Consider the following 72,089-nt stretch of genomic DNA (forward strand, 5'->3'; position numbering starts at 1 on the left):
CCTCACCAGTCCGCTTGACTGGCTCCTCACAGCCGCAGGGCGGCAGGTTGGTTGTCGAACTGCTGCTGGTGTTGCAGGCCCCACTGGTGATTGTGTGATGCGCAGTGGTACTGCAGCGTCTGGTGGCTGAGGGGTGGCACTGGCCACAGGGGCAGGTGTTGTAATGGCCGCTGGTGCGGCAGCTTGCCCTGATGGTCCGGGCTGTGTGGATGGATGTGTGTCCCCCTCTGTGTCCTCCGTGATATCCTCGATTACCAGGGCATCGCTGTCTGTGCTGGGGACTTCTGCGCCACCTGTGATGTAAAGTGGACGTTGATTAGTGACATGTTTCTCACCCATTTAGTCTTCCTACATGCATGCAGACTACCATTCCCTGACTGGCTGCAGGATTGACTCTCATTAAACATGTCTGGCTTAATGGGACAAGATGGTAATTGTGGTCAGACTACATGTCCCACAATGCAATAACGCTTTAGTGGTGTGCTTTGGCAGCATGACTGGGGTTGGATATGGGATGCTCTGGAGTCATGGACATTGTTAGGGGACAGGGGGTCGCAGTCGCATGGCACTTACCTGGGGTGTCTTGGGTGGGTCGGGAGGAGTCCAGCTGGGTCACACCTAGTTATGCCTGCGGATTTATGGTGTCCTCCACTCGGTCCTCCAGTGGTGTGTTCGGTGGGACAGTGGGCTCCCCTCCACCTGTCGCCACACGCTCCCCCAGCCTCTCCGCAATCTTCTCCTTTGACCGCCCTCTGATGTCATACCAGTGTTTTTTTAGCTCGTCCACAGAGCGCTGGGTCACCACCACAGAGTTAACTTTAGCGCGGATGCGCAACCATAGCCGCCTTTTGTCTGCCTTGGGCACCCTTCTGGAGTCTTTCCCAAACAGCCGATTGTAGTCCTTGCAGACTCCTTCTATCAGAAATTCGAGCTCTTGCTCAGAGAATTTTATTTTCCTCTTTCTCACACTGGAAGATCCACCTGCAGCTTCTTGTGACATGCTTGCCACTGGGGTGTCTCCTGTTTTACTCCTGTAGGCACACTGGAGGGGACCTCTGATGATGCAGCTTCCAGTTCAGGCTCTCACTGCTGAATGAGGGTGGAACCTGCCTACTTCCTGGTTGTGATGTCATCACAGTGCTCAGGATGCGACTTCCCGTTTTTGCGATCTCGCAGTTAGCGAGATCGCAATTTGCGATTTCGGTAATTGCGAGATCGCAATTTCAACACGGGTATCGGCCGATTATGCGATTATTTACCGATTTTCGGGGACTCGCACTCGGCGATTGCGCCCGATTGTGAATCGCTTTTTTTTCTCGCTAACATTCATGAATGCCAATATGCGATTTCTAAATTGCGATTCGCATTTTCTCGAAAATTAGGAATCGCACATTGGAACATTGATGAATCTAGCTGATAGACATTTTCCATTTGAACTCCCGTAGAAAGATTTGTTTTCCATCATAAAAAAACACCCTGAATGAAATTACACCAAGCTTGGCAGGGAACTAAAACTTAACTCAAGGAAGTGTCTTTAAATTGTTAATTGTAAATCGGGTTTTTAGTTTTTGATGGATTATCCTTACACTCTGTCAGGTGGGCTTGGAAGGGTTCAAAATTTAGATATGCACACCACTAGGTGGCATATTGTCAGCAAATCGAGATATACGTAAATTTAGGAAATAACCCCTTCCCACCCTTTGACTTTTTCACATTGTTTATGTAAGATCCGCAAACTACAAGCTGAGCTCATGGAACCAAAGGCTCTTATAGGTAGTGGCATGAGATTCTGTTTTTTGTGGCTGCCATTACATGAGGCAAGGTACGAAACACATTGACTATAAAGTAAAAATTAAAGGCCACACATGGGGTAGGGTAGGCACATCCCGACCCACAGGTCTAGGTTGCTGGAACGGTAAAGAGCCTTATTCCTACAGTTTGGGAATTAAAGAAAAACATTATTTTGTGCACAGGATGTACAAACTCCCAGTAGAGTTTGTGAAACCAGACAGGTATAGGCCTCTTTGTACATAATCAAAGTCTTCAAACATTGTGTTATGAGCTCCAATGTACTCCAATATAGGCCTAGGTAGCTCCATGACCTTTTACCTACATTCGTTCCTTGCTCTACATCACGGTTCCAGTACTGACCTTTTACCTAGTTATGTGCTAAATAAATGTTAATCAGTTTCCTCCAAAACTATCCTCGTTTATTATGCATGAGGATTCCTAGTATCATATATTAATCCCCTGCCCAGGACGTACACAGTAGGATTACCATCTTCTGTACAAAAGTCACCGTTAAAGTCATCCTTGGATGACAGGTCCACTATACATAATGGCAAGCCATTTCATATCTAGGTAGAACCCCTGATGGCATATTGTGGGTATAAAAGAACCACATCTTCACTGGGGAAGGAGAAGAGAAGCTTTCACGCTGACAGTAGACTCTGAGGACCCGGCCTGCAGAAACTCCAGCACACCTGGCGGGGTGTCCAACCCGAGTCCAAGACCGTCATTCTCTACCATCAAGTAATGGGGTTGGTTCTTTCCTAGGAGGATTCTTAGCTTTACACCCACATACATGCTAGGTACACTTAGATAGGGTTTGCATCTGAGGAGTACGCTCAAGTACTGCCATGTATCGATATACCTGTATATACTCACTTTTTTAGCACCATGGTAGAATTCTGAATTCTGCCTTTATGTACTCTGTCTGTGCTTGTAATCTTTTATATCTGTTTCTGTCTAATGATTGTTGCTGCAAACCTGTTGTATGCTAGAATGGCGCTGGTTCAATAAATGCTTATTGAAAATGTCCACATCATTTTTTCTGCCTATCTGTCTGAGACTAAGTATGCACGATTGACTGAGCGAAACGTACTATACTGTTTCCACGATCTCTGAAGGATCAAGGGTTGTCATGTTCGATAGTTGCCAGAAACTATTCGCTCCTTGGTAAAGTTAGGGGGCTTAAGGTGGCACTGTGAGCTTGTTGATATATCCTTTGCGGGTGTCTGGAATCAGTCTGGACCCCAATCCCTCAGTTTATGTTGACTAAATGCGCAGATCTTATGCATTATTAGGAACTTCACGACAACTGACCGATTCTGCAAACGATGACAGTTGTGGACCCATATTGAGACCCTTCTATTGTCCACAGACTCAGTACTGAGTTCAAGAACTAGTGGGCACCCTTTTGGGTTTGTTGATTCTGCAGACTAGAAATTGAGTCTACAATCCATTGATCCATTTCAGGACAATCTTAAATGTAAGTTGTGTTCACCTAGATATGTTTGTTTAAAAGAGGTGGACCTTGCCTGCTTGGAAAATGTCTACCAGGTGAAAGAACATTGTGGCCGACAACCAACTTGGGCATCCTTTAACATCATCTAGGGCCTCAGCAACTCCTAATCGTACTGCACGGATATCTGGGGAAATCAAAGGTCAAAACTTCTTCTTGAGCCTCAGAGACAGTAGTGTGACTTGATACCTTTGCCTCATAAAGGAGATGTTATGATGCAGGGCTTGGTGGTTCAATGTGCCTGGAACTACTGGTTGGCAGCCCAGTACCACTGATAGGCCTCATCTCCCGGTTCTATTGAGTGTCCTGGAACCCTTCGCAATAGCAAAGAATCTGCAATACAGAGGAGGCCACACCAGAGAGACAGAATATGTGGGCCCTAGGAACCGAAAGGCACACTTCAACAGTGGAGTTGTGGCATGAGGCTGGCCCAAAGAGGAGAGGTAGGATGACATCCATGACTTGTTTCTTCTCAGGGAATAGCTGTGCCAGAGAAGAGAGACCAAAGAAGTTATAACATGTGCTGGACATGATCTCGGACTATATACCAGACCCTGGCATGCTCCTTTGTTAAAAACAAGAAAACAACTATTGGTGAGTAATCTAAGATTTATTGCAGAGTGTAGACATGATTAAGAAATACCTACCTCCAGGTCTACATATTACAATATACTGTTTAATAGAGGGTACATTTGATAAGCTGCACTATGAACTCGCAGACCCGCCACAAAGCGATCCCTTCATCTGACAATGCACCCCACACACTAGTGGCTGAAAACCTTAAATAGTGGGGAAACACAAGTCAACTCGGAAGGGATATGATGACTTGCTTTCCCACTGTCACCACACCATCCCAGCTACCACCTACTGCACTGCGAGACCTAGCAAAAAACTATACATGGCACATACAGCATTGCTATTTCTGTATTTACGACTTTTAGGATCAGAGAAGCCTTATTAAGATCAACCAGACCCACTATCAGGGTTGAGTTGGAAATAACATTTGAGATACAATACAACTTTTTGCATATTGAAGACATATTGTTGGGGGACTAACCCCTAATAGTATACCTAATACTCTATGATCTAAAGGAGACCATGTGAAAAAAGGAAAACATTTCCATGTGCCTGAAGGGGGCTTGTGCCTACCTGAGCCACTGGCACTCTCCAACCACTTAGTTATATTACTATATCACTACCAGAAGCTACCAACTACTGTGGGCCAGTAGTCTATCACGCCCTTAGCATACACAGATGCCAAATGTGGTAGCTGTAGAAATGTCAGACAGATCTGTATTTGGCTAAAGCTCTAGACTGGTATTTCCCCCTTACAATATTGGGGCTAACCACCACACTTAGACACTACCTGAAACACCACGTCTTTATTTCACACAGCGAGACGACTACTATTTTCTGAAGCATTTGCAGGCAGTAGACCGAAATCATGGGTGGCCACTAAAAACGGCATACATAACTCTAGTAATCATCATGACAGAGATCTTGTTTGCTGGATCTGCCATATCGCAATTAAAATATACAACATCACAGATATTAGCCAACTTGAAATCAATGAGAAGTGATCTTTCTCCCTTTAACACAGGACTGAAATCAGTTGAGAATGTTGACTGCAGAAGAAAGATTAGATAAGGAACCAGACTGGGGGTGAGCCATTTGGTACTTGAAACACAAAGTCACCCAGTTGGAAGGCCACACCGACTAAGACAATATTAGACTTGAAAGTGTTGCTTAAAAAACAGAGGGCAATTACATGATGACAGTTCTACCTCACCTTCTAAATAGCTGACTTGACCTAGCCCTGGAATTTCAATGAGTCCATTTGATTTGACCTTTGAGTCCTTGGGGTTCTGACAGACCACGTCTGATTGTCGCATGTCTACTATTCCACCAAAACTAAAGAATATCTTGCATGTGGTCATAAAGAACAGGCACGCCATATCCATTGCAGCAGAGTATTCATCAGATACCAGCTTTAGACAGAAGAAGTTCCTTGACGTAGGAAAAAGGACATACAATGTGGGTGAATAGAATGAGCAGCCACATAGAATAGTATGGAAGGAAAAACATTGCAATTTATGGCCCCTGTTTAACTAGAAGAATGTCGTGACTACTAAGATTTTGACAACACTGGCACTACACACTAACATAGGGGTGAAACCTCAGGTTTCTTGCATAACTAACGGAATCCAGTCATTACACAGCTCCTATCCCATCACTAAGCAGCAGACCAGACAGGAAGAGTTTGGACAAGGAACAACTGAAAAAAGAGTTGAAAAGCTTAATAGAAACTGAGATAAGTCCAGATGTCCCCTTAAGAGCAGTAGCTGCTTAGCTGAAAGGACTCATGAACATGTTCTTTTGTCTCTGTGCTACTCGTTTCCTACTCCTCGTATACTCCACCTGTATACTCCATCAAGCTATGTTTCTCTATTGTAGTGATAGTTTAACTAGTGTGTTTTATGATGTACTAAATTAGAATCTCTCCCCTGTTAAACTCAAAGAGGTACACTTAAGCCTACCATGTTCCTCATTCTTTGTTTTAATTCTTTTGGAGGCTACATTTGCTTGAATGGTATAGGAGCGAAGACTCTTTTTTTAAACAGAATCTGGGCCACACGTATTGACTGGTTGCTTATCCCACAGGAGGTCCACTCTGCAAAACTGTGTTGAAAGCCAACAAACCACAGTCCTCACTGTTCGTTTACATAATATTGGGACTACATTTTCACAATAAAAAATATAGAGGAAAAATTATTGAGGGCAAAGCTATGCATTTTGAATAGTAGTACAAAAATACCAACTAAAAAAATAGTTGACAGAAGCATTGGCATTACATAAGGAAGTAGATAAATCTAAATGCGATTTACATTATAAGTTCAGAATATCTAGAGTTAAAAATAAAATTAATATGTAGGAAAGAAACTGTTGAGATAAACTTATTACCTTACAAATTATGGAAAAATATGCATTTTAAAATAAATGTATAACAAAAAAAATACCAACTCTAATATAAAAATAAACATATTAAATAAAAAGAATTCAAATTTTATATAACTTAAATACACACATACATATATTCAAAAGACACATATCACATATCTCCTCTATCAGAGAAAGCCTGCATTCTAATCCTGTATGAATTACCATTTTATTTACTGGCCGCACACTTTAACAGGAAAGAACTTCGGCTGTGCTTGTGGCCTTTATCAGCATTGAAGTGCAACATTTTATAAACATTTATATACTCCCCACAGGTGTTTCTCATTTCGTCAACATAGAAAAGCTAGTCCCATTTTCGTAATATTTCGAGCATTTAAATGTCACAGTATTATTGTTTAGCAATCACCTGTGGTAAAGTACACTTAAAACCATCTGCATTATGCTCAGCAGCTCTTGCAATATACAGTTCAAAAACTTAAATTTCATATTTGCAATTCCATTGTTAGCAACGTGTGTGCTGCACTTTCTGTGTGAAACCATCAGTAACATCACTTTAACTCACGCCCCCGCAATGCACTGGTTATGACCTCACATATTACATCACTCATGACATGGTCAGTGACATCACTGATGACATCACATATGACAACTCAAATGGCATCGCTGCTTACATCATCCACTGACTGTGAGTGTTTTTTAAAATGTTAATGACTGTTAAATATACATACCAAGGTGTTTTGGTGAATCAGTGGGTGTATGAGTGCCTGACTGGATGATTCAGTGAGTGTGTGAGTAACTGTATAAGTGAATAATTAGGTGTCTCAGTGAATTTATGGGAGAATGACTTGTGTGAATGTCTGCTTCTGTCTGTCAGTTGATGTCTAAGTGGTTGCTTAGGTGTGTGAGTGGGTACGTAAGTTTCTGTATGGGTGGGTGATTGGTTTTCTGAATACATGTATAGGTGTCTAAATGTCTTTGTGGGTGGGTCAGTAGCTCTATGGGTTAGTGAGTGTGTGTGTAAGGGGAAGGATGGGTGAGTGAGTTTGTGTATGGCTGTGTCTGTGAGTGAATGGATGTGCCAGTGGTATATGGGGAGTAACTGCGTATGTGAAAGGCAGTATATGTGAGTGTTGGAGTATATGAGTGACTGTATGTGTGACTGAGTGATTGCAAGAGTGGTCGCATGGGTGAGTGTGCGCTTGTGTCAATGACTGTATAGGTGAGCGAGTATGTGTTAGTATCTGTATATTAAATGAGTGGGTGTGTGTAACTGCGTAGGTGTGTAAATGGCTGTGTAATTGAGTTGAGTGAGTAGATATGTGAGCAGCTCTATGAGTGACTAACTGTTTGTGAGTCGCTGTATAGGTCCATGAGCGTATATATCTGTGGCTGTATTAGTGAGTAAGTTGGTGTATAAGTGGCTGTATGGATGACTGAGTGTATGTGTGTGTAGACCTATGAATCAGTGAGTGGGTATGTAGGTACTGGTATGGGTATGTCAATGGTTTTGAGAATGCTAGTGTAGATGTTGGAATGGGTATATGAAAGGTTATATTGGGGTGTGAGGGGGTACATCAGAGATTCTGTGGATGATGTCATCACTGATGTCATTTGAAATCTCATCATCAATATCATCAGTGATGTCACTAACCATGTCATAAGTGAAGTAATATGTGAGGTCATAAGCAGTGCATTGCAGGGGTGTGAGTTATAGTTAGCTCAGCTAACTATAACTGCTGAATTTCTCTGGTTTTGTACGAGTTAAATGTCAGCCTAACGATAACATCCCTGTAACCTTTGTTTTCTGTCAGTGAATTTCCAACGATTTTTTTATTCTATTTCCTAACTATAACAGCCCTTCAATCTGTTTTGGGGGAGAATTTCGAAGTTTTTTCAAAATGCTAACTCCTAACTATAACTTTTCTGTAACCTTCCTCATGATTCTGCACTGTGGTGGCAATGACCTAGGCACATTACTCATTAACTGGAATAGAACTGGAAATCCTAATGAAGGATACCTTTGCTGAATTATTGTGCTTGTCCCTCAAAACTGTCTTTGTGTACTCTAACATATGCCGAAGACAGAAATGGAAAGGTCCAATAAATTCTGTCCCTAGATTGACAAAGCCAGGAAACATGTTAATAAAACTGTTTCTGCATTCCTCAGAGACAATCGCATGGTTGTATTCTTATAGAAATGATGGAGTGTACTTTACAGATGAAGACATCAGGCTGTTTTTAAGTAACCTGAAACTCTGCTTCCAGTCTTATGTGTAACAGCCATATACAAACAACAAATGCAACAGCCATCCTAGTACCCAAAATATTGTGAAGTTGTTTTCAAAAGTTTTTTTTTGTTGTTTTTGATTATCTTCGTGATGGCGTTGCAATCCCCATGAACACAGAAAAAAAGAAGACATTCAACACATCCAAAAATAATATGTAAAAAAATCCATTCCGTACATTGCACTACACATATTACTATATACATACTTCTTTCAAAGCATGTTTAAATTCAGACTTTTGTGCTAAGTTTCTTTAAAAACCATCTTTCAGACCTATTTTCCATTTTTGCCGTTCGTTGCCTTTTCCATAAAGTCTAAAACACATATATCCCCACATATTACATTATTTTACACACTAAGGGTTTCGCACAGTATTCTTCTAAAGAGTTTCTATAAAAACCATCTCTAAAACCTCTTTTCTGTTTTCACAGTGACTCCGGATATTGTGATGATGTCGTAATCACAATCCCCACAGACTTGTCACAAAAATTAAAATCAAAAGCAGGAATTCAATAGCCATCACCACTAAGCATGAGCGCAAAATCCGTTCCGCTCGGGGATTTTGCGAATTTTCGGTAAATTCGCGATCCGCGAACTCCCGTGAATTTACCGAGAATTCGCAAATACGCAAGCGGCGGATCCGGGGGCAAAAGTTGAAGCCTGGCCTGTTGTAACTATTTTACGATGGCGCCGGCAAGCTGCCAGCGCCATCCTAAAATAGTTACTAAGTTAGCTTCAACAGGAAGCTCTAGCACCTGCTTTATTTGATCTATTTATCTATTAGAGCTTCCTGTTGAAGCTAATTTAGTAACTATTTTAGGATGGCGCTGGCAGCTTGCCGGCGCCATCGTAAAATAGTTACACCATGCCCTTCCTGTGACCAAGAGCTTCTGTCTCTTCGTCTACAGCTCTGATTGGTCTCAGACCTTTTATACACACAAGAGGCATGTGCACTCGCATGGAAGCCCCGCCCACACACTCGCGGTGTGCACCGTCTTCCCGCCATTGACCCGCTATGATGGACAGCTCACCCAAGGGACCCCTGCGCCCTTCTGGGCGTTTGCATTGTAACACACACATGGTCGCTGGAACTAGTTGAAGCTCAAATTCAGTGACTCATTCATCAGCCCAAAAACAATCGTGCGCGTCATCGAGGCTGGGCAGGTGTGCCTTCTTCCCAAATCTACAGTCGAAAATCAGCTATGATGCTGGATAGAGGCCTTTGTATCCTTGACTTTCACGAGCGCAATCCCTTTGCTGTTCCTGTGACCAGGAGCTTCTGTCTCTTCATCTACTGCTCCGATCGGTCTCAGACCTTTTATACACACAAGAGGCATTGTGCACTCGCATGGAAGCCCCGCCCACACACTCGCGGTGTGCACCGTCTTCCCCCCATTGACCCACTATGATGGACAGCTCACCCAAGGGACCCCTGCGCCCCTCGGGGCGATTGCATAGTAACACATACATGGTCGCTGGAACTAGTTGAAGCTCAAAATCAGTGACTCATTCATCAGGGCAAATCCGCAGATCTGCTAATCCGCAAATCCGCCGATTTTGCGGATCCACGATCCGCAAATCCGCAAAATCCGCGGATCGTGGATCCGCAAAATCCGCCCATTCAGCACCTTCAATAATTAAAACTATCTTACTAATTCTAAGCATCACACTAGATACAACACTATCTAATTAACTCTATAAAAACATTTATCAATATCTCTATAACAGTCTGTATTAATGATTTGCTCAGTTATATAAGTGCATGCATACGTCTCTGAGAGGTTCTGTCACTGCATTAAGACAGCCTATGAGTGGATATCAGAGTAGACTCATGAGTCTTTCAGTAAGTGTGTCACTGGCTGCAGTGTTTTAAAGCAACTTACTCACCCCCACCTCTCACGCTCGACAGGCGGACTTCGCTTGCTTGTAAACTAGGCGGGGAACGCTTCCAGCGCCTCGGCAGCCCGCAGGCCACGCCCCCTCAGAGGCCACGCCCACCGATCTTCACTCCATTCTCTCATAAATCATGTGCTTCCCTCGGAAGCGCAGCGGACGAGCGCAGCGGGCGCGACGATGGCGCGCCGAAGGCGCGCCTAAGGAAAGCCCGTCTGCGCCCGTCCGCGACCGACCGGGACTAGGGGCACCCCATAATACCCAAACCTTCCATTATTCCAGGGCCGACCTCCTGGAGCGCAATAGGAACAATGATCATCTACTCCTATCTAAAGACACACTCCATCTGCTTTGTAAGCATGGTATCCTGCGCCAAGGCTGTCACCTTACCACCCTTGCAGCATGTTCAGCTACGCCCAATCCACCCCTTAATACGCTCTCTATCCTGTACCTTAACACCCGTTCCCTTGTTAAACATCAACTGGATATCTTTCTGCTACTCGCTACGGAAAAACCTGACATCCTCCTGCTTGCAGAAACATGGCTATCTCCTACCTCGGCACCGGATATCATAGCAGCTCTTCCATCTGACTACTACATTATTCAGGCAGATCGCGCAAGTGCAAAAGTAGGAGGTGGAGTTGCGGCCATTATCCATTCCAGCTTGGAAGTCACCAGTCTTACCTGTCTGACACTAGCCAACACGGACAACCTTGTGCTAAAAATTGTCACTTCTCACATGACTTTAGCATGCGTTCTGTTGTACAGACCACCTACCTCAATGCCATTGTTCCCCATGGCATTTAGCGAGCAGGTTGCCAACCTAGCCCTGGACTACACCAGGGTCATGTTAGTAGGTGACTTCAACTATTGGTACAAGGATCCCTTAGAGGGCCCTCAATCAACAGAACTGACTGACCTCCTGTCCAACCTCAACTTCAAACAATTGGTACTCTCCCCTACTCACGAAAAAGGACATATATTGGATCACGTGTGGTCCAACACTACCTGCGTGACCCCCCCACTTACCCTGCCTTGTCTGTGGTCAGACCATACGATCCTTAAATTTGAGATTCATGCCACTCAAAACAGAACCACTGTGCCAACCACTGGCAGACTAGCTAGGAATTGGAATGCCTTGGATAGGAATGCTTTTTTACAGTCTTTAGCTAACGATGTCCCTTCTTTGGACAGTGACATAAATCTGTCAGTTGCTTCTCTAACCGATTGGCTACAAACGGCCAGCAATCTCCATGCCCCGTATAAAAAAATCAAAATTGCTCGGCGCACAGATGCCAACAGATGGTTTTCTGCCGAGTTAAAAAACAGGAAACTGGCTCTCCGACAGCTCGAGCGCCTTTGGCGTCGTGACTATGACACTGAGGAAAAAATCAAATATACCAGGGCGAGGAAAGAATACATGAATGCCATCTCTGCTGCAAAGGTGGAGTACTTTTCTTCTCGTATTCTGGACTCATCAAATAAATCCAAAGATATCTTTTCTGTCTTCAACGAACTGACCAATCTGGAGAATGTTCGTCCTAAAGTAATCCCCACCCAGAGTCTGTGTGATTCACTCAACTCCTACTTTAGTGACAAAATCAAAGACATAAAAACTAGCATTCCTCAACCAAAGACCCCTCTCACTATTGGTATGGCAATAAGGACAGGATCTGCCACCCTCACCAACTTTCAACCTATAACCTACGATCAGCTCCTTGAACTAACGACAAGAGTCAAATCTGGCTCCCCATTAGACATCTGTCCCCCTCGCATCTTGAAAGAATGTTTCTCCACTTTCCCAACCCCTATTCTTGCCCTTTTAAACAACTCCCTTTCCTCGGGCATTGTCCCGTCTACCTTTAAAGAAGCAACGGTTATACCCCTATTAAAAAAACCCGGGGCGGATCCTGGATGCAAGGCAAATTTCAGGCCCATCTCCCTACTGCCTTACTTGGCGAAAATTCTAGAGGCACACGTGGCGAAAAATCTCTCCAACTTCTTGGAGGAGTCCTCCTGCTTTGACCCTCACCAGGCCGGATTCCGGCCAGCACACTCTACGGAGGCAGTGATCACCGCAGTCTTGGACACACTCCGAGACTGCGCAGACAGACGTTCTCCCCAGGCCCTGGTACTACTGGACTTGTCGGCCGCGTTCGACACGGTCGACCACAAAATCTTGATCGACCGTGTCGGACAGACCGGCATACAGGGTGTGGCGGCCTGCTGGCTGAGATCCTTTTTGGAGGACCGATCCCTAGCAGTGCGCCTGGGGGACTTGACCGGTGTTAAACAAGCCATCCCATGTGGAGTGCCACAGGGCTCCTCCCTGTCACCTCACCTTTTTAACATATACATACTCCCCCTTATACAAACCTTGAGGGACAAACAGGTGAGAGTTTTTAACTACGCAGATGACCTGCAACTACTCTTCACCATTGATAACTCCGAAGACTCTATGAGTCATTTCCAGTCAACCATGAGGTTTATTAAATCCTGGATGGATCAAAATCAATTGAAATTAAATCCAGGTAAAACTGAACTAGTATTGACCGGGGATAGTGCTAAGTACTGGGGCCCTCACTATTGGCCTGCAGACCTGGGTCAAGCTCCACAACCATCATCTTCGGCTAAAACGCTCGGAGTCATTGTGGACAGTGATCTTTCACTAAAAACACAAGTGGGACAAGTGGTCTCCAAATGCTTCTACCAACTAAAAAAAATCAGGAAGGTCAGGCGTTTATTAACGCCTGAAGCGATTACCCAGGTCGTGATCGCCACTGTCCTGTCCCACCTGGATTACGCAAATGCCATTTACCTAGGTCTCCCCAACTATTTACTTAAGCGCCTCCAGATGGTGCAGAACTACGCTGCTAGGCTGATTCTAAAGCAACCTAGATGGCAGGCTGCGACCCCTCTTCTCATCAAGCTGCATTGGCTTCCAGTCATACAACGCTGCTATTTTAAAGCAGGCTGTATGGTCTTCAAGTCATTACATGGCAAAAGCCCTAAATTTATCAATCAACTGATCACCAGACACGTCCCCTCCCGTAACCTCCGCTCACTCCATCTAGCCCTGCTCCAGACCCCCCCCTTTAAACTCAAACGCTCTGGTGGTCGTAGATTTGCCACCCTTGCCCCCTGTCTATGGAACACCTTTCCCCTGGAGATCCGATCTTGCCAAGACCTCCTACCTTTTCGGAAAGCTCTGAAGACCTGGCTCTTTAGACAAGCTTTTTAATCCACCTCCTCCTCCACCTTAGGCTGTGTTACTGTCAATTTTAGCGCCAAGAAACTAATCAGTGTTAGCGCGCTTTATAAGTGACTTAATAACATAACATAACATAACATAACATAAGTCAATGAGTGCATCTATTGAACAATGAATGTATGAGTGGAAGTATAAATCTCAGTGGCTCTGTGAGTCAGTACGTAATTGTCAGACTGGATCAATACTGAGTCAATCAATGTCTCAGTGTGTGTGTGAGTGGAATTATAAGTCTCCTAGTAGGTTTAGGAGTCAATGCATAAATATCTGAGTGAGTCTCTGAGTGGGTGTATGAGTCTCAGACTGCATACGTAAATTGGTACATGAGCCTGTGACTGGATCTATGAGTTGGTGCATAAGTGTCTGAGTGCCTCAGTGGAAGCAAAAGTCTCACACTGGGTCTGTAAGTGGGTGTATGAGTATTTGAGTGTTTCTGTACATGCATGTGTCACTCTCCAAGTGACTCTGAACGTGCTTGCATAAGTACCTGAATGGGTATGATAGAAGGTACATCAGTATCTGAGTGGGTATGTGTTGTAAAGTGGATTATTAGTAGGAGCAAATATATGTCTGCCACTGGCAATAAGGCCACTAGCGCAGTATAGGGCACAGAATAGGTCTTAGAAAATTATTCCTATGCTCAACCCTTGGTAGCTTGGCTTCGAGCAGACAGGCCTAATTTCAAAGACAGGAATGTAAAGCCTTTAAACACCAGTTCAGTAAATAATTAAGACACAATGCACACTAAAAAAATCCAACACCAATTTATAGAAATAGGACATATTTATATCTTTAAAATGACACCAAATGACAAAAATCCAATGTAGGAAACCAGAGATAAGATTTTTCAAAGATTAAGCATTATCTTGCACATAGAAACTTATATTGCCTTATCGGGACATCTGGTCATGATAGACCGGGTCAAAGTTTTAGTCCAACCGCGATGGAGCCCTGTGTGGCTCCCCTTCGCAGTAGGTCTTGGTCAAAGTTTTTACCTTCTGACTTTAAAAAGCTCTCAGTCAGTCTGGATTCGGGAAGGTTTCGCTGGATTGCCTTGCGACAAGCTCCCGGTCAAGCTTATGGAAGTCCGACTTGCAGAGCGTTCCAGCGGGACGAACCAAGGATCCAGGCCAATATGCGGTTGAAGGCAGGCAGCTTGGCTTTCACGGTTGATCCCGGTCACCTATTCTTCATGCGGACTTAGAAACATTTACAGAGCCTTTTCTCATGGGACCCTCAATGCTCCTCACCAGGCCAGATTTGGTGAGGGTCAGCTGGCCTCGGATTTTGACTACTCCTGGTCAAACTCTGGAAGTGGGACCTACAGAGCTTTTCAGCAGGACAAACCTGGACAGCAGGCCAACTCGGGGTTGAATGTAGGCAGCTTGTCTGGCCAGTTTGAGTCAATCCCCTTATGGAGCTTTTTTCCAGTTCTTCTTGAAGTTCCCCAACGGATTCCAAAGTGTCTCAAACTTACTCCCAGGGTCTGAAAGCTCCAAGGTTATCCTTGAAAGTTGAGGACTTCAGTTCCCACAATCCTCTTGGACAAAACCCTTACAAATCCACTGGTAGTGCTCCAGTTTGAGGATGATTCTTAGTGGTGATGTTTCAGGTGAGCTCTGTTAACCTGCAGCTTGCAGGGAGTTCACTATTTAGTCCTTTTACAGTGAGGTAGTCAAGAGGGCTGTAGTTCCAGATGGTGCAGAAGGCACAGTCTTCAGAGTGCAGGCCTTAGTAATTGCACATCATACTTGTCAGCACACCCCTTTATCTTCTTTAGGTTTCCAGTGGCAGATTCGAGAGGCTCTGCCCCTCTCAGATTCTTATTTCAAGTTCTCTGGGTCAACCAGGAGGCCACTCCTGTCAAATGGGGTGTAGGGTACTGCCCCAAGTTATGACCACTTCCTACAGAGTGTGGCACTATTTTGTCCCAGAGTACACCAATTCTTCCAAAATCATAATGGCCGATTTTCTAGCAAGTAGAGAAGAGCTGGCTAAACTTACCCCTAGAATGGCTACTCTCCAGTCACTCCCCCTTGCATCTGCTCATTCCTTCCTTAAGCCATGCATCTGGCTGTGTTCGGAAGAGTAGAGTTGTAAATGACACTGGTGTCTTCCCCTTCCCTTGAAGTCCATTATTTACTGCTCCGGCATTCCTGTGTAACAGAACACTGCTCTCCCAGCACAGCTGGTCAACCCCAGGGGCTCTTTATCATCTCTTCAAAGAAGCCTGGTGAATCCACTTAACTCTGACCAATCAGGACAGACCACCAGAAGGCTGAATCTGGGCTCACAGACAAAAAAGTCTAATACCTTCTTATCTGTACATTTTAGGAGATATTCAACAATATCATATTGTTGAGTTTCCTAATACCATTCTGGGAAGTCTTTTAATGGTATTTCTAGCCTTCTATTATCAGGATATAGTAGTTAAAACATCTTGCCATGTTACCCTATGTGGCAGGATATTTGCAATGGGAAAAATTACTTGGGCTATTTTCCAGCACCAGGGCCTATAAAAAATATTTTAGAATTACTCTGCCTATATCTTCAGGACCCTCCACCCCTGGAACATTTAGGGGAGACTTTGGGGGTTCTGAATATATAGAAATATTGCAAATCCTTCCTCCATAGTGCTCCTACCGCCAAAGTCGATTTTGTGCAGCACTTTATCACAATGTCGGGAGTGAAATGTGCAATTTCACTTAACCCAGGGCATATACAATTCATTCTATAAAGGTCCGCCTTATAAATACCTGACCCTCCACCCCTGGGACACCTAGGGGAGAACCTGGGGGTACCTAATATGTCCAAACATTACAAGTTATCCATTTTTAAGTGCCCCAAACACTAAAGTGAAGTTTGGGCACAATTTACTTTTTAAAAGCAGTCCTGCAACACATGGCTGCTTTTAAACTGACCACTGGCTCAGGAGAGAACACATGCAAGTACAGAAAGGGCTGCTGGCCTCTAAACTACCATGCCCTATTATATACTAGAGACTAAGAGGCAGTTCCCATCCCCCTGACCTATTATGTAGTAGCGCCTTATAGGGTAGGTCATGCCAATCACAGCGGTACAGCAACCCATGGTGTACCCTAGTGTATTTAAGAGTTTTCACTGTATTCTTAATGTCTCGTTCACCATAGCATTGGACCTGGGCCTGGTTAGGCACAGTCCAGGGTCCATCAGAGTCAGCTACCACCAGTGCCAGTCAGCAACATGTTGGAGGGTGTGCAGGGCACAGGATGACTTTGCAACAGTATGTGACTGGATATATAAGTGTATGAGTGTGTATGTGAATGGGTGCATAGGTGTCTGAGTTAATATGTGAGTAGGTACACAAATGTGTGACAGTCACTGGCTAGTGTGAACAAATATATATTTTTTTATATTTTCACCAATATTCGAGAAGATATCGCAATAGTCGTGACGTCCCCACACCGGCACATGGGGGCCACACTGACAGCTGCGCCATCGTCATGAACATCGCGTGTGATTAAAAAATCATTTTTGGACATATAACTTGTGTCACTAACACCCCCATTTCTTAAATATGGGGTTAGTGTACCTCTACTCTGACCACTTATGTTATCTTTTTCAGAAATGTTCACCCCGGGAACTGTTCCTGATCAATAAAATAGCAGACACATCTTTCTGGCCAGGTTCCTACCAGCCAATGAAAGCATTCGCGTTGGCACGTGCATTTGCGATTCATCGAGAAGCCTACGCGAAATATCCACAATCAGAGATATCACTAAAATTTTAGCCTTAAATTTCTCAAAAACGACTATACAGATTTCCACTAAATAGACAAAAGGCACTTCCTCGTACCAACACCTACATCCCTGCCAAATTTGGTGTAAGTCCGTACAGCATTTCGGGCTGTGGGTGTGGCTAAAGTTTCCCATGGGAATTAACATTGCAAATGCACCCTTATTTTGTACCCCAAATTCTCAGACCCCACTGCACATATCACCCCCAAACTTTCCATGACAACCAGAACCTACCTTGACACATTGGGCCCGATTCACAAAAGTAATCTGAGACAAAATCCTAACTTTATAAATGTTGGTATTCACAAAAGGCATTTCGGAGTAGTAAAGTTAGGAGTCCTGACTTTAATACTCCTAAACTGAGACAAAATTCTAACTTTACGACTTTGGGTATTCACAAAAGGCATTCAGGAGTAGTAATATTAGGAATCTTAACTTTACTACTCCTAAACTGAGACAAAATCCTAACTTTACGACTTTCGGTATTCACAAAAGGCATTTAGGAGTTTTAAAGTTCCTAACTTTACTACTTCTAAATGTCTTTTTTGAATACCGAAAGTCGCAAAGCTAGGATTTTGTCTCAGATTACTTTTGTGAATCGGGCCCTTTGTTTGGAAAATTTCATGAAGATTGGTCAAACGACGCAAAAGTTATAGCTAAGTAAAAAAATTATCTTAGTTATAGCCAAGTAAAAAAAAGATCTCGCTATGTAAACTAGGTTCTAACTATACTTACCTACTGGGTGTAAGTTATAGTTTGCTATATATTCATAGCCAACTATAACTTACACCCCGGCAATGCACTGCTTATGACCACACATATTACATCAATCATGACATGGTTGGAGACCTCACAAAGGACATAATTGATGACTTCATCCAGTGAGTGTGTTTCATAAACGTTTCTGAGAGTTAAAGATATATACTAAGCTACTGTGGGTCGGTGAGTGTGTGTGTGTGAGTCTCTGAGTGGGTCTGTGAGTGGATGAATGAGAGCTTCAATGGATCTGTGTGTGGTTGCATGAGTGTGCTTTGGTAGAGGGTGCGTGAGTCTTTACATGAGTGTGTGAGTGGATCTGGGAGTGGGTGCATAAGTGTATGAGTGAGTCTGTCAGTGGGTTCATGCTTGGGCACACAGGAGCAGGTTCTTGTGCCAACTCCCCCAGTAATGGTCCTCCTATCCAGCTTGTATGCAGTCCACTACCCTCTGCTGTCTTTGGTTTTGAGCCTTCACCTCTCACTTTCTGCTCGAATCTCTGCCTCTTGTCTATTTGCTCCTGCTCTCTATTTTGCCTCTTTCTGCTTGTTCTGTCCATTATTTTGCCTCTCTATGCTCGCATCTGACCTTTATTCTGTCACTTGCTGCTAATTTCTGAGCTCTGTTTTTCCTCTTGCTGCTCGTTTCTGCTCTCTATTTTGCCTCTGCCTGCTTGTTCTACCCATTATTTTGCAGCTTTCCGCTTGCTCCTGACCTTTATTTAGCATATTTCTGCTGTATCTGACCTTTATTCTGCCTCTTGCTGCTGGTTTCTGACCTCTATTATGCCCCTTTCTGCTCGCTCCTGACCTTTATTTTGCCTAATACTGCTCGTATCTTACCTTTATTCTGCTTCTTGCGGCTGGTTTCTGGCCTCTATTTTGCCCTCTTCTACTTGCTTATGACCTTTATTGTGCCTCTTCTCCCTTTTGCCCTTTATATTGCCTCTTTCTGCTCGTGTATGTCCTTTTTTCTGCCACTTTCTGGTCATTTCTGACCTTTATTCTGCCTCTTGCTGTTAATTTCTGAGCTCTGTTTTTCCTCGCTGCTCGTTTCTATTTTGCCTCTTCCTGCTCATTCTGCCCATTATTTTACACCTTTTTGCTCGCTCCTGACCTTTATTTTGCCTATTTTTACTTGTATCTGACCTTAATCCTAGCCTTAACAGATTCGCTAATACATGGGAGTTACCTAATCCTATTCATAACTAAGGTTTTTCCTGTGTATCCATCACAAGCATCTTCCCTGAGTGAGATCATGACGGGTTCCTCTTAGAACCCCTCATCCAATACCAAATAGGACTTTGATGAGTCTCCCTCGTTTTGGGAGGACCACACCCACCAATCTCCCACACCAGGAGTGCCTGTGCAGGCGGCCCATCTACCTGCTAGGATAACTCCCGTGGGCACCTCCATACACCTATCCTCCTCCCCCCCAAACACCTGTGCTAGCTTATGCCCACTGCGCACGCGCAGGTGGGTATGAGGTAAGGGCCACTTGTCAAAAACCACCCACAACCCCCTGCGCCGAGGCAACTTTCTTTGAATTTGCTGCCAGCACCCCTTGGAGGGTCCAATGATGCTGCAGTTACTTTGTTCTAAAAGTGGGGCCTTACATGGCCCCAAACTGTCCCACCAATCATCATTTCACCCGTAAACCATCATAAATACGACATATTAATCTGACCTGTAAATGTAAACACAAATATGACATACTACAATGACCTGCAAGAGAAAAAGGGGCGTGTTAGCCATGACACACACCATTACCATAACTTCCAATGAAGCCCAGATTACTTCAAAAAGCATGCTTCCAAAAACCCTACATTTGTCCCTCCTGCTAAGCCACAAGAACCGAGCACCTTCCCCCACCTGGTGACCTGTGCTCTGGGGACGGTGAGCGGGGAAAACAAGCTCTCCAACCCATGCGACTCCTGGGGGACACCAATCTAAAAACATTTAGAGAGTTGTGGCTGCAGAGTTGCGGCAGCTGAGTGTGCCGTCCTGGATACAGGCAGGAGGGGTCACAAGGAGGTCCTGTTGTGTCCCAGGCGGCAAGCAGAAAAGAGACCTGCCTGACCTGCCTGACACGCGCGCCACCTTTTAAAGGTTGGGGGCCACCACGCTGCTGGGATCGACCCTAAACGTTTTTTTAATGCTACAGGGTGTTCTATCCCGGCCAACCTGTCCTGCACCTGACCCTGCCCAATGGCCAGGGCCACCTGCGCCGCGGCCCTAGGTCTGGGCCCCTGCGATATCACCATAGGCACGGCTCCCCCTTGATGGGTGAGCCTCTGCAGATTTTCTATGTCTAACTTCACATATATGTACCTTGATGATATTTATATCTTCAAGGTACGTAGACGTGGAGTTAAGAATAGTAAATCTATACCTTCTTCTGTGGAATAACTTCCTGGATATTTATTTTTCATCTTTCCCTATTCAGCTTTTCAAGACAAATATAAAAGTGCACATACATTTGCTTGTTCTGACATCCATTTATAGGTCCGTATTACACACACAAGTTCAATATCTGTCATTTCTCTGCCCATCCAATAAAGGTTGGAGATGGTGATGTGTATCCCCTCCCCCTTCTGTATCCCCCCCCTTCTTGGTACCAGTCCCTCAGGTCGGAATCATAAGCGCAGTATGTGATGACCACCCCACGACCCAACCAGCAATGTTTTTTGGGGTTGATCAGTGTGGTAGTCGCTCTTCATCGGAAGAAGTGCTGAGCTCATTCGTATGGCCACCTTGTCTGAATAGGAGTTTGGCATTGGTCCCGGAAACTGGAGGGCAATATATGACTATGGCTGTTCAGTATTGCCACTGTCAGAGACTTCTATCAGGTATGTCAGTAGTGGTCCCCATATGTTGCACGGTCTCAAAGTCAGGGGCAGAAGTTCAGCATGCATGGTTGATATTTTGGTCACTAAATTGCTCCCACTCAATATTTCAGACTACAACTTCTGTTTCTTGCACCTATTAAAATATCTGAAAAGAAAGAAGGTTCCCAAGGGATTTACATTCTGCCTTTCACTGAGTGGCCTTTCAATGACAATAGCCAGAATCATATTACACTGAAGAAATCAGGATTTTAAAGTGGAATATCACAGGGGTTTTATTGGAAAGCACTGTGCTTCCGATATTGTCAAATAAATCAATACATACATCTCGAATGCTCAACTAGTTTCAAACAAGAATGGTGGAGACAAAACCAATAATTTAATTCAAGAATCCTTGGGACATGCCTGAAACAGTGATCATAGTAGAACAGCAAAAGAAGATTTGGACATTAAATCCCTGTCATTTGCTTTTATCGCATACACTTACCACATATGTGCGTACACCGTTTCAAATTAAAGTTAAGGGACAACTCAGACAATATTAACCTACTATTGTTATAAACGGTGCAAAGCTTTTCAGCACTCCAAGTAATAAGGAGTTTTGACTGAAAAAGCGCACCTCAAATTCTTTAAAATACACCCTTTACCCATAATTCAGGGGCATATTATCAAGACAGGAGATACAATTATCGCCGCTTTATCGGCAAAAAACTGCTGATAAAGCGGCGATAATGGGCTTGATAATATGCTCTGTGGAATTCCAATTGAAGCCCATGTTGGATGTCTTCACATCTAACATGGGCTTCGATTGGAATTCCATAGAGCTTATTATCAAGCCCATTATCGCCGCTTTATCAGCAGTTTTCTGCCGATAAAGCGGCGATAATTTTATCTCATGTCTTGATAATATGCCCCTCTGTCTTTTTCATTCCCCTTCTTCTCCAATGCTCCCAGGTGCACTTCCAGTGTTACACTTTTTTTTTTTCGGAGGCCCCTTAGCTGCAAAGTGTAGCAGGGCCACTCACTTCCATTTTTTCCCCTCTCCACCCCAATCCGCTACCTGCGTTAGTGCTTTAGGTTTTTTTTGAGGGACCATCACCTGCAAAGGGCTGCCGGGCCATTCGCTTCTATTTTCTTATTTTATCAATTTATTTCACAGTTCAAACATGGCCGTCCTCCCCCTTAATTTATGTGCGTGATTTCATCACTGAATACAAACTAGAATTAGTTTATATAACCGATCAGGGAAACAGCTGGCCTTGGCACTGAGGCAGCAGCTCCAACTAATTATGTGTGATGCGATGGCGCCATTATAAGATACCCTCAGACACAGGACCATTATGACTAAACATTGGTACACATTTGAACTTACAGCAGCCAAGTGAAACAGAAAAGAAAAATTGAACACGATTGGAGAAAAAAAACATACTCCACTGCTGATAAATGTAAACACAGACGGGCATATGTACAAACCCCTATCGCCACCATAACATCACTTTTTACGACTGTGTGGTGGCGATAGGGGCATTGCCTTCTTTACAAGGCAGCGTTAAGTCACTTAGCGTGAAAGGGGAAGGCAGTGGCTGTAGCAGTGGGCGTTCCACCGCAATACCCATTGATTTTGATGCTGCCCCCTATTTACATTGGCAGCGTAAATAGGAGCCAGCGCCAAAATTAAGATCAGAGAAAACCATTCCTTAAGTTGGTGGCGAAACCAGGAGAAATTACAATTTCCCGTCGTTTTTGCTTTTTCCATTATGCTGCCTTGTGCAGCACACATGGAAAAAGCAAAAATACCCTGGATTGTTTATGTACAGGAAGGTCCCCCTTCCTGTACATAAACAATCTTTTAAAAAAAGGCCATTTTGTGACTTCGATGTGTGCTGCATTACGCGGCACACATAGAAGTGACAAAATGGCATTTAAAGTTTACTTATTTAAATGAAAGGGGACCTTCCTGTACATAACCAATTTTTCCCCTGCACGAAGAGGGAAGAGTAGGCTGCACTATAACTTTGTAAATATGGTCCAGCCTTGCATTTCTGATGTGACGGAGTGAGGCGTTAAGCCATGACGGCTAATACCTCACTCCGCCACTTCCTTGAACATATGCCCCAGAGAGTCTTACAATTTTATAGACAGACAGACTCGCAGTATATACTTTTCTAATAAGATCATAAAATTGTCGAATCCTACAAAATTGTCTTTCTCCATTATCGAAAGCACAGCTTCCCCTCAAGTGGATACTTCCTCTATCATGCCCACTCAAACTCTCTGTCACAGTTTCTTTGACTTTTACATCACAATTGTTTTAATATATGAATCTATCTATAAGTTATACAAGAAAAGCAAAAGATTATTCATGAACAGCTAAATCAACAATATGAAATCACTAACCTGTTAGAATGCACATCAATTGTTTTCTCGAAAGTAACATCTGAGCAAACATTTTCAAAAGTTCAAAGTACCCCGGTGGGTTTCACTTGAGACCCATACACTGTTAATGTTTCAGATTACTATAAAAATATTCTCACTCTTAAATGAACTACTCTCTATAACCTTCCAATTGAAAGTGGGCCATTGTCACTCCGTAATTAAAAAAAACAAAAAAACAATGCCAACCAAGGCACGTTATCCAACTGTCACCCAATATCTCTGTCACCGTTTGAAGCCAAAGTTGTGGAAAGCATTGTTAACTCTCAGCTGACACAATTTATCGAATCAAACAATATCGTAGATATACATCAATCAAGCTATGGTACCTCACACTTAAACTTCATTAATGGCAGTGGGCAATGTCATAATCCCTGGACCTTCGATAAGGGAACAGTTGCACTCTTTTTATTAGACATGTTGGCGGCTTTCATCCCCGTGTCCCATTCTGTGCTTTTAAATAACTCATGGGCATTAGTGACAAGAATCAAGTCCTCAACTGATTTATTTAGTTTCTAACTTTATATTGGGCCTACTTGGAGAAATAATCCTACATGTTCTACAAGATCCCAACAGGAAACCCATAATCCAATAGATGGTGATCTTAAGTGTGAATTACTGTAACTCCTTCTGTTTGGGGCTTACTTCCTATGTTATGTCAAGGTTGTGGTGCATTCAATATGCTGCAGCCCACTGCATCCTGTGACTCGCCAAAAGATCACACATGTCTTTCTATCTAAAGTCTCTTCATTGGCTCCACATTAGCAAAAGGTGTCACTTCAAGGTCCTATTTTGTATCATGAAATGTCACCTATCTATATTATTTAGCTGACTACATCCAAAGTCATTTTAAGCATTACGCCCCACCAAGATCTTACAAAATTACAAGACGTTCATCTACAGTTTCGCAGACTCTCTATTACAACGTGTTGCGGTGGTTGACCCTTTTCTGTGCTAACTGTAAAAGAGTGGAATTCTTTGCTGCATAAACTTAGAACTACAACTAATCTATGGTTCACAAGCTTCTAAAGACACGACTATTTTGCTCCGCATGGAAAATTCCCTGTGTAGAATTGTATAAAGTACTAGTTTGCTTATAGATAATTGTCAAGGTTTACAAATCGAAAATAAATGTAAAAATGTAAAAAAAAATAATAAAATGGCCATCATGCACTAGGACACATGCACACATATGCATCACAATGTATGTGTGGGCATTGGTGGCAATCTAGGAATGGCTTTTCTTTAGGTGAAAACCCATTCCACACACCAGTAGAAAACCAATTCCAGCATTGCTGGTCATACATGTGACTGCATCTTAAAACATGCATTTGCATACTACTGCAAAAAATCTTTCAAGCCAAAGTTTAACAGTATTGCTAATTTGTGTTTAATGGATGGCATCCATTGGAGTAGCAGACTGTATGGCCTTGCCTGAACCAGCAGACCACAAGGATTGTTACCTTCTGTGTCTCAGTGTACCTTACCTACTGTAGCTGGTCTGTGCCATTAATACACATCCTCACCTGGGTCAGACTACTGGAACAGGAGGTGATACATGTCGTAATGGCCGGATAGAAATGCATGTTGGGGGCAATTTTAAATAGTGTTTTTGTATTTGGTTGTGCTTCACATTTTTAAGGGGGCTTAAAGATGGATGGGTTCTCACAAGGTCAGGTAAGACAAATGTAAGATTTGGTAACAGATTACCTTCGACATACACCGTCTACATCCTGTTATGGATCTGTGTAGAGAACTATGTATACAGATGTGTTTGCCGTGGCACTTTATGTTTAGGTTTTCCAACACTTTTGTTAGATCACGTAAGCCGCACTGGGTGCTGTGCTGAAAAGCAACACTGGCCTGTTGCTTGCCTGGTGGTATTGCACAGGGGACCCTTTGTCCATTTTGCAATATTGAGTGAGACAGCATTATTGTAGGGGAGGTAGCTGACACAGATGTAGCATTCGCCATGCAAAAGGAAAGGATTCCCCCCCCCCCTGCAGTCACTGCCTATATGTTTTGCTTCTCAATGGGGATATTTTACAGTGGAGTAGGCTGGTTCCACAAACCTTAACGGATGTTTATTTAGAGATGTTGAAGTTAAAATATATCCGCAAACACTGGGGCAACTGGAACCACTTGCCAACAGACATGCGGTTGAGTTGTGGCATAAACGTATGGAGAGATGGCTTGATTCAATAATGGTTTTGTTTGAAATTTCTGTTTTAAATCTTCTCTCCATGCATATAATTTAAATGTCACACCAATTGATATCACGTTTGCACCACCCTTTAATTGTTTATGCAAAATGTTGTACATGACGTGTATTTTTGCTTGATCACGCAATTTAATTATACTGGGTCATAATCAAATACATCATCTAGATACATTTTTAATTACGCTATTAATTGTTGGTAATTCCTGTGTTTGTCACAAGTGTAGACACCTGAAATAATTAAAGCTCATTTATATATGTCCATGTAAACTCATAACCAGTATGTGTTACCGGCAATTATTATTAAACAAAAAGCCTCTACAGCCTTTCTTGCTTTTCTTACTAAATATGGTAGCACAGACAAAGAAGCCTTTCTTGCTTTTCTTACTAAATATGGTAGCACAGACAATACCTGGTTTGGTACATGATATTGTGCATCACTATTTTATATATCGATTACAGGTTGCTCTATAACTGCAGAAATTACTTTTTTTTAAAAGCTAAAATACATGATAATCAGAAATGCATTGCAGAAAATATATGGGTAGCCTAGTTTTTTTAAAGTGAGGGAAATGCTTGCATGAAGGCGATGCAAATGTCCCTGGTGTCAACAATTCAGTTGATGAAGACGTACACTACCTCAAAATAAATGCTGTACAAGCCAACATGTTTTCGGAAACCGTATAAGTAATCTCTGTTTTTGGGAGATATTTTTCGAAATATCAATATTATGTGGTGTGTATGCAGGGTTTAAATGTGATATAAATGTTGCCTAATTATGATTTTTTTATATGGCACAATCGACTCCAATCTACTCGAACCATTAAGTCTGCCTTTTTAAAGACTGAGGATCAGGGATACCTAAACTACTGCAGTTAGACGTGCTCAACTTTACTTACCGGTAGCAAAATCGTTTGTTTCCACTATGTTCGAATCTACTAAACAAATTAAGATGTTTGGGTCATAATCTACCAGTTTGTAGGGGTTACATATGCATATATCCGTTATCTGTTACACAAACCATTTACATTGCCACCAATACATTCGTAGATTTGCAGTAATCTTTAAATGCACACATTTCCAATATAAAGCACATTGCATGGTTGAAATATGTAATTGTTTGTCTCAGACATATTGCAACTAAAGCAGGCATATTCTGAATATACAACTGACACCAAAAACGTTATTTGATTGCTGACCATAAGCAGATTGTTTTGTTTTTGTTGGCTTTATATACAGAACTCAATACAAAATGTAGGCAATACATCAGTTCACGTGTACATTGTAGGTAAAGCAAGAGTGGGTAAGTGTACGGTATGTGATATGATGTGCAACTAAAAAACACAAATCCTGCTCAGCAACAGTGCAAGCACCAACGCCCCTCTGGTGGAATAGTATGCAGACTTACAACTTCTAAACTCTACACTGCACTGTTTGCAACCATGTACCAGGACAAGTGGATGAATTCCTGATAAATCATAAAAATCCTTGTAGTGTATAAATGTGGTATTTGTTTTGCACTAGATTAGAGAATCTTTAACCTAGTGCAAATAAATACTAGATTTATACACTACAAGCTTTTTTATGATTGATCATCAGGCCCAGACTGGCCGTTGCGGGCACCGGGCAATCCCCGGTGCGCCACAAGGGTGGGGCCGGTTTTGGTCCCTGGGGCCGTTTTTGTTACAGGGCCGTTTTTGCAGCATGGCTGCAAAATCGGCCCTGTAACAAAATCGGCCGAAAACCGACCCGGCAAAGAGCTCGATTGCACCCCCAGGGGGCCGGCCGAGCACTTTGCCAGGGCCGGTTTTGGTTCTCAGTCCGGCCCTGTTGATCATGCATTCAAACACTTGTCCTGGTACATCGCTGCGTCTGCTAAATTAATGGGCGAGGGGTTCCCCATTACCAACGACAAGTGACATTACAGATTTCCTCGATAACCAAGTCGGGCTAAAAATCAGGATTCATTACCCCTGCAAGTCTCGAAGTATACTGCATTGTTTATCTTAAGTGAAAAAAAAAAGAGGGAGACGTTTGCCTGCCCCTTTCCCATGCAACCGTGTGTTGTATGTCATTAGTGCCAGGATCAAATATGTTCAACATAAAGATGTTCAAAAGATTTAAGTCTGAAATTTGTGTCATATTTAAGATTAGTCTGCATTGAAGCATAAATATGCCAGTGAAAACATGACCATTTTCAAAAATGAAATTCTTTCTTTAGTAGTCCGCTCGGATTTTGTATTATTGTAACTCTTATTATTACAACTTAAATGCCCCAAATGTATTATTATTATTATTATTATTATTCATATTGTTATTATTATTCATATTTTTATTATTATTGTTATTATGATTATTATCAGTAGTGTTTTGGTATTCTTATCATTATTATTATAATAATAATATTTATTATTATTATTGTTATTTATATTATTATTATTGTTTGTACTATAATATTAATTATTGTTGTAATGTTTTATTATTATTATTTTTGTTCTTATTAGTATTGCAATTATTATCGTTGTATTTATTACTACTATTTTTTGTTGTTAATAATAACAATAATAATAACATTTATTATCATTATTATAATGATAATAATATCAGTGCACTTGTTAATGTTCAACCATTATTTTGAACATTAACCACAGTGGCAACAATTCCAACACAACGATAATATGTGAATGAAAAGAATAATTGGGTTAGATAACGTAGATGAGTAACATTTCAAAACCCTGAGCAGTTTACAGTGCCTAATTTGCATTTTGCCAATGCTTCTTTAACACCCGTGCTTGCATTGCAATGATGAATGATAGTCATGCTTTGGCTGTTTAGGTGGTGATGGCCTATAATCTAATGATATCATATTGCCTGTCGATAATACATATATTCACATTTCTGATGTTCATATCAGTGCACCTCATGACATTATTATTTTAGATTGCCGCAGGTTTGTGTATCTGTGCTTTACTAGTTTCCATTGAAGTTGACTATTTTACTTTACTTAACCCAACAGCCTGTTTGGAAAATAACTGTGTGAATCTAGATAAACAGAATCCCCATTATTAAGTCCTATATAGTGTAGCATTAAGATTGTAGCCTTTTTTAAATATAAATTAAAAAAATTCATTTGCAGCAATGATTTGCTGGTTGGTTGGTTGATTGCTTTATTTCGATATGCATATATCATAAAAGCATTACAAAAGATAAAAAAGTAAAACAGCATGTCGAAAATGTGACTGTACATTAGAATAAAAGGAATAAAAACACAATTGATTAGAATAAGTTATCTACGACAGAATTAAATTGATACGGCAATGATTTGCATTATCATCTCTCTCGTGTTAGCCACTATTCATTTATATGATTTCCAAGGTATAAGATGCACTTTTGAGGCTAAACGAGAGAGAATGGCTGCACATACAGTAAACACACTAGTTTGAGATGGAGGTCCCGAAGAACCACACGCTCAGGGCCTTACCTCTGCGTCACAGCTTGACTTTCCGAACCTTTGCTACTTCACTTCCGCCGCAGGTCTCGCGATCTAGGGTCTATGGTCAAGTCTACACCATGGGCCTCGAGCTTGTCCCCGGATGTCTATTTATACGGAAAGCAGCAATGGCTGTCGGGGAGTGCGCACATTCTCCACTCACTCCCACTGGCACCGAGTGGTCCTGCTCGCAGGAAGAGGCCCTTGAAATAAACGCTCAATCTTCGCAGATCGGGGACTGCTCGTCGTGACTCACTGGGGGAAGAAAAGAGCTCATTGTACCGAGGAGAAAGACACTACCCACAGCCCCGCTCCGGCCTCTCATTCTGCCTCCCATGTAATGCACATTGTCATTTTGACATGTGCACCACTGCTCTTCTTCCATCACCCCCACGTCAGCGCAATTAACTTATTCTTGTAAATGATGAAAGGAGGGGAAAGCATGCAGACTGGGCTGCCGGAGAGTGGCTTTTGCGTAGCAGGTTAGGCAGATTAAGACGCATAAGGATGCCGGCTTGGATAAGGGAAGTCCCACTGTGTCGCTGTCTTTCCCCCAGACAATTAAACCACATAGCTATGTCTGTGCATTTATGCTCACGATAATTCTGTTTCAAAACACGGCAGGCCGGGGGCTGTCTGGGCACTGATTAATTCATTGTGAAGGTAGGATAATTTACAGCTGAAAAGAAACGTTTTAAAAAGTATACACAGGTCTGTGATGGACTGCACAACTTACTTAATGAAAGTTTATTCGTCAGGAAGTTAGTTATATTTCTCAATACTGTATTAGAAATGAATGGCATATGCGGTTAAAGCTTACATTGTGGATCTGTGTATATTGCTGCATATCCGAATATAAAGTTAGACAACATTTTATCATCCATTTTACAGCCATTTCAATACAAACTTATGATGTGTTTCTCTTTCGCTTTTTTTTTTAAATAACATAGTAGCCAATATTTTGTACAATTGAAAACTTCCTTAGTTTCAGTGCTGGGTGATGAGAATACAAATTAGGCTCAGACCAAAACATTTGTCCCTTTGCTGCTTATCTTTCCATGACACCATTTGACGAAAATCCTATTTCTTGCAAAATATATATGCTCTCCTGTTCATGGGTTCAGGCATAACCATACAGTCTGCTACTCCAATGGATGCCATTCTATAAACAAATATTAGCAACACTAATAAACGTTGGCTTAACAAAGTCTAGCATTATTATTATAAAAGGGAACCACCTGTTTATCGATGGGCATAAAGCAAAAAGTGGATAATATTATTTAAATCCCAATTGTTATTGCAGCAAAGTAACAGCATTATCATAAACTTTATTTCGGTCCTCAGACCATAAAGTGCAAATTCGTACAAGTCAAACAAAGATTATAGAAACATACAAAAATACACTGGTAGTCAGTTAAAAATGTTGCTCCATTACTTATTCTAAAAATGTGTTAAGAGAATAAAATTAGCATAAAAGCACCTTAAATCCAGGTCAGCAAGAGCCTATCCTTAAATAGGTGTAAACGGCATGGCCCGCCATGCTGGCTTAGTGGTAAGATAGGGCTATGGTCAGGACCAATTAAAAATCACCAGTTACACAACTACACAAACATTAAATAAACAATTAAAACACCATAAAAAGTACTTAAAAGGGCTACACATTAACAAATGTGATGATATTACATTTTCAACACAGACCTTCTAATTGCCCACATATTGCTGAGAAACTTGCGAACTGCGCAGACTACCAACAGGCTAGAGTCAGATTTGACAATGTGCAGTGCCTCGCGACGGCAATGAATTACAAATCGTTTGCAGATTGGAGCAAGCCATTTGCCTCTGGGGCACTGATACATTGGGCAGGCAAAAAATATGTTACCAATTCACTCAACAACAAGGGGACAACATGGACAAGACCGTGATGGAATAGAAGACTGTCGCCAGGAAGCTGTGAAGGAGTTCACAGGAAGAGAGCCAAAACTAAATTGCATATAAAACTTCCTATCCTGAGGAATCGTGATAGCCTCCTGGTATTGTTCATATGAACAAGACAATTTAAGTTCCATGATCTCCATCGTTAAGCGGCCCCAGGACAGGTAAGATAGAGAAGACTGAGCCACCCAATTCCAATATTGTTTCTTGAGCAGATCCTTGCTAGGCAGCCGTATTGGGTCCTTGCCATCTCACAATCCTTCTAGCCCTATTGCGGTGAGCAAAGACTTCACTTGGCTAATCCAGCCAATTTTCTTCTAATAATCTAGTGCACTCACTTCACAGAGGCTGGCAGCATATGGAAGCAGCTCGGGGATGGATTTTAAGCGCAGCCAGAACAAAATGGGACGTAACTTGGTATTATCGATGATGATGGCTCTTCCCATATTCAGCTTTAGCGGGTGAAGAGGGGTACTCTGTGGGAGTGAAACCAGGGCACTCCGAAATTTGTTCTCGGTGGTCAAGAGGCCTTCCTTCTTTTTGAATCCCCACAGTTCCGCACCATACTGTAGTAAACCTACTGCCTTGCAGTCCTATATGTGGATTGGGGCTACTATTGGTTTGCTATGGGAAGTCCTATTCTCTTTGATCAAAGCCCCAATTATCCCCCATTATACTGCGGACCTGCGTGGTGCTGTTCCTCCACCCTCGACGATCCTGCCTCCCTGCATCATGAGGATCTGCTTGCCTCTTTCGCGGATGTCTGAGCCAGCTGGATCCCGGAGAAGGCGTCTACTGCCTTGGGCACACTCCCTGGGCTTCCTGAACGGCACGAGGTTCGAGGCCCTCATCGAGCTGCTGGGGACTGAGGGATGGCTCACAAGACGCTGCTGAGGCCGGTGTGCCTCGTTGCTGCTCCCCGTTGGCCTACTGACCTGGTAGGACGATGCTGGGTGATTGGCGGATTGTGGTGGGGTTGGGGCCCGCGAGCGGCACCTCAGGGCCTGGGGTCGAGCTCCCCACCGGTGAGCTCCTACATACGCTGCAACTACCTCACCGCTCCTTCTCGCCCGTTTAGGGCCCTGCGATGCGAGCAGCATGCTCTCCATGTTTCCCCCTGCTATCTGTCCCCACTAGCTGCGAGTCTTCCCTGCAGCAACACCGTCTCGCCCACCGGCCTTAAGTCACACCTCTGCCTCCCTGCAATCTGCATCGGCCCAACCTGAGCCGGCCTCTTCTCCTCACTGGTGGACTGCGGCTGCCTACCTCCATAGCTGGGCTCTGCCTTACACAGGGTCAGTGATTACGTCTCCTCTCATCTCCTGCTGACTGCCCTGCCTTGGAGACGCCTGCCTGCAGCGCTGCATTGCCCTTCTTCTCCGGGGTGCGGTAGGACCTGGAGCACAACTGGGCGGGGCCCCCCCCTTTGCAGCCTTGCTCCCATTGGCTTATGAATCCGGCTGTCCAAGCATATTCTGCCGCGCCTTGTCTGCGGCCCGCTTCGGCCTTGCCCACCCACTACTCCATCTGTGGCTGCTACACTGCTGGCTACTTTACTTCCCCATAAGTGCCTCTTTTCACCTGACTCCCAGCGGGTCCTGTGACGGGCTGGGCTGGTTGTGGCGGCACGACCATGGGGAAGACGGAACCCAAACAGCCTAAACTGGCCTTTGACCAGCATAGGCAGACTCGACAAGAAGGTGCTGTTCTGGACGCTAATGACCCGGCCACCCAGTCTGACGTCGGTCAGACACTAGAGGATGATCTCAAGGCCATCATGTTAGATGTAAAGGCCACAGTCTCTGGAATTGCTACCCAGTTTGACTCACTATCGGCCCGTCTGGACACTATTAAGGCCAGGGTGGACTCACATGGCTTGCAGTTTGCCCATGTGGAGGCGAGGGTTTCGGATGTGGAGGCCTACGTGACTGGAAATCGCCAGAGGTTCCTGCAGATGGACAAGGTCTTGGAACTCAATGAGGATTTGGAGGCGCGCTTTCGCATCACGGGTGTGCCCGAATCCTCCAACATCACCAAAATGGAGGACTTTGTTGAGCAGCTCCTTGGTGATCTTTTTGGTGATGTTCTGTCCCTTGTCTTCATTGTGGAGCAGGCCCACTGCTCACTGGGTCCGTGACCGGCTCCTGGTCTGCCGGCTCATCCTATCACCGCCAAATTGATGAACTTTCGGGATCGCGATGCTGTCCTTCGAGATGCCAGAGATAAGGGTGAAATTCGCCATCAAGGGAACTCCCTCGCCTTCTATTCCGACTACACTTTGGTGGTACAGGCCGCCTGATGTGACTTCCTCCCAGCCAAGCGGCTACTCCTGAAACATGAAGTCTTACACTCCCTTGCCTATCCAGCCAAACTGCGTGTCAAGGATGGCTCTCACCTGCACGTTTTCGCCGAGCCTAAGGCCGCCCTGGCCTATGCGAAGAAACTGGAAAGGCAGCAGCGCTCTCCCCCCCCCCAGCTCCCAGCCGGTTGACGGCGGTGGTGCAAGCGACAATGACCGAATATGATCTTCAATGTCGATATTATTATTCTGTACTTTGCTTGATCTGATGCTCTTCTTTATTGCAACCTGATTGTTATGTATCTATAGGGCCGCTCCATTAATTCATTGTCTCTGCTATCCATATGCCCACGAGCCGGTGGTCCAAGTTATGATTGTGGGGCACTTTCGGCCTCTTTTGTCATTGGCCCACCTTGACCCTGCTCCGGGCAGTTATTGAGGGCCTCTGTAATTTGATGTTCGATACCTGATTCACTCTGTTGCACCATACCCCTAGTGCAGGGGCGTTTCACTGTTTGTTCTTGGTACAACAATTGATGTCCGCCCTTATCTGTGGCTACGCCACCCTGTCCTAGTGCCGGGGGTGTATGCCTGGCCGAGTCATGCCTCCTTGGGATGAATCCCTGTCGTGCTTGTGATTCTTCCCTTCCCAGTTGGGGATTCCCTGGGAGGGTGGGATTGGGTACTCAACCAGATTGGGGGGTTGGAGTGGGTGGTGGGTTGGGGAGGGTGTTGTGTTCTTTGATGTTGCCTCTTCTCAGAGGTGGATTACTTTTGCTTTTTTGTTTTGATTCTCATTGTTTATTATTTAATGCAGCATATGATACTCTGCAGAACCTAGCACTCGCTGTTTCGTTTTCACTGGCACTTCTTGAATCGCTTATTTCACACTCCCATTTCTTCTTTAATGTCTGACACTACATTCTGGACCTGGAACTTCGGGGGGTCTCAATGATTTCCACAAGGCACGCCTCATGCACGCTCACCTCACAGGCCACCACGTGGACATTTGTTTCCTTCAGGAAACCCACCTTTTTTTGGCCACCTCCTCCAGATTGCAGGCTCGACATTGTGGTGAGATCCATTCATCCTTCTATTCCAACTACTCTCGTGGTGTTTCCATCCTCCTTCGCAGGGAGCTCCCCTGGCACACAACCCATCCTTCATTGACCCCGAGGGTAGATATGTTTCAGGGAACCCTCCACCCTCAACCCTTACTACTAGCTGCGATTTATGGCCCCAACATCAACAACCCTGAATTTTGTATTAACGTCTGGCAACTCATATCCTCCTTGGGACCTTGCCCTCTCCTCTGGGGGGGTGACTTTACCATTGCACCCTCCTCTACATTAGACCGTTCCGGACTGCGCACACATCCTCTGGCTACTGCTCTCCTTCACTCTATCATCTCTGACTATTCATTGCTTGACATGTTGAGAAATGCCAATCCGGATCTGCGTGAGGGCACTTGCATGTCTGGCTCACGAGGGTGCTGGTCCCGATTGGACCTTTGGTTCGCCACTCGTGACGTCTCCTCATGGTCACCTCTGTCGATCATATGGCCCGCACCCTTTCGCATCACGCTCCTGTGCAATTGCTCTTGCAGCCCCCACCGACTATATGCCGTTTGTTCGCTTGGAGACTATCCCCGAAAGTGCTTCGTGATGCAGTCTTCCTTGAAGATATCCGTACCACCATTGTTAATTATTTCGAGCTCAATGTTGGCTCGGTGGAGTCCCCCCTACCCTCTGGGAGGGTTTTAAGGTTGTTATCCGGGATAAGGGTATCTCTAAACAGTGCGGTGTGCTGCGCTCACTTCTTGGTACACTTGAGCGCCTTGAAACTAAAATTAAAGCTCTTGACCTTCAACAATCCCTCAATCCGCAACCTGAAACCCTGGCACAGATCTATGGGAAAATCTCTAAATTCCACGAGGAGTCGGACAGAGAACTCGCGTTTTTAGGTAAGATGGTGAAGGCTCGGCGATATGGTGAGGGCGATTACCCTGGTAAGACTCTGGCCAACCTGCTTCGACCCCCGCATGCATCCTTTTATATTGCCGTTCTACAGGACAGGCATTCCACTAGAACAGCCTCCCCTTCAGAAATCACTGCCCGTTTTTCTGCCTTTTTTACCCAACTATCCTCTGCTGGCGTGGCGTCCTCTCATGAGACTCCTGATCAATATTTCAACACGATTGAGCTCCTATGGCTGGGTAATGAGCACCGGGAGTACCTGGACGAGCTGTTCACCCAGGAGGAGATTGCTCCTGTTATCTCCTGGCTCCCTGGGGACAATGCCCCTGGTTCCAATGGCCTCACCCCGACCTTTTATAAACAGTATGCCCCTCTCCTGGTCCCACATCTTGCCGCCATGTATAATGATTCCCTCGAGCAAGGGTGCTTCCCTTCTTCTCTTCGGGAAGCCATGCTCACCTTACTACTTAAGCCCAACAAATCCCCCGAGCTGTGCGATTCGTATCGCCCGTTGTCCCTCATTATTATTGATTAAAAAATCTATGCCAAACTACTTGCCACTCGCCTTCTTCCTTTAATGCTGCTGATGGCAAGTCTGGACCAATCCGGCTTTATTCCTGGACGCGCCACGTCCCATAATCTCCGCACCATCTTTGCTATTCTTCATCAGATCAACTCCTCTCTTCCTGCAGTCGCGGCACTCCTCGATGCCACTAAGGCCTTTGACACCTTAGAATGGCCTTTTCTCTTCTATCTTCTGCCCCGGCTGGGCTTCAGTCCAGATTATGTGCGTAAAGTCCAGCTTTTATACACCCTTCCACAGCCCTCATCAGAATCAAAGGGCAAGTGATGGAGCCATTGTCCATCTTGAGAGGCACCAGGGGTGTCCCCTTTCCCCCTTGCTTTTTGCCATTGCTATGGAACCCCTCGCCGCCCGGCTTCGATAACATCACACTCAACGTGGCATTGGCTTTGCGGCCCGCATGCTGATTGTATCTATGTACGTGGACGATGTCCCTCTCTATATTCGCATTCCACAGGACAATCTCGGCCCTATGACGAGGTAAGTTGTGCGGTTTGGTGGCCTTTCGGCGTCCAAGTTAACTGGAATAAGTCCATTCTTTTTCCCCTCACTGATGCTACTAAGCCTTTTACTCCCAACTTCCCATTCATCTGGACGTCTGGCCCCATCCAGTACCTCGGTATCTGGCTAAGTCGTGACGTGGATAAACTCTGGCGATCTAATTTTTGCCGTGCCGTCGACTGACGAGTTCAAATTACCTGTGTGGCAAAAACTTTCCTTGTCGCTCGCTGGACGAATTGCTATTGCAAAAATTGTGGTTCTTTCAAAATTTTTATATCTCTTTTTCAGTTTCCTCCACTTCTGGCTGCACCCCATCTTCTTCCAACACCATTTTGCTGTCGAGGCTGACCTCACCTCTCCTTGGCTTCTCCAAACTGTGCTTTTCATAGCACCTAAGCCCCGTGCGGCGAGGTTAATACAGTGGAGTGCCTGTGTTGGGCTTGGGACGGACTCCGGAAGCATGCGGGCTGTTCCATACTTTACGCTCCATCCATGCACCTGGCTTGCAATACGTTGTTCCCCCCCTACAAGGTCCGCTTGGAGCACGGACCTTGGTCGTGACGTACCCCAGGATGTCTGGTGGTATTGCTGTAATCAAATCAAGCACCTGTCCCCTAACTATCGCCTGCGGCTCATACATTTGAAATATATGCATAGGTTATACCCCACTCCTGTTTCACTCCTCATCAGTGATAGATGCATACGTTGTTCCGCCCCCGCTGCTGATTTCTCACATTTGGCCTGGCTGTGTCCTAGGGTCTCTGCCTACTGGCTGGCTGTGTGTGAGACCATAGGCAACATTATGCTAGAGTTCCTTCTCTGGATCCATTGGTGTGTCTCCTTGGTTATGTCAAACATGTGTCCGACGCCAACCGCAAACTCACTGCCATGTTTCTGGTCCTTGCCAGGCGTAGAGTCTCTTCACTGGGGATGCAAACCGGTGCCCTCAATCACTGGTTGACTGGAGGATGCTGCCCACTGTCAAACGCTTCTGTGCGAATTCTGGGACTTAAACCTGCAGCTAGCCGACCCCCTGACATTTGGGCCCCACTGCCTCTTATTTGCATCATATGCGGGCCACTGACAGCTCCACACCTGGCTCTCCCAATGGAGATGGTTCAATCACTAACGGTGGTATTTCTACTGAGCCTCCCCCACCCTCCTCGCATTCCAGCCCTCTAAGCGTCACACTTAAATTTTCATATGGTATTTTGTATTATGAAGGTGCCTTGCTTTGATCCGTGTTTTTTTCTTTTTCCTTAGGTTATGTTGTGAAGGAATGATGTAACCCCAATGACATGCGTCATTATGTTATTATTTATTGTGTCGTGTCACCATTTGTTTTTATGGAGTGTCCTTTTCTTTGGAAAATTAATAAACAAAGTTATGAAAAAAAAAAGAAATTCCGGCTCCTGCAGGAGGCATGGAGCCAGTATGGACTGCAGGGGCCTCGAGGCACCCTCGGGGTCCACAATGGATTGGAAGCCCTGGGTGGGACCAGGTCAACCACAATTGAGCCCGGGCCCCAGGAGTGGGGTCCCTGGGTCCAAAATCTCACCGGGAGTGGGGCCGCTGCCCCCTCCCCTTGTTTTTAAAACTTAATTTTTTTTAAAGGCAAGGCCCGGGGATGGGGTTCCCAGGGCCAAAATCGCCCTGGGAAGAGGACTGCCTGGCCCCCCTCCCTTTCATGGAAAAAAATAACCCACCAAAAAAGCCAGGCCCCGGGGATGGGGTCACCGGGGCTAAAGTCAGCCAAGGGTGTGGGGCCGTGCAGCCCCCTTCCCTGGTAAATAACATTTTATAAAAAAATCAGGACTGGCAAGTTGCAGGAGACCTCGCCCCCTTTAACCACCACTCTTCAAATAGGCCTCCTGGCGCATTACTAAATGGGGATGAAGTCCCCTTGGATCCTGAGGGTCCTTGGGGGGCCAACAAGCCCAGTAAATCCGCACAGCGTGATCGAGGATAGGTTGTCATAGGCCATACCCCCTTTCTTCACCACTGCAAACGTGCCTCCTGGCGCGCAACTGGTTAGGGGATGTAGTCCCCTTGGCTGCAGAGGGTGCTTGGGTGTCATAAGTCAACTACCTGGATCCCTGGTGATACCAATGGGGCAGCAGTGCTAATTCCCGAACCCTCGAGACTTGCCCTCGGTTTACAGAAGGAGACACTGTTCCGGTGACAAATCCCGGGAGGAAGGGGATAGGGATGGAGAGAGCATGTAAAGTCAAAAAGATGCTGTGGCTCGTCTACTCAACCGCAACACTACAGCAGGCATTCACATCAGTTTGATGAATGTTACTGCCAGATATGTTATCTATAAACAAACAAATAATAAGTTGTTAGTCTAGTATTAGATATATCTTTTAAGGTATCATCTCACAAAAGCTTTTTATATCTCAACCAACCTTTAGTTTTGCTGTCAGTTGTTTTTAGATCGTCTATACATTTTCTTCATCAAAGTTTCGAAACTGTAGTGATTATGTTTCTAGCATCAAATCCACAAGCTAATTTGGGGTTAGCTTTGCCCAAGTCCTTTCAGGCAGAGCTCTGCCAACAGAATGTACATGTTGAACAAAAACAATGGTTACCTTGTCTGCAAGGTAACCATTGTTTGAGAACTAATAGGAATGACTATGAGGAAGTGTTAGAGAGTGTGAGAAAGAATGAATGAGAATGAGTGACGGTGAGTGAGTGTAACTGGATATGAGAACGAGCATGTCAGAGTGATTGAGAATAAGTGATAATGAATGTGATTGAGAATGAAGAAGTCAGAGTAAGAGTGAGTGCAAGTCAGAGTGAGCGAATGAGTATGAGTAAATCAAAGTGTTAATGTGAGAGAGTGAACAAGTGAGAAAGAGTGAGTGAGTGTAAGATTGGGAGCTGGAGAGTGAGTGTATGCAAGTGAATAAGAATGGCTGAAAGAAAGTGAGAATGAGTGTGCTTCAATGAATGTAACTGAGAATATGATTTTATTCGTGCAATTTTTGCCTTTGCCCTGGTATGTCAAAGGTAATTCATGGTTTATAGAGGCACCCATGGCAAAATACTGGTGCTGGCTTAGTGAAGGTAATTCCTAACAAGACAGGCACAGGTGGCAAAATGCCGGCACCTGCACACTAGAGGTAATACTTGACACATGGGATATCCATGGCACAAAGCTGGTGGTGGCACACTTGAGAAAAATTGTGACTTAGGAGGAACTCATCAAAAAACAGAAAGAGGTATTTCCTGTTACAGTGGTCATCCACAGTAAACTGCAGGCCCTAGCCTGCAAGAGGGCACTTATGGGAAAATGCTGGTGCCCTTTCATTGGAGTGTATTCTTGACATAAAGGAAGACAGCTGTGTATTATAGGAGAGGAGTTTCACAGCAACATATGGCCTTAACATATCAGAGGTAACGTTTAGTCTTAAGATCACCATGAAAAGATTACATTTAAATAGGGGTAGGTGGAACTTGCAGAGTTTTAGTTTGTAGAATTCTGTGGAGTTACCTAAAAACTCCATGAGAGTTTTGCCAGTGGCGGAATTCCGGTCCATCGCACTGCTCACACTGATTTTTAGGGATGGGAGCTTGCACTGTACTGTAAAATCATCGCAAATCGTAGCATACAAAGCGTGCTGCTTCTTTCTGCTGCTCAAGTAGATTTTATACTCAAGCTACAGCCTTTGTAACATGAGCAGCAACTTTCTCAATGCGAGTGGTATCAACTTGCCGCAACTGCACGTGTTGAGTAATCTCACTGGGAGGTGCTCAAGCGTTTGTTTTTTCTCACTTCTGCTTGGCAATTTAATGTTAGCAAGCTGCTTGGAGGAAAAACTCTGCCACGTGGCGGATGCAGGAGTTTTTGCCACATTCTCTGCTCCAAGCAGAGCACCGAGTGGGAAAAACTCAGTGATCTCCGCTGGAGGAGCGAAGTTTACCATCCACCCTACATTTAAAGCAAACTTCTGGGACAAGCAGATTGGCTGTAATTTTTGGGAGATGGGGTCACCAGTGGTTTATGGTGGCACCCATAAAAGAATGCTACCCCTTGCACAATAGAGGTATATTTTGACAGACAAGGGGAGAATAGCATATTTTGGAAAGCAGTGGGGGTCAACTCGTGGAGTGCATGTGGTTTCTTTGGCTTAGCACACCATGAAAGGACTTGTATGTTTAACAAGTGCCCATGGCGTTTTAGGGAATTTATGTGAAAAAGCAACTGTAAAATGCCGTGTTTGACCCCATCTATTATTTTGTTTAATTCTCAGAGAAAAACCCCACCTGACATATCCCCCAGAACCTCCTGCAATTTAGGGCAAGCATTGTATTATACTCAATCACTTTCAAACATTATGTCAGCACCCTAATGTAGGTGTATCTGAAACAGACACTTGTGTTTTAGTGTTATATAACTTACTCGTTTAATATGGAACTTTAACAATGTTGATTATTGTGATGTCATCTGCCTTAAGGTCATGACATCTCTTCCTGGGAAGATTCTGGGTTAAAGGTCATATGATGTCACTTCCTTTGATAAAATTAAGGTCAAAGAGTATGTGATGTCACTTCTGCTCCTCCTGGTATTTTGGTAAATTGATGTCCATGATCCCCGAGAGCAGAATATTGTGCCCTCAGGATTTGTTAAATTGAACTAGAAAGACATCTGATTGAATAGGAGTAATGTGAAATTGTAAAAATTAAGCATTTGAACAAATTGCTTTAGAAGTTCTTGACTTTTTGAGCATCATTTATCTTTAGCATAAATAACAATTAAGAGGTGTGATCTTGTCAATTATCAGCCACAAATTTGTGATGGAGTCTGTTGTGTTTCTGGGGGCCAGTGACAGCTAGGGGCCAACGCTAGTGGGGGCCTACTCTCAGGGTGCACCTGGGGACTTAAACGTAGGCCTAACACGTGGCCAATCATTAATAATTGCTCGGACACTAATTGATGCTTGTGGCTCTGCGCACCGCCGCCAAGTGACGAGCGTGCGTGCGGGGCCCCTCTTTATTAAACCAGGTCACGTATGACTTACGCTGCACGCCTGTTACATCACAGGCATGCATAAGCTGGAACACAACATTCCTCCTAAAATATAAAAGAAACAAAACATGCAAACGCAGAAAGGCACTTCAGTGCTGTCTTTGAATTAACTGTTCAGATCTTTGGATGAGACTGCAATGTTCAGATTCACAATTAGCACACATTGTAAGTCGGTATAAAAGTACACATATATATTGGAACAGTCTTACATGAAATGGTCACGAAGTCGACAGGAAGGTTCAGGGTTGCTTCTCAGTTTGTATTTAGAGGTCCCACGAGTCTTGGGGACATCACCCCCGGCCGGGGAGGTTGGACATCGGCTGGCAGGATCACACTCAGGACCTTCTTGTTCCGCACTGGAGCTCTCAGCATCATCTGGGCCTTCACTTGCCACGGCAGGAGAAGTGGTCCTCCGAGGGTCGGTTCGAGATTCCTGGATTCCCTCGGCCACTGGACTCGCAGTCACTCGAGAAGCAGGACACCCCGGACGTATGGCCGTCTCCGCCTCCGGGTGAAATAGCTTGAAGTGGGACACATTCCGGGTCACTACTTCGCGACCTCTGGCAGCAATGATGCGATTGCCCTTCACACTAATAACCTTCCATGGTCTCTTTTCATAGGTTAGTCTAAACTTTCCACTGGTTATTCTGTTCTTCAGCAACACGAGATCACCTCGTTCGATTCGGGTCGGGACAGCTCTTCTCCTCCGGCTTGCCTTTGCATATGACTTTTGTCGCTTTGCCTCAATTTTGCTTTCATTGATCATTGCAGGTGTCCACTGGGGATGATGGGGAATGGAGTCTGCCACCACCCGTCCCATGAGAACATGTGCCGGAGCTACCCCCGTGGTGGTGTGGGGTGTTTGTCGGTAGCTTCTCAGGAATGTAAATATCGCCATTTCTAGCGACTGGCCTTTGTCGTGTGCGATCCGGATTACCTTGTTGAGAGTCCGCATGAAGCGCTCAGCTTCGCCATTGGCTTGTGGCCAACGAGGGGTAATGCGTCGGTGTCGGGTTCCTAGGGCATTCAAATAGTTGGCTAATTCCTGGCCTTGAAACGGCGGGCCATTGTCCGTTCTTAGTTCTCGCATTACTCCGTGAGCTGCTATGATTTTCTCCAGTTTGGGTATTACTTTGGTGGCACTGGTGGTAGTTATTATCTCTACTTCAGGATATTTTGAATGATCATCTATTACAACCATGGTGTGTCGCCCATCGGGAAGGCTTCCAAAGTCCATACTGACACACTCCCATGGTTGTTGAGATCGAGGCTCGACTATAACTGGTGCTTCTCGCGGGACATCCCCCGTAACTTGGCAGGCTGCACAGGATCTCACAGTAGTTTCAACTAAGTCATCCATGAGTGGAAACCACACTTTGGTCCTCAGCCTTGCTTTGGTTTTAACCATTCCTTGATGGCCGACATGGGCCAATTGCACCACCTGATCTGTCAAGGCAGAGGGTATTACCAGCCGGTGACCCCGTAGCAGGCATCCTGTATTATCTTCATTCAGCTCTTCTCTCACATGGTACAGGCTCTCCATAATGCGTTGGGCATCCGGTGTGAGTATTTTCCATTCCTCCTTAGCCCGGCGCCAATTTCCGCTCTGAAGGGCCTTCCGCGCTCTTTGTAGACAGTCATCCTTCAGAGTAGCCTCCGCGACGTTGCTGATGGATAGGGGCCGCGGGCATGATCGCGCAGTGACACACCTGACATATGCTTCCGTATCCTCGGCATCCTCCATTTCCGCCGGCGTGGCTGCCCTTGGATGCCGTGAGAGGTAGTCTGCCGGATTACGTGACCCTAGTTGGTATTCCACCTGGCAGTTGTAGTCTTGGAGTTGTAGCATCCATTTTTCTATGTGAGGTGGGGGTTTCGTCGAGGTACCCGAGAAAAGGGCAACCAGTGGTTTGTGATCTGTGACGACTGTAAATGGCTTCCCATACAGATATAGGTGAAAATGTCTGCACCCCCAGTGTATGGCTATTGCTTCTTTTTCAATCTGGGAGTACCGTTGTTCAGTGTCTGTGAGTGAACGGCTAGCAAATGCGACCGGAGCCCAGTCCATTTCGTCACGCTGCTTTTGCATGAGCACCGCGCCTAGTCCTGCTGGACCAGCGTCCACCGCCACTAGGGTCAGCTTCCGGGGGTCAAAGAATGCCAAGGTGGTGGTGTCTGAAAGGGCTGCTTTTATGTCCTTGAATGCCTTTTCTTGCTCCGGTCCCCATGTCCAGGGCGTGAAGTCTTTCGTGAGTTCTCTCAATGGTAGTGTAAGGTTGGCGAGATCTCCCGCAGTAGTTGACCATTCCCAGGAAACTGCGGACTTCGGTGACGGTGGTGGGGGGAGCAGCTTCTTTGACGTCCTTTACCTTCTCGGGGTCAGGGTTGACTCCTCCAGCGGAGAACGTGTACCCGAAGAATCCTAGTTTCTGCCTCAGGAATTCACATTTCTCCCGGTGTAAGGTGAGACCAGCTTCCCTCAGTTTCCGGAACACTTGTGCCAGCCGATGGTTGTGCTCTGTTATGGTGCGGGCGTGTATCATGATATCGTCACTGACATTGATTACACCTGGTATGTCAGCAATCAGTTCTTGGATCACGTTCTGGAAGACCTCTGCGGCGCTGGACACGCCGAAGCTGAGTCGGGTGTACCTCCGGAGTCCCACGTGGGTCGAGAAGGTTGTTATATTCCGTGACTCCTCATCGAGTACCAGTTGGTGGTATCCAGACCGGAGGTCCAGTTTCGAAAACCAGCATGCTCCCGCCATTTCTCCGATGAGGTCATCAATGGTGGGTGTGATGTGGCGTTCCCGTTTGATGGCAATGTTGGGAAGACGCATATCCACACACATCCGGACAGCTCCCGGTTGTTTCGGCTTCCGGGTGACCACAATGGGCGATACCCACGGCGTGGGGCCCGTCACTTGTTCTATAATGCCCGCTGCCTCTAGCTTCTTGAGTTCTTCTTCTACAAGGGGTCGGAGGTGGAAGGCGATGCGGCGATGTCTCAAGGCTACTGGCTGAACCGCCTGGTCAATGTGTAGATGTATTTTGCGACCTGTGAATTTTCCGATGCCCTTGAAAATATCCGAGAAGTCCTCTATGAGTTGCTGTATCGATTCCTGGTGAACTCCGAATGCAAATGTAACGACTCCAAGATCTTCCACGGCCCGGCACCCGAGTAGCATGCCCTGCCCATCCTCCGACACGAAGACGTTAGCGGTGACAGTCCTGTCGCCATGGTTGATTGCCATCCTAAATTTTCCTCTGATTTTGAGAGGAGTGTCCTGACCGTATGCGAATACGGTGATGGGAGAGGGACTCAATGTTGGTGGACGATCCATTGTCCGGTATAGGGCTGCACTCATGAGGTTGATAGTTGCTCCTGTGTCGACCACAGCCATGATCTCTTGTTCCGCTACTCTGATACAGCACTGGGGAAGCTTCCTGGCTCGCCGAGTACCCGTGCCAATCATGTGCATTTTATGCACCGTCCTTTCTTCTTCTTCATCGTCATCCATATCACTCTGGCTGGGGTCACCTTCTGGTACGGCGTTCACCACTTGCCGTGGCTTGCGGAACTTCTTTGAGCGACATACTTTTTCGAAGTGATTAAACCGACCACATCCTGAACACCGCTTCCCTCTGGCTGGGCATTCCGATGCTTGATGGGCTGGGCCTCCACAGTATCCACAGGACTTCCCTGTTGCTCCCACCGAGTTCCCAGGGGCCTTCTTGTTCCTCTTTGCCGGTGATTTTATCTGAATCTTGTTAACCTTTTCAGCTTTTACCGGCGCTTGGAGAGCCGCCTCCATGTGAGCCGCTCGGGCTTTGGACAGTTCTTTCGTGCGGCCCAGAGTCAGGATGTCGGCTAAGGGCTTTCCAGATTCCTCCAGGATTCGTTCCCGTAGCTTGGCTGAGGCGCAGCCCTGAATTATTTGTCCCCGTATTTCCTCAGTAGCGTCCACGAAACCACATGACAATGCCAACCATTTCAGCCTGGCGTGATACGTGTCCAGCGACTCCTCCGGCAGTTGTCTGGCTTGCCTGAAAATGAATCTCTCATAGTCCTGATTGGCCATTGGCTCGAAGTACACATTCAGGGCATTGATGAGTGAATGATGAGTCTTTGGCGTGGCCTCAACCAACGTTTTGGCAATATTGTGATCGTCCTTGCCTCCTAAGTGGAGCACCATGGCCCTCTTTTGTTCTTTATGAACCTTTGTGGCTTCGAAAAATATGAGTAGGCGGTCTACCCAGTCTTTCCATTTAGGGGCTAGCGACGATGGCGAACCTTCCACCACGAATGGTTCAATGGGGGGTATCGTAGCCATGACCTATGTGTAGGATCACCGTGTCCGGGGTGCCAAACGATAGATCGTGGGCTCTCTTGGTTGCACCACTCGATGTGATGATAGCTTGCGCAGCAACCAGTGCTTGTTTGGTGCTGAAAAGTGACTGCACAACTTGTGAGTGTAGCTTCTGGGGCCGGCCTGTTCTTCGTCCTCCCAGCAATGCCCACAGACCTGTGAGTTCCTCTTCCTGCCCCCCCCTGGGGCACACCAATCCGACTGCGCTCCCGTAGATCATCTTGCGCGTGAGCGGGGCGCAGGGAGCGGCAGCAGCTCACCTGTGGCGATGGGGCACGAGCACTACGAGCATAGGCTGGAGGCTCGCAGCCGCCTCGGACCAGGGTGCATGCCACGCACACGCAGCGAGGGCGCGACCACCCTCATCGCCAGTTGTTGTGTTTCTGGGGGCCAGTGACAGCTAGGGGCCAACGCTAGTGGGGGCCTACTCTCAGGGAGCACCTGGGGACTTAAACGTAGGCCTAACACGTGGCCAATCATTAATAATTGCTCGGACACTAATTGATGCTTGTTGCTCTGCGCACCGCCGCCAAGTGACGAGCGTGCGTGCGGGGCCCCTCTTTATTAAACCAGGTCACGTGTGACTTACGCTGCACGCCTGTTACATCACAGGCGTGCATAAGCTGGAACACAACAGAGTCATGCACTTGTACGGAGATACTATAGAATTGCAGATGGCTGGATGGTTCCTCCAGGTCTCAAAGGTTAATAAATCCCTGTACAAACCATTAGAAAAACACAGCGTTTCTCTAGTTGGATTGAGATTGCAAAATTAGACAGCTTCCACACATCCAATTTAGGCTGTGATGCACAGACCTTGCTGCTTCGCCAATGGTAACAGGTATACAAATGTGAGGGGTGTGCCTAATAACTTTTTAAGACAGTATCATTGTATGATGTCTCAGACATGCCATTGGTTGATAGAATGTTTGAATAGAACTATTGATTAACAAAGCAAGGGCTAGATATCCTGTAAACTAAAACACATTGATCTGTGGCTGGGCAGATGAGAATGTTTAGATGTCTTAGTAGATGTAATAGAAAGAGACCATTATATTCCAAAAAGGATAGGAAGAGCCATGTGAAGTATGAATTTTATATATATAGGAGTAACAAGCATAACACTTTGATGTGTTAATAAAACTAAGAAATACAGAACATTTATAAAACCACAGCACCCACAGCCATCTTATTTCTTCTGTTGCTGTTCAAACACAGATGAGTACCTGGCATGGTTTGGGTCTGTATTGTTCTAAATGTTTCGGAGTAACAAGAATTAAATGGATCATGTGATTTATGTATGGGACCTTGGATTTGGGGCACTAAGGTAGGTATACCTAAATTAGGTTTTTGACTTGAGGTATTTGGTATTTGCAATTAGTAGACAGTATGGGCTCTTTAATCAATTGTTGGTGATTGTCATACATGATTACATTGAATAGCACAGTATTTTTTGTGACAAGGGGACGCTGAGTGATATATTTGGATGCTGCACAGACATCCCAGTGTGAATTGGTAAACATTTGGTGACAACAGAAGGAAAGTGGTCTAATGAAGAAAAACACCGGTCACTTCATATGTCACTCAGTGACATGGCACATTGCTTGCCCAAATGTGCCCAATGTACCTTAGGCTCTGGAGTCCAAAGAATCAGTAATGTCCCCTATGTAGAAATCTAGAGAAAATATGAAGAAAATGGAAAAGCACAGATACCTTAATTGCGCATAGGATTCAGGAAAACATAAGAAGCCTTGAATCTCAAACACCTGGTAGGATGATCCTCATGAGTGCTTAGCATCCAGGAGATCCTCGGTGAAGCAGGAAGAAAAAGGAAACAAGGCTTCATGAACCCAAAACTGAGAATTTGAGAATAATTTGAAAAGAGACTGATGTTTGGATGTGCATTAAGTAGGATAGTGAAAATATATGTGTGACTTGCACTGTTGGTAGGCAGTGCCATTGCCTTGAAGTCGATTAGGTTAACATTCTGAGCAGCGCATACAATGTACAAGGCAGCCAAGTCACTCACACTAGTCATGTCAAGTGATCCTGGTTGGTGCATTAAATTTGTTAATATCTGAAATGCAAACATATCCTTGTCATGTCTGCTCTTCTGTTTTCCCAGCTGTTAGTTTCCTTGCAATAATTAAGGATTAGTTAATTTTAAGTTTTGTGTCATCAACCATCTTCCAACAGTATTTCCATTGTCCTACTGGTTTGTGGAAAGACTTATCTGGACAACCATCTTGCTACAATTATGTTTTGAAAGGATCAGAATGTGAATAAACACCTTGCTGACATCAAAGCACCAATCAATGAATGCGACCGACGTCATGCTCCTCCTGCTCTCCTCAAAGTATACAATAATCTGTCATGATAATATCAGTCCTCGGAAGACAAAAAGGGACCAGAGACCAGGAAGATCCACAGACCATATACAAATTAGTAGCCACCAAAGGGACCATTATTATATTCCGTTTTTTATTTTACTGGAGCTAACAAAAGCTGTTTGGATATGTGTTTGTGAGAGTGGAATATTTTCAGAACTGTTAAACATGATGACAGGATTCAAACCAAGGTATCTTCGAGATGCAAGAAAATGATGATTAGGCTGCCAGATGTTTAATCTAATAACATCCCAGTGGAGAATTATGTCCATAAATCTATTTGGATCTTGGTTGATGACTTAGTTGTTGAGGGTTTGCATTTTGAACCAGGATCCAGAGTCCCTGGAAAAGTATGTCTACTTGAAGAAAGGAACAGGTATATATGCTATATGTTTATGTCCTCTCTTTCATTGTCGCTCAGAATGTTTTTTTGCAGATTATGAGGTGCCATCTGCTTTCGATTACCCCACTATGGCCTTCACAGTTGTGTTTGTTAGCTTTTTTTTAAAAAGTCTATTGCTGGGATTCTATAGTGCACAGGTCAAGTTGACAAGGCCCACAACTGTCCATGTTATATTTTCATAGTAGTAAAGACTGCATTTAAATTCTACTTTACCTCCTGAGAACAGCTCATGCATGCAATGATCGATATGCATGTTCCAGAATACTGCTTTCTCAGACAGCATACATTTCTTCAATTTAGCTGCAAATGTCTGACTGTAGGACACTAGTAGTAATAACCCAGGACAGACTTGTATAGCCGAGGAACCTGGGTAATGCAGCCGCATAGATAACAATAGTTCCTTGGGACTCATTCACCAAGTATCTGAAATGTATGTGTAAGTATCCCAAGAAACAGTCATCAAATATGGATAAAGTCAATGAAGTAAATATTAATCCTCAAATTAAATAAGTCATGGGAAACAATGCTGCTAAAAAGACATGTTGTGACCATAGCAGCTCCATTATAAGACAAGTGACATCTGAGAAAAAAGATTAAAACATGCATGTGAGGCAGCACTCTGTGGCAAGTGAATTTTGTGCATATAACAAGCAAATGCATGTCCAAGCAGTTCCTAGTTTTTTTCTTCTACAGCTAGAAGCCATATACTGAGATGCTATTACCTCATATACTACATACACTATGAATAAATATTGACATACATACATACACATATGTATGCATATGTTATCCAGTGGCTGTCGTCACTATGGACCTGATTCCCGCAGGTAAACTTACACATTCAAAAGATATAACAACACAGACCTCCCTTGGGGCAACCAGCATTTTTGTGAATTGTGATTTGTACTCAATTTTTGCCTAAATGCAATGAATACATTGCCTTTAGCCCTAGAATTTGGTTTGTCGCATTATCCTTTCCTTATTGTAACTTTAGTATTAGGTACTATGAGCTGACTGTTTCTCCTAGCATGCTCAAAAACAGTTTTTCCTTATTAACTGTGTACTCAGATTTTTCTGACATTTAAGTAAGGTTTAGGTCAATTGTTTATTATATCATACTACACCCAGGTCCACGACCAATTGGGTTACCCCATTTTCATAATGGTTACCTTTGTGCAGGTGCTACCTGCGAGGGTTCGTTTGTTGAATGTTTAAATGTTATGTACAAATTTATGTTGATGTCATTTTTCTGTAGTTATGTTCAACGTATAATTGATTCAAGAGTCAGAACTAGACTATGTCTGAGAAAGAGACCCTATCTTATAGTGATGACTACATAGACAAACTCTTACATGAAGAGGGAGGAGGTACATTCTTAGGAGGCAATACTCCCAATATAGACCTCACACTAAATAAGAAAATTTCAAAACTTGAACGTTTGGAGAAAAAACTGATAAGGACAAGACTCAATGGTCACACTTTAGCTAAATACCGTAGGTCCAACGTTATCCCTGTTGGGTTACAGGTCAGAAACGAGCCTGCAATCTTTCTCGACAATCCTAAATTTAAGGAGAATTTTAGTTTTGTATCTAATACCTGTTCCAGGCACTGGGTGGTGCTTGGGATTGAGACAACTGTTGAAGAAGTAGAACATCTCACAAAAGAAATCTCTGACTTAAGAAAAGAAATCATTGAAGATAAAGCCTTGGTCAATGCTAAAGAGGCTTTGGAGAGACTAGAGAGGACCATACGTGAGTTTGATATCTACACCCAGGGTACCAAGCTAGATAAAGTAGCCAGGGATATCAAATTCTATGATAAAAAGACAACCTACCCCTACCTTCAGGAAGGCTACTACGTGAGAGACCAACAAGGCAGGTTCTCCAGCAGAGGCAGAGGGGGATATAGAAGGTATAACACATTCTCAGGGTCCTTATTCAGTAGCAGCTCTGACAGGGACTCTGATCGCCCGAGCACCAGCACCAGTGCACCCACTAACACTTCAGGCCAGACCCACCCTGACCAGAAACCTTTTTTAGTAAAGGAGCTTTGGTGGGGACAACGAGGAAGGGGCTGTCCCTGGGGGAGACCCAGGGGAACGATAACTCTTATGTGGAATCAAGGCAGGGGGAGAGTGAGGAAACAGACACACTTCCAACAAGACTCACACGGGGAGATTCAGACGAGATGCCAACATTACAGATGGTAACTCACTCACCTGACAACCCGATAGTTAACCTTTCAGACTATACACTCAAGCCTAATGAACAAGTGATCCTGTCTAAGGGCCTATCATTCGTCCCTACATCCATGCCCAATAACTTCAAGCTTAAAATAGAACTACATAAATTTTTCCGCAAGGTCAGGCTTAAGCACCATTTCCTTAATATCCCCTTCAGCTCGACTTTTTCGGGTAGTGGACTTAGGCCACCTTAAAAGTTCAACCCCCCACACACTTGATGCCCCATAAATTGTTGGCCTATGAACAAGTGGTCCTCCGGGATGTGGAGAACATATTAACCAGCCGGCAATATGTCCCACACGATATAAGTAAGCAAGAGAAGGACAGCCTACAATCACTGAAGAATAATACCAACATTGTGATTAAACCCGGCGATAAAGGTGGGGCAATTGTGGTACTAAATACTGAGAACCACAAATGTGAAATACTGTCTCAGTTGTCTGAAGAAGGCAACTATGCCCAACTTAGAAAGGACCCCACCAAAGAAATCAGTGAAACCATAAGAAGCGTCACACGCGAAGCTTTGGATACTGGATATATCACTAAACTTGAACATGACTACCTCAATAATAAGCACCCCAGGATGCCCACCATTTACACTCTCCTCAAGATACACAAACGGATGCAGGACTCACCAGGGAGACCCATCATATCAGGATGTGGATCTCTACTGGAACCACTGTGTAAATACATAGATGTCTTTCTGAAACCAATCGCAGTGGCTACACCCACATACTTCAGGGATACTATGCAAACCATCCCATTGATAGATGGCCATCCGCACGACCCCACGACCAGCCTACTGGCGACCATGGACATCACTGCCCTTTATACCAATATCCCACAAGCATCGGCCCTCACATGCATTGAAACTGTACTCAATAGAAGACCAGCTCCACATAGAGTTCCCACTGAATTCATTGTACAATTGCTCACTATTGCGATGACGAAGAACTACTTCTCCTTCCAGGATCAACACTATGTCCATACCAAGGGCGTGGCTATGGGGGCAAATTTCGCCCCCAACTTAGCCATCTATATGAGTGAGTATGAACATCAATATGTCCTCAATCAATACAACCCTTACCGTAACCACATCACACTGTGGAGACGCTATATAGATGATGTCGTGATACTTTGGGATGGTAGCAAGGAACTTCTGGCCACCTTTCACGATTGGCTCAATACTTGCTCTGCAGACATCGAATTCACGCTTGAATCTGACAGGGAGTCTATTAATTTTTTGGACATCCAAATCAAAACTGAATCAGGAAGTCTATACACTAGCCTCTATAGGAAAAGTAGTGAACGGAATACGCTTCTGAGGTACACCAGCCACCATCCCCGTAAGCTCAGGGATAATTTGCCTTTTGGCCAATTCCTGAGGTTACGTTGGAACTGCAAAAAGAAGGAGGACTACTTTGATGAGTCTTCGGGACTGATTGCTAGACTTAGTGAACGTGGATACCCCTTAAGATTTCTTAAGAAAGCACGTAAGCGTGCTTGGCACAACCACAGAGAACACTTACTGGCCCCAAAACTGACAGTGAAGATCGCTTGGTGTGTGTAACCACGTTCAATACTAAGAGCAGTGCCATCAAAAAAGCGATTAACCAGCACTGGCATTTATTGACTGGGACCGGACTTTTGCTCAGCCACTCCTGAGGGCTTTCTTGTATCCAAACTAGACAGACCCTGAGGTAGGGGCGGGGGACTTGCCATAATCCATAAAGCTAGGTTTCGCCTAAAAACCGAACCAATGCCCGCTCTGACCAGTGAGATTTTTAAGTTCTCCATTATACTTAACAACAACCAAGTATTTAAGGGTATTCTTCTTTATCGACCTCCAGGCCCATGCGCTCTTTTTCTCTCCAATCTTGGCGAGATACTACAACCGTGCATAGAATCGTCGGATTACACTGTCCTGGGAGATTTTAACTTCCATCTTGAATCTCCTGCGGTCAAAGATACGATTCAACTCATTGCCGATCTGGAAGCGCTAGGACTACACCAACTAGTCACAGTCCCGACCCATCAAGCTGGTCACATCTTGGATGGGCTGTTCACCAACAACTCAGCTATATCACTAACTAAGGTGCTACCTCTGACTTGGTCAGACCATGATGCAGTAATTTTTAGTATTAAAGCACATAACCCCAATCCAGCACAATTTAAATCACAAACTGCGCAGAGTATCCGTGACTGGAAAAACTTAGATCTCTCCTTGTTTACTCAATTACTCACAACTCCCCCTGTTGAGATCTCTGCCAATCCTAATCAGGCGTCTACCAAGTACCAAGATTGGCTCTTGGACGCACTTAATATGGCGGTACCCACCAAGTTAATTTTTCCAAACCGTTCTACTAAATCTGCCAGATGGTTCTCAGAGGAACTTAGACTGCAGAGGCAGCACTGCAGGAACCTTGAGAGACATTGGCGAAAACACTATAATCCTCATGATAAACAAAGCTATAAAGCTGCCATAGCTATTTACAAGCGTGCCATAATCTCTCATAAAAGGGCTTATTACCTATCCCAAATAGAGCTCGCACAAAATTCCTCTAGAAAACTGTTTCAAACAGTTAACATCTTATCCACCCCTCCATCTGTTTCAGCAATTGAGCCATCCCAAGACCTCTGTAACTCCTTAGCTGATTATTTTATTAGCAAAGCCACTAATATCCACGCTACCTTTTCTTCATTAGCCCATTCCAAAGGCTCTGACCCTCGACATTTTTCAACACCGATTGCTGGTCCTACTCTTTCTCTGTTTCATCCTGTCCTAGCCGAGACAATCAATAAATATACAGCAACCATCACCTCAGGCTCCCCGCTTGACCCTTGCCCCCCATCGGTACTTAATCTACTCAGAGGGATCATCACGCCTCCCCTTACTGAGATTTGCAATTCTATGTTCCTTACGGTGAGTACCCACAGATATGGAAGAAAACTATAATTAAACCTTTTTTAAAAAAACCTTCACTGGACCCTCTAGAACTAGCCAGTTACAGACCCATAGCCTGCCTTCCTTTCCCAGCAAAAGTCTTTGAAGCACTCATGAACCATCAGCTCCCAGAATTCATTGATCAACATCACTTGCTGGATGATACCCAATTTGGATTTAGAAAAGGCCATGGGACAGAAACAGCACTGATAAAGGCGGCTGATGAGATCAGAACAATTTTAGATCACAATGGGGCGGCTGCACTCATATTGCTAAATCTCTCCGCCGCCTTTGACACGGTCGATCACTCCATCTTGATCGACCTTGTCTCAGCGCTGGGGGTTAACCATCTAGCCAGAGACCTTATAGCCTCCTTCCTGGCCAACCGCTCCAAATCTGTGAAACTTGGTACTTTCTACTCGCCCACATCCACATTACCCTGTGGAGTACCCCAGGGATCATCGCTAAGTCCTACACTATTTAACATCTATGTGTCGGACTTGGCGAGGGTCATAAAAGCTTATGGGCTGAGTTTGACCACCTATGCAGACGACACCCAATTGGTGTTGGCGGTCCATAAGAATGGTTTGGCAGTTGCATCAAGATTCCAGGAAGTTATGCTAGCCATAGGCTCCTTGATGCTGATGAACTGCCTAAAATTAAATTCGGATAAGACAGAGGTGATGACCTTTGGCAACCTGTCCCCGGTATGCCCTGACAATTGGTGGCCCACTGACTTCGGCCCTCCACCGGCACCGGTTGCCAAGGTCAGGAACCTTGGGGTCATATTCGACACCAAATTAACATTTATCCATCATGTTAATACTGTGACTTCATCCTCTTTTTTCACTCTCAGAAAAATCAAAAAATTACTTCCCTACCTACTGCCAGCTGCAGGAATAACATTGATAACAACTTTAATATTCTCAAAACTGGACTATTGCAATGCCCTCCTACTAAATGCCCAACAGCAGGTAGTGAACAAACTGCAATTGGTCCAAAATGCGGCAGCTAGGGCACTTCTTTCCATTCCCAAATATCAATCTGTTTCGGCGGCCATACGTCAACTGCACTGGCTCAGAGTCAGAAGCCGCATAAAATTCAAGGCCCTCTGTATTGCATTTAAGGCCATCCATAACTCAGGTCCTCAATTTTTTATAAATGCTTTCAGGATTTACACCCCCAGCAGGTCTCTTCGCTCGGCATCCAACTACCTTCTTCCTCTTTCTGGCACCAGAACAGTTGCTTGGAGAGACAGACGCTTTTTGGTAGCTCGGCGAGGCTTTGGAATACTCTCCCTCTTACCATCAAGACCAGTCCAACCCTTTTAATTTTCCGAAAACAACTGAAAACGTGGCTCTTTGATCAATAATTCATTTTGCATTAATTTGTCATTGTATAATCCCCTGCGCCGAGACACCTTCGGGTATTTGTGCGCAATACAAATCTAATAAACATAAACATAAACATAAGAATTGGGGAACATGCCCACTCACTTGCACGCTTTTTGTAAAGGCAAGAACATCAGGAACCACTTGGTGAAATCACTTCTACCCACCACCCGTACCACCAGCCAAACTACTCTCTAGGGCCATCCGCCAGTCAGAGGGCACCATAAGTGCGGTGTCTGCAAGGTGTGTCCTATGACCATAGAACTGACCGAATTCACCCACAATAGTCAGACATATACACTGCAGCTACACAGTAACTGCAACACAACTGGCGTAGTCTAAGCCATCACTTGCCCATGTGGCTTCCTTTATGTAGGGCAGACAATACAGAGGATAAAATGCTGCATCCTACAACATTGCAACCGTATCCGCTGTAAAGTACAAGGTGCGCCTTTAGTTGACCATTTCACAACCTTTGAGCATGAGGCTGCCAGTCTGAGGTGGTGGATCATTGAAAAGGTGAAGCCCAACCCCAGAGGGGGCGACTTGAGCAGTATACTCAGTAAACACGAGTGTAGATGGATACTCTTTGGATACTGTTCCTAAGGGCTGAATGAACTGGAGGAGATTAACAGACAGGTGGCGTTATTGGGTATCTGATGGAACATGAAATGAAATGAAATTAAATGAAATTTAATTTATAAAGCGCATGGCTGCCCTAGAGCGTCCTAGCGCTAACTCAACAGATAACAGGAAGAAACTCAAAGAGGAACCGGTATTTAGGGGATCTTAGGGAAAAGAAAAGTTTTAAGCGACTTTCGGAACTGAAGATAGCAGGGTTCGGTCCGAATATGCCTAGGGAGAACGTTCCAGTTTTTTGCCGCATTTACAGTAAAGCGGCGGCCTCCTACCTACTGGTACTCCACTCTCCTACCTGGTCGCCACTTGGTATCGTAGCGCGTCGCTGCTTGTTATTGATCTAAAACTGCCTGATTATCGCAGCGCTTTGCTGCCTCTATTGCGAGTTTACTCATTTAATCAGCAATATCAGACTGCTGCCACAGAAGCGCTAGAGCGCTCTAACTGATTTAATTGAAATCCCTGGGACAACGTAGTGCCAGATTAACTAAGTGCGCTGTTAATTAAGTTAGATTTACCTGCTTTGTACCTGTGCTTTGTGCCACTGTCTACGTTATCGCTTTAGGCGGCCGTCCATTTTGTTTCTTGTTGTTGTTGTTGTTGTGTGCCTCCCTGCCCAGGTCTCCGCCTCGCTCCCGCCTCCCAGCTGACCCTCCCTCGCCCCTCCCCCCACCTATACTTTATGATAGATGCAAATGCGCGCAGCGTCCACGCGCAGCGGATGCGCGCCGAAGGTGCGCCAAAGGTAAGCCCGTCTGCGCCCGTCCGCGCCTGGACCGCGCCCAGCGCCCGTCCCCCTGCTCTATGCCGCTCCCAACCCCCCAGAGTAACTTATGATGCCGCTACTCACCTCGCCCTCAACGCCGGACGCACCCCTCTTTGCTGCAAAGCTTCCCCAGGATGTACCCACGGCCCATTCTCCTGCCTCTCCTGTAAGTTCACCTGCTTCAGGACCCTCACCAAACACACTTCCTCCACACACAGCTCCGAACCCAACAACTTGAAATGCATCCTACTGAACACCCGCTCGGTCCACAGACACGCAACCGAACTCTGGGACCTAATCGACACTGCGTCACCTGACATCGCCTTCCTTACTGAAACATGGATGAATGAATCCTCTGCCCCCGACATCGCCATAGCCATACCAGACACTTACAAGATCATTCGAAAAGACCGCACCAATAAAAAAACTGGAGGAGGCATCGCCATCGTCCATAGAAACACCATCAAAATTAAAACCAGCTCTGACGTAAATCTTGCAACCGCCGAACACCTCCACTTTCAGATCCACACCGACCCCAGGACCACAAAGAGGAACACTCATTTACAGGCCCCCAGGCACCCGATCTCAATTCAATGACGACATCACTGACTTCATCAGCCCACACGCCCTCCCCTCCGAGAACTACATTCTTCTAGGAGACCTCAACTACCACCTTGACAACATTCACGACAACAACACCACCACCCTTCTGGACAACCTGTCCAATCTCGGACTCAAACAACTTGTTGACTCCCCCACTCACACAGCCGGACAAACGCTCGACCCTATCTTCACCTCCAGCAAGCACATCTCCTTCGATCATACTACAGCCCTTCACTGGACGGATCATAGCTGTGTTCACTTCAGCTACAAAACAACCCTGACCCACAACCGTCTACAACCCATTCCCCGAAGAAAATGGAACAAAATCTCCACCGAACAACTCCTCACATCTCTCAGCCAAAACATTCCCACCCTGGCAACGGACCCAGACCTAGCGGCCACCAACCTCAGGCAATGGATTACCCACAGTGCGGACGAATTAGCACCCCTGAAAAAACACCAGTCGAAATCATCCAGCAAAAAAGCTCCCTGGTTCAATGATGACCTTAAAAAATCCAAGAAGACATGCTGCACCCTGGAGAAGAATTGGAGAAAAGAACCAACTTCAGACAACATGGACTCCCTCAAGACAGCCACCCGCAAACACCACCAACTGATCCGATCCGCCAAGAAATCAGCACTTAAGAACCGTCTCGACAACAATTCTCATAACAGCAAGGAACTCTTCAATATCGTCAAAGAATTCACCAACCCTCCCGCAGCATCCAACGACATCACTAACTCCCAAGACCTCTGTGATGCGCTATCCTCCTTCTTCTACAACAAAATTGCCGACATCCACAACAGCTTCAAGAATACTCCCAATGACCAACTCACCCCACCCGCTCCAGATCCCACCCCGCCAACTAACTACCTCAACTCCTGGGACCCAATCACCATTGAAGACACCATTCGCCTCATGAACTCAATCCACTCTGGCTCACCCTCTGACCCCTGCCCCCACTTCATCTTCAACAAAGCTGACTCCATCATCGCTCCCCAACTCCGCGATGTCATCAACTGCTCCTTCGACTCCGCCACCTTTCCAGAAATATGGAAACACGCCGAACTCAGCGCCCTTCTGAAAAAACCAACAGCAGACCCCTCAGATCTGAAAAACTACCGACCCATTTCCCTACTCCCGTTCCCGGCCAAAGTCATCGAGAAAGCCGTCAATAGCCAACTAGCAGCCTTCCTTGAATCCAACAACTCCCTGGATCCCTCACAGAACGGCTTTCGAGCCAAACACAGCACCGAAACCGCCCTCATTGCGGCGACCGACGACATCCGAGCACTCCTGGACAACGGTGAAACAGTGGCCCTCATTCTTCTCGACCTCTCCGCCGCCTTCGACACTGTCTGTCACAACACCCTCATACAACGCCTCAACAACATCGGCATACAAGGAAAAGCCTTGGACTGGATCATCTCATTCCTAGCCGGGAGAACACAGAGAGTCCGACTCCCCCCTTTCTACTCAGAGGCCACCGAAGTCATCTGTGGCGTACCTCAAGGCTCCTCACTCAGTCCCACCCTCTTCAACATCTACATGAGTCCCCTCGCCTCCATTGCACGTCAACACAACCTCAACATCATCTCCTACGCCGACGACACCCAGCTAATCCTTTCCCTCACCAAAGACCCTAACACCGCCAAAAACAACCTTCACGAAGGCATGAAAGAAGTAGCCGAATGGATGAAACAGAGCCGCTTAATACTCAACTCAGACAAGACGGAGGTGCTCATCCTAGGATCCTCCCCCTCAGCTTGGGACGACTCTTGGTGGCCTTCCGCTTTGGGATCTGCGCCCACACCCACAGACCATGCACGTAACCTTGGCTTCATTCTAGACTCCTCCCTCTCAATGTCCAGACAAGTCAACGCCGTATCATCTTCCTGCTTCAACGTCCTTCGCATTCTCAAAAAGATCTTCCGCTGGATCCCCCTCGAAACAAGAAAGACTGTCACCCATGCACTGGTCACGAGTCGACTGGACTATGGCAACACACTCTATGCCGGAATTACAACAAAATTGCAGAAAAAACTCCAGCGCATCCAAAACGCATCAGCGAGACTCATATTAGACATCCCGCGCCAAGAGCACATCACCGGTCACTTAAAAAACCTCCACTGGCTTCCCGTCAACAAAAGAATTACTTTCCGCCTTCTTACCCACGCACACAAGTCCCTTTATAAGCTAGGACCCGAATGCCTCAACACCCGACTGTCCTTCTACTATCCCACCCGCCAACTAAGATCATCCAATCAAGCCCTCGCCGCAGTCCCGCGCATCCGAAAAACCACCATGGGTGGCAGATCCTTCTCCTTCCTGGCGGCCAAGACCTGGAACTCACTCCCCACGAACCTCCGCCTTATTCAGAATCACATCTCCTTCAGAAAAGAACTGAAAACATGGCTTTTCGATAAAAAATAAACCCCTCCCTCCAGCGCCTTGAGACCCTCTGGGTGAGTAGTGCGCTTTATAAATACTTGAACTTGAACTTTTCTCTTGGTGGCAGTGGTGTTGCATCCCCTTAAACATCGCTTGTATGCGTCATCACCCTGCATGCACTCACTCATCCCTGAACATCCCTGGCTGTGCTGATTGATAGAGTACATAAGTTTGGGTTTTATCTCATATGTTGTTATTACCCTGTGTCTCCTTTGATGACTCTCTTAACCATGTTTTTAATCCAACAGAAAATTGCTTCTTATTGTCTTTTTCAATGTGTGAAAACTGTGTCTCCATCCGTGCCTTCATCATCTTTGTTTATCTTAAACCGCATTTAAGTGGCCTGTTGCTCGGGTGTACCTGTTGTGTTTTCATTCTCACTGTAATTGTTGTGCTTTTCCATTTTGTGACTAATACTGCCATGACATCTTGGGGATGTCCTACGGGGGCTCCAACACCCCGGAAGTCGATTATTAATCCTTCATTAGAATTCCCCTGAATTTACCAGGGTAGTCCATAATTGCCTCTTGGACTTCAGTACCCTGTGCGGAGCTCGATTTAAGGCGCATTCATGTCCCGCTTTGTCTGCCTTCAGGTTGGCAGATAGTCTTTCCTCCTTTTCGATGACGTCGGATGACGTCATCGCGTCCTTAAACGCCCTCGAGGCCAACGCACTGGCACTCTCGTGCGAAGACGCGGCGCCTACGAGACGCTGACTCTTGCAAGCAGCCGCGTGGTAATTATTTCTAGCAGAAAGCGCAATTGATGCCGCCCAGCACCCGTGGCTTATCCCTCCCTAGATTGATTTTAGCCTCATTTCCTTTACAGCCATAGGCATTTATTGAAGGCAGCGAGGAGTGGTTCCTTAACTTTGGACCGGCCTCCCCCACCTGGGAACTCATCGTCCAGTATTCTACAGGTAATTTATTACACTGGGTACAATTGGTTTACCTGCCCTCCTCTAGTTACTACTAGGTTGACACCCACACCCTATTACTTTGCAGGTCCACTTTGACTTGACCCATCCGCATAGAATCGGATATAACGCGGATTCTTTCGCCTAGTGGGTAAGCCCCCCCAATATCGCGAAGCTAATCTTATTTAGCTAAACTTTCCTTGCAACATTCTTATTCTCCCCTTCATCCCCTTAGGGTCATCTGCAGCCCTACTGACATTGCCCAAATCTGTCCTGATGAAGACTCGCACGGCCAAGGTCTAACTTACCTATATGGCCTTAAGAAGAGTCGAAACGTTGACGCTCTTTTAATACTCAGCCTGGACCCTGTTCCTCCATACCATACGTGTCACAATGGAATGTATATCCATATTGTTTGAACAGATTGTATACAAATTGTGCTTACAACTTCAACTGTGGCCAGGCCAATAAGGACGGTGATTTTGAACCAGTCCTCCCTTCCTAAAACATTGTATTTATTCTTTATGTCACTACCCTAATTATTGTTTCCTCTTCACCACTGACTCACCCAAACACTTTCAATCACCCTACCCCTTTGCATGTTCCTCCCTTGGGGCAACCAGCATTCTTGTGAATTGCGATTTGTACTCAATTTTTACGTATATGCAATGAATAAATTGCCTTTAGCCCTAGAATTTGGTTTGTTGCATTTTCCTTTCCTTATTGTAACTTTAGTATTAGGTACTATGAGCTGACTGTTTCTCCTAGCATGCTCAAAAACAGTTTTTCCTTATTAACTGTGCACTCAGATTTTTCTGACATTTAAGTAAGGTTTAGGACCATTGTTTATTATATCAGACAGGAAATGCTAGGCAGGACCTACAAAACAGGAAGTTGCTGGCACTATTTTTATTTTTTTTGCTTTTCAAACAGACCTTCATTGATATCGTTCAAATTTGACACATTCCAGCAGGCCGGTACAGCGGTACTTAATATTTCTTGCAAGGGACAGTGGAGGTGCGAACACAGCAAGACGCCTACAACCCCAGTGGACCGGCCGCATCAGGTGAGCAAGCATAATAGGTGATTATCAACTCAGGTCTCTGAACAAATACCCCCGAAACAACAAAGTTAATAAGTCACAGTAAGAGCAACATCTATCGCCTAGTATGCCAAAATATTGTCCATTCAGTTCCCACACAGCATTCACAACCGAAGTTCCTTTCCCCGCATGTTCTACTCCAGTAATCAACACACAATACAGTGGTCAAGGCATCTCTATTTCCGGGGAGCCCTCTGCCTCTGGACGTGCCCCCTCATCGTGACCCATGCCCTCCCCTCGGCCAGGGCCTGGATCCGTGTCACCAGTGTCGGTATGTGCCAAAAGATATGTTTGAAGAAGGACCCAAATATGTTTAGGGCGTGAGGAGGGTGGCATAAGATCAGCATAGGTGTGTAGCTGGTCCTGGCAATATATGAGATCGTCCAGCCAGTCCTTAAACTTTGGAGCACGGCCGCACCCACATCGACAGGCTATCCGTCGTTTTGCTAGCAGGAGGGCCAAGGAAGCGTATCTCCGTATCTTATCAGGGACTTGTTCCGTGTATCCTAAGAGAACAGTGAGGGGATCGTCGGGCACATATGTCCCAGTCATTTCGTCCAACGCATTCAGCACTTCCTTCCAGTATTTCCGGACAGGCGGGCAGTCCTAGGCCAAATGTAAACGTGTAGCCAAGCCGGCGTGTAATATAATCGGTGAATATATTTATAATGTATAAGGCGTAGTTTGCTATTGGCGGATATGGTGCACGTTTGGCGGCAGCAATAGGACCATTGTTCCATCGTGATGGGAGTTCACAATTACCGTCTCCCATTTACCCTTGGCTGGAGCCAGGTCTCTCTCCCATTCCCCTTGAGTTGAGCAATATATTCGCGACATTACATGTTCCGGGTGGGTGTGCTGTAAGAGAGTGTGTAGAGGAAGCATAGTGGGGGGTTCTAAGGGAAAGCAATGAGTCAGAGAACGCATATCTTGCCTAAGCCTCACGTAATAGAACCGCTCCAAGGGAGTGGGGGTATTGGTACCATAGAAGTCCTTACTAGAGCTAAACTTCCCAGTTGTGTACAATTGGCCCCAGGTAAGGCAGGACAGTTTATGCAGCATGCAGCAACATCCCCCCTCTGTCGTGACTGGTAGATCATGTCTCCCCTGCATTGGCGCCAACGGCAAATAGAGTACAGGGCATTTTAGTATGAGCACCAGATCGTGCCAGGCACTGGTAGTGCATTGTACTGTTGTAGACGCTAGGTGTCTAGATACCGCAATAGTGCTTAAATACACTGTGCAGGGTGTAGGTGCCATATACCCATCTTCAATGGCTAGGTGGGGCATGTATGGGGGAGGGTGCATCCAAAAAGCCACAAAGTGCGCCTGGGCACGGATAAAATATAATTCCATAACTGGGACTTCAAATCCTCCAGATTCAAAGGGACGAGTGAGAATTTCCCAAGCCAATCTGGGCTGCTTTCCACCCCATGCTAATCGGATCAGTTGGGTTTTGATACATTTAAAAAAATAATGACTTGGAGCATAAGGAATGTTGAGAAAAAGGTAGAGTAATTTGGGCAAAATTATCATCTTAATCAAGGATACTCTGGCTGTCATGGAGAGAGGCATCGCGATCCATCTGGTGATCTTGTCCGAGACAAGGTCAAGTGCGCTTCCGTAGTTGGAGCGCATCAGTTCCTCCCGTCATCGAGAGACTCGGATGCCAAGATAAGTGATTGTATACGTGCACCACTTCAAAGGATAATCAAGTGCGAACTCCACTGTAGCCTCTATCAGAGGGAATATTTGGGATTCCCCCAGTTCACGTTTATCCCAGATAGTTGACCAAAGATGATGAGCAATCGGAGAATGGGGTTGAGGCTTATCGCCGGATGCCGCAGGTATAATGTGAGATCATTGGCATACAAGGAGATTAAAATCTGCCTCTCAGGGTATAAAAGTGCATAGTCCCGATAGTGTTGTCTGATTTTAGCCGCTAGGTGCTCGCTGGCTATGGCAAAGAGAAGGGGTGATAGAGGGCATCCCTGTCGGGTGCCCCGTGTAATTGTGAAGGGAGCCGACTGAACTCCATTGACCATCACTCTAGCTTGTACCCTTGAATACAATAAATTGATCTGTTCTAGGAAGGGGTCCGGGAACCCCATATGTTGTAGGAAAAAGTCAAGATAGTCTCACTCCAGGGAGTCAAACGCCTTGGTGGCGTCGAGAAATATAGCCGCAGCGCTGACGTCAGGGTCTATATCATGCAGTAGTGCAAATAATGTGCGCAAATTATGGGAAGTGCCCCTGGTGGGCACAAAGCCTGATTGATCATGGAGCACTAGTGCTGTCATAAGGGGACTAATACGATTAGCAATCAATTTGGCTAAAATTTTTGGATCCACATTTATCAAAGACAGGGGCCTGTACGAATCACTGTAAGTAAGTTGAAGGTAGGGATATATGCGTTCCTCACGCATATAGGGGAGAAGTATACCAGTCTCCCGAGCTTCCTCCTAAACATGTCGCAGTACTGGAATGAGTAGGTGATGGAAGGTTTTATAAAATTCAGCCGGGAGGACGTCCGGACCTGGTGCTTTTCCAGATTGCAATTGCATTATGGCCGTTATAATTTCCTCATCCTCGTGATGTCTCAGAAGAAATTTCCTCTGCCCATCCCCCAACCAGGCGAATGCTGTATCCTCGAGGAAGGAGGTGAAGTCTGTTGGCTGAGCTCTATGAGTCTTGTAAAGACTTCTGTAGAACTTACGAAAGGTCTCCACGATCTCAGTCGTGTTACTATGTATTTGGCCATCCTCATCCTCAATTGCCAGAACGATGTCTGTAAATTGCGGAAGTCTAATTAAGGACGCGAGCACCTTCCCAGTAGGGGTGGGCGGAAGTCGTGTAAGGGACTTACGCGGAGAGGCACGGAAATGAAACCAATCTCCGTGCCTCTCCGCATATTTCCGTTTCGCGACGCACGCACGCCTCCCGCCCGTACCCTATCGCGGGGTCATCTTCCTTGTCCAGCTAGCCTGCGCATGCGCATTCTTGGCGAAGATGCGCATGCACAGGCTCCCGGGCATGCCCAGTTCCAAGAAGACGGCTAGCTGAACAAGGAAGATGACCCCGCGATAAGGTAAGTTCTTATTTAAACTTATTTTAGGCTTAAAGTCATTTATTTTGTGGGCAGGAGGCGGGCGGGAGGCGGGTGGCCAACTTCCGTTACGCCCCCGAGTGTGCGGAGATTTGCCTCGTTTCCCCGCCTTCATTGCGAAAGGCAGAAGGGGCAAATCTCCGCACATTCCGTGGGCGGAACAGAGATGTCCGCCCACCCCTACTTCCCAAGTCTGTCCCCATCTCCATATTGGCATGCCCTATGATAGTTCCCTCTGTATTTACATTCGCTTTCCGCTGTCTCTTGGTATTCACTAAGCACGCTGCGCAGCCTAGCCTGTAGCTCAGATGTGGGGCTATTTTGCAATTCCGCCTCAATATTCTTGAGTTCCGCCTCCAATCGACGTAGGGTGGACCGGATATCTCTCAAGATACCACCACTCTTTGCGATACACAAATCCCGTATAGTAAATTTAAAAGCTTCCCACACCGTGGAGTAGTGCTCTACTGAATCCTCATTGCAAGGGAAAAAGTCTGTGATCTCCTGCTTTGAGTTCCTGCTTAAATACTGGGTCTAATACAGATAGTGAATTGAAACGCCAAGATAGGAAAGGCGAGTCAACGTGCGGGGGGTTATAGCGACCAGCACTGGTGAATGGTTCGAATATGTCCGGGGAAGACGGGAGGCTTGTGTCACCCAAGGGATAAGGCCTTTCATAATGAGCCATGCATCAATTCTGGACCAGGAGGACCGGGCTGTGCTGTAACAAGTTCCCTCCCGCTTCGTCAGGTGTATGTGTCGCCATGTGTCAAGCAGCTCATAGTTGAGGGTGGATTGCGATTGGGAATAATGTTTGCGGATGTGAGCGGTCTAGTGTGGGATTAACTGTGACATTGAAATTCCCTCCCCATAGTAGGTGTGTGGATCCCCATAGAACACGGAAAAACTGTATGGAAGGGACTTCCTCACTAGAATGCATGTGCCACAAGCATATGATGAATAGGAGGAGAAACATGTATAACTGGCCCACCGAGCGGCAAATGTAGAAGGGGTAGTGGGATCAAAGTGTGTCTCCTGCAGAATCGCACAGTGTATGTCATGACGATCTAAGTAAGATAATATGTGCCTACGCTTGCGGGGTTCCCCCAGTCCTTGTACATTTCAAGTGAGGAAGTGGTATGGGGGGTCTAGAATGTTCAGCCATGGCGAAGATTGAGATTATACAGTCTTAAGGAGTGGTCTGAAAAACATTGGCAGAGATATCTAGGCTTTAAAGTGTCAATTAAAACTAGAACCTGTGACTTGTCGCAATGTCTTCCACTTCCCACATGTTCCCCTCCCTCATCAGCAGCCTAATCCTGCCGTGGCCCACTTCCCTCCCCCCTCCCACCATTCCCTCAGTGCAATGTTCCCAAAAGGGGAATACGATTGATTCTGTAACATATCAATCAATAAAAAAATAACAACCATAATGGTAAGGGTTCACCTGAGAGGTGGAGTCCAAAGGGCGACCAGGGTCTACCTCTCCAGGGTGAGGGTGTTCAGGTGGTCATATAAAGGGTCATCTCAATTCGGTTTCCAGAGCATCTACACTTTCATGAGAGACCGCCAACACAACAGTTCAGGGGTAGGGTGTAGTTGTCCTCTTCACTGTAGACGGTCAGGGGGGTGAGGGGGCAGACAGTCTGTCGCCAAAGCGCGCCAGGCTCCCAATATCTCCGTGGGAGTGGCGATGTTCATGTGTAGTGAGGTCGGCAGCAGTGCCTCATCGAGGGGAGGCTGTCGTTCCTCTCTCCGGCCCCCACGCCCCGGTTTCCAGGTACCCCCAATCAATCATAGCAGCTAGTACATCGTTGTGTGGCATGGTCTCTATATACAAAGCAAAACTAGGTAGCCTTAGATCATTTTACATCTGAAGTGCCGCCTCCAGCTCCTGGGCGATGAGGCGGGGAGGCGCATCCCGTCGCTGGCTTCGGCAAGGATTTAAGGAAGTCCAGTGCAAGCTGTGGGAAGTTGAAAAAATGAAGTTTGCTTTGACATGTCACTTTGAGTCTGGCGGGGAAGAGCATCGTGTAGGGAATATTAAGCTGTTGTAATTTCTTCTTCACAGGTAGAAATTTCCGCCTCTGCTCTGAACGGCCATGGTAAAGTCCCGATATATGGAGATGTCCATTCCCTCGTGGCGGAGCTGGCCCGGTTCGTTAGATAAGCAGAGGGCTGTATCCCGATCCTGGTAATTGAGCAGCCGAGCGATTATCGGGCGAGGGGTCGCTCCAGGTACCGGGTGAGCCACCAAAGAGCAATGAGCCCTCTCCACCACCAATACCGGTGAGAAGACCTTCCTTCCAAAAAGTGCAATGAGGAGGCACTCCATGTATTCATCCATTCTTCCGGTGGTGGTTGATTCTGATATTCCTAAAATGTGGAGGTTGTTTCTCCGAGAACGAGATTCTAAGTCCTCGTTCTTGGCCGCTATCACTCTCAGGACCCTCTCCAATTCCAGTGTACGGGACGTCATCGCAGTAGAGGTGTCCTCCAGATCTGATATTCGCCGTTCCGTCCCTCCCAGCCGCTCCTCATGTTTATCTACTCTGTGTGTGACCCCCATCTATTCGTTCAGACATGGAGTTCATCTTGGATTCTATGGAGGTCAGGCTGGATTGCATAGCCAACAGTAGGTCCTTCAAATCTGCAGTTGAGGGTGCCTGAGTATCCACCTGTTCTTCCTCAGTATCCGTATGGGAGCGGTACCCTGACGCGCCTCCAAATTAAGCTTCGGCTGGCGCCCGTCTGGTTTCCGCATTTTCGTTTGGAGGCGCGATGTGTTGATGGAGCAAGATTCAAAAATGTATTCATTTCAGCTCGTGAAGTTACACTTCCATAATTAAATAATAATATTAATAATGTGTGCAGTGAGAAAACTAACCAACTTAGATTAAAAGTTGCATTTTCATAAACACGCGGGAAACTAATATGTGTGCTCATAAATGTGCATTATGTTGCATCTGCATGTGTGTGAAAATAATGAATTAATCTTGTCTATTGTCAAAGTCAAAACTAAATGCGGCTGTTTATTAATGGCATGTGCTTATTTTTGTGTGCTCATGTTTTGTTCTCTTGTCTTAAATGTAGAACGAACTTGTTTGTTGCTTTGTTTTGCTTCTGCCAGGTAACATAGATTAATGGGTTAATGATTAGCAAAGGTGGGTGGGTAACAGAACGAACTTTATTTCTTACATTAATTATTCTTTTGTGTTTGTTTATATACTAGTTAACGTGAAAGTGGTCTGGGGCCTAGTGCATTTGCAATTGGCAAAAGTTCTGCTCGATGAAAGCAAGAGTCCAGCATGGAGAAGTTTTCTGCCAAGTTTTTTTACATTGAAAGAAAAATAAACGTGATGAGCTGACTGTTCATTTAGTCAGCGTGGCCAAGGCCAGGAACTGGCAGAAAAGTGTGACAAGCTAAGGAAGTCGTGAACATTTTATACAATTGTTGCGAACTGAAGGAAGCTCCATGACTCGAAAGCAAAGGACAATGGACTCTAAGAAAGAGACGGAACTGAGGTTCTGAAGAATGCGATGACATGATGGCCTGTCACTTGACAGCCAATTGGAACTTAGATCGCGCAAAAAGTATATTATTTTTCTTAGATTAAGTTAGTCAGAAAGGTATAAAAACTCATCCCCTGGTAGGGAGGTTGGCTGCTGCTTGCTGATCTTCAGATGGACGTGTCGTGCTGTTGGACTTTTCTTGGAGCACGTAAGAGATCCTTTTAGGGCCTAAAAGACCTTTTTCCCTTATTCTTTTATAAAGCAAGTATAGCTAGGGACTTAGGGTTTAGATGATGTCAAACTGCTTTTCTATTTGAATATACTTATCCATGCTTGAAACTGTCATTGCCGTTGTGCTAAAAACCTCTTTAAAAATGCTTAAATAAAAAGATTCTATTGCACTTTCTTTGATTAAATAGTTAATAAATATTTTCTTTGAAAAACAAGCTGGCCTTGTTATTTCATGTATTTAGGTTACCATTAGCAGATCTTTCGCCATAGTGGCTTAATTAATTCGTAGGGTTTGTTAAGGTGTGATGAAATCATTTTACTACAGTTGTATATAAATGTATATATTTTGTGAATAGGTTAATTAGGTCACATGATTCAGTTGCTCAAAATATGTCATGTTAGTTTATGGGCCTTGTGAGTGATTTATGATTAATGGTGAGTATTGTGGAGTTGGGTAGCGTTGCTTATGGCATATTTCCTATAGGGCCGCTGGATCAATTAACTGGTAGCAGAGGATGGTTGCTATGGTAACCAACATGCTACATGGTAATGAAATAGGATCGATGTCTAACATATGTTGAAGTTTTGTCACCTGTTACATGTAGTCGAAAGGTTTTTTCCTGCAGTGTGAAAAATTCTAGTTGTACCGGTACAGAGTGGTGTGACATGAGTGAAGTTACACAGTGCATTTGATCTGTTTCAAATAGTGGTATTATTATTATCACTAGTGTTGTGGTCGTACAACACGTGTTAGGGATATAGGTGTGCTAGGTAGAATGTATAGTGAGGATTATCTATGAAATCATAGCTTTGAGTATAGGGACAATGAGCCCGTTCTAAAACTCACTGCGAAAAGAGTAATGGAATATATCTAAGCTTGAGTGAAGGGTAAGGTAACGTTTTTTATTTTACTGGCGATACAGGATCTCTATGGCTGGTTAAAGTCCTGCCGAGATTTCATATGTGTGGTTAGGGAAACTTTCCGTTTTAAAGTGCGTAAATGATTTTGTAATTCCGTTTGAGTCAAACTTTGAATTGCTACTCTATGTGCATTCAGAGGGAAATGGGTTCGTTATTACTTGTTAGAAGGGTAGAGTTAAAGTTTACTTTATCAGCGAATGCATATTCTGTGAGAGTAGCGTCGTCTATTCCACGAAAAGAATACTTGTATGTGTCTGTAAAATCTGTCACTTTATTTAGCGAAACAGATAAATGGTTTGTTCTTATGTCGTTATTAATTGAATTTCATTGAAAAGCGTTCTTAAAATGGTGCTGTGAAAGTTTTTGTGTAGGAGGGGTGAGCTCTGGGAGTGAGACGCGAGAAGCCGCAGCGGCTGTGTACATCACAGGGTCCGCGCTGTGATTGGTTAACATACGTCACAGCAAGCGCACTGAGTGGTTCACGTGACTCTGACAAGCTGCAAGCTGATTTTTTTTTGGTGAAAGCAGTAATTCTATTGGTTGAGCAAGGTGGTGACGTGGCTTAACCTGATTGGCTTGTTGGTGTGTTTCGCGCACGGATTGGCTGGTTTTGTGGAACATCCAGAAAACATTTACGATCATTTTAAATTGAACTAATTTGATTAAAACATGAGTTATTATAAAAAAGAGGAGAAAAAGCTTACATTGCTTCAGAGATTTAAAAATTTTATTTCACCCGATAAGAAAATTGAAACGCGAGGTGGAAAATTACTTCATAAATAGAAAACACCTGCAGCGTATATGGAAGGTGAATATGGTTATCATACTTGCCTTTGGTTTGATGCTTGGATGCAGTATACAAAAAATGACGGCGTACTAGCTTGGCCAGAAGATGGTTAATTTAATATGAGGATTTTGTAAAATTTGAGAGATAAAATTACCGCTCTTGTTCCGAAACCGAGACCAACACAATTTGAGGCTTTAGTCGAATGGGAGGATGAAATGTTTCAACTTCAGCGGGAGACAAGTGGTTTAATAAGACCTCCTAAATCATCAAATTATGTAAGGGAAACTCATGAGGATAGAATGCGACGTTGGAGACAGGCAGATATGTGTGATGGTCTCTATACAATAAGAGAAATGGTTACAAAAATACCAGGTCAAAAGAAAACCCAGAAGAAAAATAATGCAGTTGTAGACAGTGAATCAAAAGATCAGGTTTTAGAAGAAATGTATATAACCAATAAAAAGCAGACTCCTTTAAAACCAGCTTGTACATGGTCTACCCCGATGGTTTCTACAGGAACCACACCGAGTGCACCTCCATTAAATGATGAATCACCCAGATTATACCCGAATAATTCTGAATATTTTGAAACTCCTGAAAGGTTGGAAACAAGAACACATTCTAGTGGTTTTAATGAAAGCAGAAATTTTCCTGAAACCCCAATGGGAAGAGAAGTTCCTAGAAATTCAATGGGAGCTGGTAGAGATGAGGAAGTCGTGAATCCTTCAGATTATTTATGATCAAAAGAAGAATTAATTCGACAAATAACTAAGGGCATGGAAGCAGTGACAGTTCCAGTACCGATTGGTCCTGTTCAGCCTGTTTTTGATCAAGGAGAAATTAAACAACCAGGTTTAATAATTCCATTAAATGCAGATATTCAAAAAGCAGCTGAAAATTTTTATTCAGAATTAACTGAAATACATCGAGAAAAAACAAAAATGCCAGATTTAACTTTTAATCAAGATTCATTAAGCAGAACACCAATGGGTGCAGAGTCAGATGCTGAATCACCGGAGAAAACAGAGTCCACTTCAAAACTTGATGTGGCAAAATTAAAAGCAGATTTAGAAGAGTTAATAATTGGCACAATTGGTCTTGACAGTTTGAAGTATTATCGAGATGATGAACTCTTGTTTATCAGCAAAAGTATTCAATGGAAAACAAAGAATAAATATGATTAGTTGGAGGAATTGGCTGCAGAATTGGAGATTGATTTGAGTAGACAGAAAAATTTGGGAAAACATTACAGATTAGATTTTACTGAGAAGGACATTGGGAATTTCAATACAATGGGAAGAATTATGCATATAAAAGAGCTGATTGTGTACATCAAAAAGTTAGGTGACTTGAGTAAATGGAGAGTGAAGTGAACCAAAAAGAAGGAAGATGAAAGGCTAGAAAAATTAGCTAAACAGTTTCCAATGAGAGAAATTGCAGGTGGTGGTTATGTTCATGTTCCCTGGTCAAGACAGGACATTCTGCTGTTCACAAATGATTTCCCTCGGCTGAGAGAGAAGCCTGTGGAATGGTATCGACAGGTGGACAGATTCATTAAGGTTTCGAAAGTTCTGTGGATTGATCTTGATGGATTTTTTGACATTGTTGTCCCATCAGATCTTTGGACAGAATGTAAAATTGCTGTGAGTTGGCCTAAAACAGAACCAGATCGAAACAAGGAGACAGGTGCTCCAGCATCAGAGGTCATGGATCTGTATGACAAAGTAATTTATTGGTTAAAAGGGAAAATTCCACCAAAAGAAGTTG

Source organism: Lissotriton helveticus, chromosome 2_1 (assembly GCF_964261635.1).
Source record: "Lissotriton helveticus chromosome 2_1, aLisHel1.1, whole genome shotgun sequence".
Classification (NCBI taxonomy): domain Eukaryota; kingdom Metazoa; phylum Chordata; class Amphibia; order Caudata; family Salamandridae; genus Lissotriton; species Lissotriton helveticus.